Raw genomic sequence first — 72,089 nt, forward strand, 5'->3', positions numbered from 1 at the left:
CAGAGTAGAGGAGACACACAGTCGAGAAGGTTCTTTATTGAGACAGTAGGAAGGCTGAGAGGGAGACAGAGTAGAGGAGACACAGGAGAGAAGGTTCTTTATTGAGACAGTAGGAAGGCTGAGAGGGAGACAGAGTAGAGGAGACACAGGAGAGAAGGTTCTTTATTGAGCCAGTAAGAAGGCCGAGAGGGAGACAGAGTAGAGGAGACACAGGAGAGAAGGTTCTTTATTGAGACAGTAGGAAGGCTGAGAGGGAGACAGAGTAGAGGAGACACACAGGAGAGAAGGTTCTTTATTGAGACAGTAGGAAGGCTGAGAGAGAGACAGAGTAGAGGGGACAAAGGAGAGAAGGTTTTTTATTGAGCCAGTAGGAAGGCTGAGAGGGAGACAAGGTAGAGGAGACACACAGGAGAGAAGGTTCTTTATTGAGACAGTAGGAAGGCTGAGAGAGAGACAGAGTAGAGGAGACACAGGAGAGAAGGTTCTTTATTGAGACAGTTGGAAGGCTGAGAGGGAGACAGAGTAGAGGAGACACACAGGAGAGAAGGTTCTTTATTGAGACAGTAGGAAGGCTGAGAGAGAGACAGAGTAGAGGAGACACAGGAGAGAAGGTTCTTTATTGAGACAGTATGAAGGCTGAGAGGGAGACAGAGTAGAGGAGACACAGGAGAGGAGACACAGGAGAGAAGGTTCTTTATTGAGACAGTAGGAAGGCTGAGAGGGAGACGGAGTAGAGGAGACCCAGGAGATAAGGTTCTTTATTGAGACAGTACGAAGGCTGAGAGGGAGACAGAGTAGAGGAGACACAGGAGAGAAGGTTCTTTATTGAGACAGTAGGAAGGCTGAGAGGGAGACAGAGTAGACGAGACACAGGAGAGAAGGTTCTTTATTGAGCCAGTAAGAAGGCCGAGAGGGAGACAGAGTAGAGGAGACACAGGAGAGAAGGTTCTTTATTGAGCCAGTAGGAAGGCTGAGAGGGAGACAGAGTAGAGGAGACACAGGAGAGAAGGTTCTTTATTGAGACAGTATGAAGGCTGAGAGGGAGACAGAGTAGAGGAGACACAGGAGAGAAGGTTCTTTATTGAGCCAGTAGGAAGGCTGAGAGGGAGACAGAGTAGAGGAGACACACAGGAGAGAAGGTTCTTTATTGAGACAGTAGGAAGGCTGAGAGGGAGACAGAGTAGAGGAGACACAGGAGAGAAGGTTCTTTATTGAGACAGTAGGAAGGCTGAGAGGGAGACAGAGTAGAGGAGACACAGGAGAGAAGGTTCTTTATTGAGACAGTATGAAGGCTGAGAGGGAGACAGAGTAGAGGAGACACAGGAGAGAAGGTTCTTTATTGAGCCAGTAGGAAGGCTGAGAGAGACAGAGTAGAGGAGACACAGGAGAGAAGGTTCTTTATTGAGACAGTAGGAAGGCTGAGAGGGAGACAGAGTAGAGGAGACACAGGAGAGAAGGTTCTTTATTGAGACAGTAGGAAGGCTGAGAGGTAGACAGAGTAGAGGAGACACATGAGAGAAGGTTCTTTATTGAGACAGTAGGAAGGCTGAGAGGGAGACAGAGTAGAGGAGACACAGGAGAGAAGGTTCTTTATTGAGCCAGTAAGAAGGCAGAGAGGGAGACAGAGTAGAGGGGACAAAGGAGAGAAGGTTCTTTATTGAGCCAGTAGGAAGGCTGAGAGGGAGACAAGGTAGAGGAGACACACAGGAGAGAAGGTTCTTTATTGAGACAGTAGGAAGGCTGAGAGAGAGACAGAGTAGAGGAGACACAGGAGAGAAGGTTCTTTATTGAGACAGTTGGAAGGCTGAGAGGGAGACAGAGTAGAGGAGACACACAGGAGAGAAGGTTCTTTATTGAGACAGTAGGAAGGCTGAGAGAGAGACAGAGTAGAGGAGACACAGGAGAGAAGGTTCTTTATTGAGACAGTATGAAGGCTGAGAGGGAGACAGAGTAGAGGAGACACAGGAGAGAAGGTTCTTTATTGAGACAGTAGGAAGGCTGAGAGGGAGACAGAGTAGAGGAGACACAGGAGAGAAGGTTCTTTATTGAGACAGTAGGAAGGCCGAGAGGGAGACAGAGTAGAGGAGACACAGGAGAGAAGGTTCTTTATTGAGCCAGTAAGAAGGCCGAGAGGGAGACAGAGTAGAGGAGACACAGGAGAGAAGGTTCTTTATTGAGCCAGTAGGAAGGCTGAGAGGGAGACAGAGTAGAAGAGACACACTGGAGAGAAGGTTCTTTATTGAGACAGTAGGAAGGCTGAGAGAGAGACAGAGTAGAGGAGACAGAGGAGAGAATGTTCTTTATTGAGGCAGTAGGAAGGCTGAGCGGGAGACAGAGTAGAGGAGACACAGGAGAGAAGGTTCTTTATTGAGACAGTATGAAGGCTGAGAGGGAGACAGAGTAGAGGAGACACAGGAGAGGAGACACAGGAGAGAAGGTTCTTTATTGAGACAGTAGGAAGGCTGAGAGGGAGACAGAGTAGAGGAGACCCAGGAGATAAGGTTCTTTATTGAGACAGTAGGAAGGCTGAGAGGTAGACAGAGTAGAGGAGACACATGAGAGAAGGTTCTTTATTGAGACAGTAGGAAGGCTGAGAGGGAGACAGAGTAGAGGAGACACAGGAGAGAAGGTTCTTTATTGAGCCAGTAAGAAGGCAGAGAGGGAGACAGAGTAGAGGGGACAAAGGAGAGAAGGTTCTTTATTGAGCCAGTAGGAAGGCTGAGAGGGAGACAAGGTAGAGGAGACACACAGGAGAGAAGGTTCTTTATTGAGACAGTAGGAAGGCTGAGAGAGAGACAGAGTAGAGGAGACACAGGAGAGAAGGTTCTTTATTGAGACAGTTGGAAGGCTGAGAGGGAGACAGAGTAGAGGAGACACACAGGAGAGAAGGTTCTTTATTGAGACAGTAGGAAGGCTGAGAGAGAGACAGAGTAGAGGAGACACAGGAGAGAAGGTTCTTTATTGAGACAGTATGAAGGCTGAGAGGGAGACAGAGTAGAGGAGACACAGGAGAGAAGGTTCTTTATTGAGACAGTAGGAAGGCTGAGAGGGAGACAGAGTAGAGGAGACCCAGGAGATAAGGTTCTTTATTGAGACAGTAGGAAGGCTGAGAGGGAGACAGAGTAGAGGAGACACAGGAGAGAATGTTCTTTATTGAGACAGTAGGAAGGCTGAGAGGGAGACAGAGTAGAGGAGACACAGGAGAGAAGGTTCTTTATTGAGCCAGTAGGAAGGCTGAGAGGGAGACAGAGTAGAGGAGACACACAGGAGAGAAGGTTCTTTATTGAGACAGTAGGAAGGCTGAGAGAGAGACAGAGTAGAGGAGACACAGGAGAGAAGGTTCTTTATTGAGACAGTAGGAAGGCTGAGAGGGAGACAGAGTAGAGGAGACACAGGAGAGAAGGTTCTTTATTGAGCCAGTAGGAAGGCTGAGAGGGAGACAGAGTAGAGGAGACACACAGTCGAGAAGGTTCTTTATTGAGACAGTAGGAAGGCTGAGAGGGAGACAGAGTAGAGGAGACACAGGAGAGAAGGTTCTTTATTGAGACAGTAGGAAGGCTGAGAGGGAGACAGAGTAGAGGAGACACAGGAGAGAAGGTTCTTTATTGAGCCAGTAAGAAGGCAGAGAGGGAGACAGAGTAGAGGAGACACAGGAGAGAAGGTTCTTTATTGAGACAGTAGGAAGGCTGAGAGGGAGACAGAGTAGAGGAGACACACAGGAGAGAAGGTTCTTTATTGAGACAGTAGGAAGGCTGAGAGAGAGACAGAGTAGAGGGGACAAAGGAGAGAAGGTTTTTTATTGAGCCAGTAGGAAGGCTGAGAGGGAGACAAGGTAGAGGAGACACACAGGAGAGAAGGTTCTTTATTGAGACAGTAGGAAGGCTGAGAGGGAGACAGAGTAGAGGAGACACAGGAGAGAAGGTTCTTTATTGAGCCAGTAAGAAGGCAGAGAGGGAGACAGAGTAGAGGGGACAAAGGAGAGAAGGTTCTTTATTGAGCCAGTAGGAAGGCTGAGAGGGAGACAAGGTAGAGGAGACACACAGGAGAGAAGGTTCTTTATTGAGACAGTAGGAAGGCTGAGAGAGAGACAGAGTAGAGGAGACACAGGAGAGAAGGTTCTTTATTGAGACAGTTGGAAGGCTGAGAGGGAGACAGAGTAGAGGAGACACACAGGAGAGAAGGTTCTTTATTGAGACAGTAGGAAGGCTGAGAGAGAGACAGAGTAGAGGAGACACAGGAGAGAAGGTTCTTTATTGAGACAGTATGAAGGCTGAGAGGGAGACAGAGTAGAGGAGACACAGGAGAGAAGGTTCTTTATTGAGACAGTAGGAAGGCTGAGAGGGAGACAGAGTAGAGGAGACACAGGAGAGAAGGTTCTTTATTGAGACAGTAGGAAGGCCGAGAGGGAGACAGTGTAGAGGAGACACAGGAGAGAAGGTTCTTTATTGAGCCAGTAAGAAGGCCGAGAGGGAGACAGAGTAGAGGAGACACAGGAGAGAAGGTTCTTTATTGAGCCAGTAGGAAGGCTGAGAGGGAGACAGAGTAGAAGAGACACACTGGAGAGAAGGTTCTTTATTGAGACAGTAGGAAGGCTGAGAGAGAGACAGAGTAGAGGAGACAGAGGAGAGAATGTTCTTTATTGAGGCAGTAGGAAGGCTGAGCGGGAGACAGAGTAGAGGAGACACAGGAGAGAAGGTTCTTTATTGAGACAGTATGAAGGCTGAGAGGGAGACAGAGTAGAGGAGACACAGGAGAGGAGACACAGGAGAGAAGGTTCTTTATTGAGACAGTAGGAAGGCTGAGAGGGAGACAGAGTAGAGGAGACCCAGGAGATAAGGTTCTTTATTGAGACAGTACGAAGGATGAGAGGGAGACAGAGTAGATGAGACACAGGAGAGAAGGTTCTTTATTGAGACAGTAGGAAGGCTGAGAGGGAGACAGAGTAGAGGAGACACAGGAGAAAGGGTTCTTTATTGAGACAGTAGGAAGGCTGAGAGGGAGACAGAGTAGAGGAGACACAGGAGATAAGGTTCTTTATTGAGACAGTAGGAAGGCTGAGAGGGAGACAGAGTAGAGGAGACACAGGAGAGAAGGTTCTTTATTGAGACAGTAGGATGGTCGAGAGGGAGACAGAGTAGAGGAGACACAGGAGAGAAGGTTCTTTATTGAGCCAGTAAGAAGGCCGAGAGGGAGACAGAGTAGAGGAGACACAGGAGAGAAGGTTCTTTATTGAGACAGTATGAAGGCTGAGAGGGAGACAGAGTAGAGGAGACACAGGAGAGAAGGTTCTTTATTGAGCCAGTAGGAAGGCTGAGAGAGACAGAGTAGAGGAGACACAGGAGAGAAGGTTCTTTATTGAGACAGTAGGAAGGCTGAGAGGGAGACAGAGTAGAGGAGACACAGGAGAGAAGGTTCTTTATTGAGACAGTAGGAAGGCTGAGAGGTAGACAGAGTAGAGGAGACACATGAGAGAAGGTTCTTTATTGAGACAGTAGGAAGGCTGAGAGGGAGACAGAGTAGAGGAGACACAGGAGAGAAGGTTCTTTATTGAGCCAGTAAGAAGGCAGAGAGGGAGACAGAGTAGAGGGGACAAAGGAGAGAAGGTTCTTTATTGAGCCAGTAAGAAGGCTGAGAGGGAGACAAGGTAGAGGAGACACACAGGAGAGAAGGTTCTTTATTGAGACAGTAGGAAGGCTGAGAGAGAGACAGAGTAGAGGAGACACAGGAGAGAAGGTTCTTTATTGAGACAGTTGGAAGGCTGAGAGGGAGACAGAGTAGAGGAGACACACAGGAGAGAAGGTTCTTTATTGAGACAGTAGGAAGGCTGAGAGAGAGACAGAGTAGAGGAGACACAGGAGAGAAGGTTCTTTATTGAGACAGTATGAAGGCTGAGAGGGAGACAGAGTAGAGGAGACACAGGAGAGAAGGTTCTTTATTGAGACAGTAGGAAGGCTGAGAGGGAGACAGAGTAGAGGAGACCCAGGAGATAAGGTTCTTTATTGAGACAGTAGGAAGGCTGAGAGGGAGACAGAGTAGAGGAGACACAGGAGAGAATGTTCTTTATTGAGACAGTAGGAAGGCTGAGAGGGAGACAGAGTAGAGGAGACACAGGAGAGAAGGTTCTTTATTGAGCCAGTAGGAAGGCTGAGAGGGAGACAGAGTAGAGGAGACACACAGGAGAGAAGGTTCTTTATTGAGACAGTAGGAAGGCTGAGAGAGAGACAGAGTAGAGGAGACACAGGAGAGAAGGTTCTTTATTGAGACAGTAGGAAGGCTGAGAGGGAGACAGAGTAGAGGAGACACAGGAGAGAAGGTTCTTTATTGAGCCAGTAGGAAGGCTGAGAGGGAGACAGAGTAGAGGAGACACACAGTCGAGAAGGTTCTTTATTGAGACAGTAGGAAGGCTGAGAGGGAGACAGAGTAGAGGAGACACAGGAGAGAAGGTTCTTTATTGAGACAGTAGGAAGGCTGAGAGGGAGACAGAGTAGAGGAGACACAGGAGAGAAGGTTCTTTATTGAGCCAGTAAGAAGGCCGAGAGGGAGACAGAGTAGAGGAGACACAGGAGAGAAGGTTCTTTATTGAGACAGTAGGAAGGCTGAGAGGGAGACAGAGTAGAGGAGACACACAGGAGAGAAGGTTCTTTATTGAGACAGTAGGAAGGCTGAGAGAGAGACAGAGTAGAGGGGACAAAGGAGAGAAGGTTTTTTATTGAGCCAGTAGGAAGGCTGAGAGGGAGACAAGGTAGAGGAGACACACAGGAGAGAAGGTTCTTTATTGAGACAGTAGGAAGGCTGAGAGAGAGACAGAGTAGAGGAGACACAGGAGAGAAGGTTCTTTATTGAGACAGTTGGAAGGCTGAGAGGGAGACAGAGTAGAGGAGACACACAGGAGAGAAGGTTCTTTATTGAGACAGTAGGAAGGCTGAGAGAGAGACAGAGTAGAGGAGACACAGGAGAGAAGGTTCTTTATTGAGACAGTATGAAGGCTGAGAGGGAGACAGAGTAGAGGAGACACAGGAGAGGAGACACAGGAGAGAAGGTTCTTTATTGAGACAGTAGGAAGGCTGAGAGGGAGACGGAGTAGAGGAGACCCAGGAGATAAGGTTCTTTATTGAGACAGTACGAAGGCTGAGAGGGAGACAGAGTAGAGGAGACACAGGAGAGAAGGTTCTTTATTGAGACAGTAGGAAGGCTGAGAGGGAGACAGAGTAGACGAGACACAGGAGAGAAGGTTCTTTATTGAGCCAGTAAGAAGGCCGAGAGGGAGACAGAGTAGAGGAGACACAGGAGAGAAGGTTCTTTATTGAGCCAGTAGGAAGGCTGAGAGGGAGACAGAGTAGAGGAGACACAGGAGAGAAGGTTCTTTATTGAGACAGTATGAAGGCTGAGAGGGAGACAGAGTAGAGGAGACACAGGAGAGAAGGTTCTTTATTGAGCCAGTAGGAAGGCTGAGAGGGAGACAGAGTAGAGGAGACACACAGGAGAGAAGGTTCTTTATTGAGACAGTAGGAAGGCTGAGAGGGAGACAGAGTAGAGGAGACACAGGAGAGAAGGTTCTTTATTGAGACAGTAGGAAGGCTGAGAGGGAGACAGAGTAGAGGAGACACAGGAGAGAAGGTTCTTTATTGAGACAGTATGAAGGCTGAGAGGGAGACAGAGTAGAGGAGACACAGGAGAGAAGGTTCTTTATTGAGCCAGTAGGAAGGCTGAGAGAGACAGAGTAGAGGAGACACAGGAGAGAAGGTTCTTTATTGAGACAGTAGGAAGGCTGAGAGGGAGACAGAGTAGAGGAGACACAGGAGAGAAGGTTCTTTATTGAGACAGTAGGAAGGCTGAGAGGTAGACAGAGTAGAGGAGACACATGAGAGAAGGTTCTTTATTGAGACAGTAGGAAGGCTGAGAGGGAGACAGAGTAGAGGAGACACAGGAGAGAAGGTTCTTTATTGAGCCAGTAAGAAGGCAGAGAGGGAGACAGAGTAGAGGGGACAAAGGAGAGAAGGTTCTTTATTGAGCCAGTAGGAAGGCTGAGAGGGAGACAAGGTAGAGGAGACACACAGGAGAGAAGGTTCTTTATTGAGACAGTAGGAAGGCTGAGAGAGAGACAGAGTAGAGGAGACACAGGAGAGAAGGTTCTTTATTGAGACAGTTGGAAGGCTGAGAGGGAGACAGAGTAGAGGAGACACACAGGAGAGAAGGTTCTTTATTGAGACAGTAGGAAGGCTGAGAGAGAGACAGAGTAGAGGAGACACAGGAGAGAAGGTTCTTTATTGAGACAGTATGAAGGCTGAGAGGGAGACAGAGTAGAGGAGACACAGGAGAGAAGGTTCTTTATTGAGACAGTAGGAAGGCTGAGAGGGAGACAGAGTAGAGGAGACACAGGAGAGAAGGTTCTTTATTGAGACAGTAGGAAGGCCGAGAGGGAGACAGAGTAGAGGAGACACAGGAGAGAAGGTTCTTTATTGAGCCAGTAAGAAGGCCGAGAGGGAGACAGAGTAGAGGAGACACAGGAGAGAAGGTTCTTTATTGAGCCAGTAGGAAGGCTGAGAGGGAGACAGAGTAGAAGAGACACACTGGAGAGAAGGTTCTTTATTGAGACAGTAGGAAGGCTGAGAGAGAGACAGAGTAGAGGAGACAGAGGAGAGAATGTTCTTTATTGAGGCAGTAGGAAGGCTGAGCGGGAGACAGAGTAGAGGAGACACAGGAGAGAAGGTTCTTTATTGAGACAGTATGAAGGCTGAGAGGGAGACAGAGTAGAGGAGACACAGGAGAGGAGACACAGGAGAGAAGGTTCTTTATTGAGACAGTAGGAAGGCTGAGAGGGAGACAGAGTAGAGGAGACCCAGGAGATAAGGTTCTTTATTGAGACAGTAGGAAGGCTGAGAGGGAGACAGAGTAGAGGAGACCCAGGAGATAAGGTTCTTTATTGAGACAGTACGAAGGATGAGAGGGAGACAGAGTAGAGGAGACACAGGAGAGAAGGTTCTTTATTGAGACAGTATGAAGGCTGAGAGGGAGACAGAGTAGAGGAGACACAGGAGAGGAGACACAGGAGAGAAGGTTCTTTATTGAGACAGTAGGAAGGCTGAGAGGGAGACAGAGTAGAGGAGACCCAGGAGATAAGGTTCTTTATTGAGACAGTACGAAGGATGAGAGGGAGACAGAGTAGATGAGACACAGGAGAGAAGGTTCTTTATTGAGACAGTAGGAAGGCTGAGAGGGAGACAGAGTAGAGGAGACACAGGAGAAAGGGTTCTTTATTGAGACAGTAGGAAGGCTGAGAGGGAGACAGAGTAGAGGAGACACAGGAGATAAGGTTCTTTATTGAGACAGTAGGAAGGCTGAGAGGGAGACAGAGTAGAGGAGACACAGGAGAGAAGGTTCTTTATTGAGACAGTAGGATGGTCGAGAGGGAGACAGAGTACAGGAGACACAGGAGAGAAGGTTCTTTATTGAGCCAGTAAGAAGGCCGAGAGGGAGACAGAGTAGAGGAGACACAGGAGAGAAGGTTCTTTATTGAGACAGTATGAAGGCTGAGAGGGAGACAGAGTAGAGGAGACACAGGAGAGAAGGTTCTTTATTGAGCCAGTAGGAAGGCTGAGAGAGACAGAGTAGAGGAGACACAGGAGAGAAGGTTCTTTATTGAGACAGTAGGAAGGCTGAGAGGGAGACAGAGTAGAGGAGACACAGGAGAGAAGGTTCTTTATTGAGACAGTAGGAAGGCTGAGAGGTAGACAGAGTAGAGGAGACACATGAGAGAAGGTTCTTTATTGAGACAGTAGGAAGGCTGAGAGGGAGACAGAGTAGAGGAGACACAGGAGAGAAGGTTCTTTATTGAGCCAGTAAGAAGGCAGAGAGGGAGACAGAGTAGAGGGGACAAAGGAGAGAAGGTTCTTTATTGAGCCAGTAAGAAGGCTGAGAGGGAGACAAGGTAGAGGAGACACACAGGAGAGAAGGTTCTTTATTGAGACAGTAGGAAGGCTGAGAGAGAGACAGAGTAGAGGAGACACAGGAGAGAAGGTTCTTTATTGAGACAGTTGGAAGGCTGAGAGGGAGACAGAGTAGAGGAGACACACAGGAGAGAAGGTTCTTTATTGAGACAGTAGGAAGGCTGAGAGAGAGACAGAGTAGAGGAGACACAGGAGAGAAGGTTCTTTATTGAGACAGTATGAAGGCTGAGAGGGAGACAGAGTAGAGGAGACACAGGAGAGAAGGTTCTTTATTGAGACAGTAGGAAGGCTGAGAGGGAGACAGAGTAGAGGAGACCCAGGAGATAAGGTTCTTTATTGAGACAGTAGGAAGGCTGAGAGGGAGACAGAGTAGAGGAGACACAGGAGAGAATGTTCTTTATTGAGACAGTAGGAAGGCTGAGAGGGAGACAGAGTAGAGGAGACACAGGAGAGAAGGTTCTTTATTGAGCCAGTAGGAAGGCTGAGAGGGAGACAGAGTAGAGGAGACACACAGGAGAGAAGGTTCTTTATTGAGACAGTAGGAAGGCTGAGAGAGAGACAGAGTAGAGGAGACACAGGAGAGAAGGTTCTTTATTGAGACAGTAGGAAGGCTGAGAGGGAGACAGAGTAGAGGAGACACAGGAGAGAAGGTTCTTTATTGAGCCAGTAGGAAGGCTGAGAGGGAGACAGAGTAGAGGAGACACACAGTCGAGAAGGTTCTTTATTGAGACAGTAGGAAGGCTGAGAGGGAGACAGAGTAGAGGAGACACAGGAGAGAAGGTTCTTTATTGAGACATTAGGAAGGCTGAGAGGGAGACAGAGTAGAGGAGACACAGGAGAGAAGGTTCTTTATTGAGCCAGTAAGAAGGCCGAGAGGGAGACAGAGTAGAGGAGACACAGGAGAGAAGGTTCTTTATTGAGACAGTAGGAAGGCTGAGAGGGAGACAGAGTAGAGGAGACACACAGGAGAGAAGGTTCTTTATTGAGACAGTAGGAAGGCTGAGAGAGAGACAGAGTAGAGGGGACAAAGGAGAGAAGGTTTTTTATTGAGCCAGTAGGAAGGCTGAGAGGGAGACAAGGTAGAGGAGACACACAGGAGAGAAGGTTCTTTATTGAGACAGTAGGAAGGCTGAGAGAGAGACAGAGTAGAGGAGACACAGGAGAGAAGGTTCTTTATTGAGACAGTTGGAAGGCTGAGAGGGAGACAGAGTAGAGGAGACACACAGGAGAGAAGGTTCTTCATTGAGACAGTAGGAAGGCTGAGAGAGAGACAGAGTAGAGGAGACACAGGAGAGGAGACACAGGAGAGAAGGTTCTTTATTGAGACAGTAGGAAGGCTGAGAGGGAGACGGAGTAGAGGAGACCCAGGAGATAAGGTTCTTTATTGAGACAGTATGAAGGCTGAGAGGGAGACAGAGTAGAGGAGACACAGGAGAGAAGGTTCTTTATTGAGACAGTAGGAAGGCTGAGAGGGAGACAGAGTAGACGAGACACAGGAGAGAAGGTTCTTTATTGAGCCAGTAAGAATGCCGAGAGGGAGACAGAGTAGAGGAGACACAGGAGAGAAGGTTCTTTATTGAGCCAGTAGGAAGGCTGAGAGGGAGACAGAGTAGAGGAGACACACAGGAGAGAAGGTTCTTTATTGAGACAGTAGGAAGGCTGAGAGAGAGACAGAGTAGAGGAGACACAGGAGAGAAGGTTCTTTATTGAGACAGTAGGAAGGCTGAGAGGGAGACAGAGTAGAGGAGACACAGGAGAGAAGGTTCTTTATTGAGACAGTATGAAGGCTGAGAGGGAGACAGAGTAGAGGAGACACAGGAGAGGAGACACAGGAGAGAAGGTTCTTTATTGAGACAGTAGGAAGGCTGAGAGGGAGACAGAGTAGAGGTGACCCAGGAGATAAGGTTCTTTATTGAGACAGTACGAAGGCTGAGAGGGAGACAGAGTAGAGGAGACACAGGAGAGAAGGTTCTTTATTGAGACAGTAGGAAGGCTGAGAGGGAGACAGAGTAGAGGAGGCACAGGAGAGAAGGTTCTTTATTGAGCCAGTAAGAAGGCCGAGAGGGAGACAGAGTAGAGGAGACACAGGAGAGAAGGTTCTTTATTGAGCCAGTAGGAAGGCTGAGAGGGAGACAGAGTAGAGGAGACACACAGGAGAGAAGGTTCTTTATTGAGACAGTAGGAAGGCTGAGAGAGAGACAGAGTAGAGGAGACACAGGAGAGAAGGTTCTTTATTGAGACAGTAGGAAGGCTGAGAGGGAGACAGAGTAGAGGAGACACAGGAGAGAAGGTTCTTTATTGAGACAGTATGAAGGCTGAGAGGGAGACAGAGTAGAGGAGACACAGGAGAGGAGACACAGGAGAGAAGGTTCTTTATTGAGACAGTAGGAAGGCTGAGAGGGAGACATAGTAGAGGAGACCCAGGAGATAAGGTTCTGTATTGAGACAGTACGAAGGCTGAGAGGGAGACAGAGTAGAGGAGACACAGGAGAGGAGACACAGGAGAGAAGGTTCTTTATTGAGACAGTAGGAAGGCTGAGAGGGAGACAGAGTAGAGGAGACCCAGGAGATAAGGTTCTTTATTGAGACAGTACGAAGGATGAGAGGGAGACAGAGTAGATGAGACACAGGAGAGAAGGTTCTTTATTGAGACAGTAGGAAGGCTGAGAGGGAGACAGAGTAGAGGAGACACAGGAGAAAGGGTTCTTTATTGAGACAGTAGGAAGGCTGAGAGGGAGACAGAGTAGAGGAGACACAGGAGATAAGGTTCTTTATTGAGACAGTAGGAAGGCTGAGAGGGAGACAGAGTAGAGGAGACACAGGAGAGAAGGTTCTTTATTGAGACAGTAGGATGGTCGAGAGGGAGACAGAGTAGAGGAGACACAGGAGAGAAGGTTCTTTATTGAGCCAGTAAGAAGGCCGAGAGGGAGACAGAGTAGAGGAGACACAGGAGAGAAGGTTCTTTATTGAGACAGTATGAAGGCTGAGAGGGAGACAGAGTAGAGGAGACACAGGAGAGAAGGTTCTTTATTGAGCCAGTAGGAAGGCTGAGAGAGACAGAGTAGAGGAGACACAGGAGAGAAGGTTCTTTATTGAGACAGTAGGAAGGCTGAGAGGGAGACAGAGTAGAGGAGACACAGGAGAGAAGGTTCTTTATTGAGACAGTAGGAAGGCTGAGAGGTAGACAGAGTAGAGGAGACACATGAGAGAAGGTTCTTTATTGAGACAGTAGGAAGGCTGAGAGGGAGACAGAGTAGAGGAGACACAGGAGAGAAGGTTCTTTATTGAGCCAGTAAGAAGGCAGAGAGGGAGACAGAGTAGAGGGGACAAAGGAGAGAAGGTTCTTTATTGAGCCAGTAAGAAGGCTGAGAGGGAGACAAGGTAGAGGAGACACACAGGAGAGAAGGTTCTTTATTGAGACAGTAGGAAGGCTGAGAGAGAGACAGAGTAGAGGAGACACAGGAGAGAAGGTTCTTTATTGAGACAGTTGGAAGGCTGAGAGGGAGACAGAGTAGAGGAGACACACAGGAGAGAAGGTTCTTTATTGAGACAGTAGGAAGGCTGAGAGAGAGACAGAGTAGAGGAGACACAGGAGAGAAGGTTCTTTATTGAGACAGTATGAAGGCTGAGAGGGAGACAGAGTAGAGGAGACACAGGAGAGAAGGTTCTTTATTGAGACAGTAGGAAGGCTGAGAGGGAGACAGAGTAGAGGAGACCCAGGAGATAAGGTTCTTTATTGAGACAGTAGGAAGGCTGAGAGGGAGACAGAGTAGAGGAGACACAGGAGAGAATGTTCTTTATTGAGACAGTAGGAAGGCTGAGAGGGAGACAGAGTAGAGGAGACACAGGAGAGAAGGTTCTTTATTGAGCCAGTAGGAAGGCTGAGAGGGAGACAGAGTAGAGGAGACACACAGGAGAGAAGGTTCTTTATTGAGACAGTAGGAAGGCTGAGAGAGAGACAGAGTAGAGGAGACACAGGAGAGAAGGTTCTTTATTGAGACAGTAGGAAGGCTGAGAGGGAGACAGAGTAGAGGAGACACAGGAGAGAAGGTTCTTTATTGAGCCAGTAGGAAGGCTGAGAGGGAGACAGAGTAGAGGAGACACACAGTCGAGAAGGTTCTTTATTGAGACAGTAGGAAGGCTGAGAGGGAGACAGAGTAGAGGAGACACAGGAGAGAAGGTTCTTTATTGAGACAGTAGGAAGGCTGAGAGGGAGACAGAGTAGAGGAGACACAGGAGAGAAGGTTCTTTATTGAGCCAGTAAGAAGGCCGAGAGGGAGACAGAGTAGAGGAGACACAGGAGAGAAGGTTCTTTATTGAGACAGTAGGAAGGCTGAGAGGGAGACAGAGTAGAGGAGACACACAGGAGAGAAGGTTCTTTATTGAGACAGTAGGAAGGCTGAGAGAGAGACAGAGTAGAGGGGACAAAGGAGAGAAGGTTTTTTATTGAGCCAGTAGGAAGGCTGAGAGGGAGACAAGGTAGAGGAGACACACAGGAGAGAAGGTTCTTTATTGAGACAGTAGGAAGGCTGAGAGAGAGACAGAGTAGAGGAGACACAGGAGAGAAGGTTCTTTATTGAGACAGTTGGAAGGCTGAGAGGGAGACAGAGTAGAGGAGACACACAGGAGAGAAGGTTCTTCATTGAGACAGTAGGAAGGCTGAGAGAGAGACAGAGTAGAGGAGACACAGGAGAGGAGACACAGGAGAGAAGGTTCTTTATTGAGACAGTAGGAAGGCTGAGAGGGAGACAGAGTAGAGGAGACCCAGGAGATAAGGTTCTTTATTGAGACAGTACGAAGGATGAGAGGGAGACAGAGTAGATGAGACACAGGAGAGAAGGTTCTTTATTGAGACAGTAGGAAGGCTGAGAGGGAGACAGAGTAGAGGAGACACAGGAGAAAGGGTTCTTTATTGAGACAGTAGGAAGGCTGAGAGGGAGACAGAGTAGAGGAGACACAGGAGATAAGGTTCTTTATTGAGACAGTAGGAAGGCTGAGAGGGAGACAGAGTAGAGGAGACACAGGAGAGAAGGTTCTTTATTGAGACAGTAGGATGGTCGAGAGGGAGACAGAGTAGAGGAGACACAGGAGAGAAGGTTCTTTATTGAGCCAGTAAGAAGGCCGAGAGGGAGACAGAGTAGAGGAGACACAGGAGAGAAGGTTCTTTATTGAGACAGTATGAAGGCTGAGAGGGAGACAGAGTAGAGGAGACACAGGAGAGAAGGTTCTTTATTGAGCCAGTAGGAAGGCTGAGAGAGACAGAGTAGAGGAGACACAGGAGAGAAGGTTCTTTATTGAGACAGTAGGAAGGCTGAGAGGGAGACAGAGTAGAGGAGACACAGGAGAGAAGGTTCTTTATTGAGACAGTAGGAAGGCTGAGAGGTAGACAGAGTAGAGGAGACACATGAGAGAAGGTTCTTTATTGAGACAGTAGGAAGGCTGAGAGGGAGACAGAGTAGAGGAGACACAGGAGAGAAGGTTCTTTATTGAGACAGTAGGATGGTCGAGAGGGAGACAGAGTAGAGGAGACACAGGAGAGAAGGTTCTTTATTGAGCCAGTAAGAAGGCCGAGAGGGAGACAGAGTAGAGGAGACACAGGAGAGAAGGTTCTTTATTGAGACAGTATGAAGGCTGAGAGGGAGACAGAGTAGAGGAGACACAGGAGAGAAGGTTCTTTATTGAGCCAGTAGGAAGGCTGAGAGAGACAGAGTAGAGGAGACACAGGAGAGAAGGTTCTTTATTGAGACAGTAGGAAGGCTGAGAGGGAGACAGAGTAGAGGAGACACAGGAGAGAAGGTTCTTTATTGAGACAGTAGGAAGGCTGAGAGGTAGACAGAGTAGAGGAGACACATGAGAGAAGGTTCTTTATTGAGACAGTAGGAAGGCTGAGAGGGAGACAGAGTAGAGGAGACACAGGAGAGAAGGTTCTTTATTGAGCCAGTAAGAAGGCAGAGAGGGAGACAGAGTAGAGGGGACAAAGGAGAGAAGGTTCTTTATTGAGCCAGTAAGAAGGCTGAGAGGGAGACAAGGTAGAGGAGACACACAGGAGAGAAGGTTCTTTATTGAGACAGTAGGAAGGCTGAGAGAGAGACAGAGTAGAGGAGACACAGGAGAGAAGGTTCTTTATTGAGACAGTTGGAAGGCTGAGAGGGAGACAGAGTAGAGGAGACACACAGGAGAGAAGGTTCTTTATTGAGACAGTAGGAAGGCTGAGAGAGAGACAGAGTAGAGGAGACACAGGAGAGAAGGTTCTTTATTGAGACAGTATGAAGGCTGAGAGGGAGACAGAGTAGAGGAGACACAGGAGAGAAGGTTCTTTATTGAGACAGTAGGAAGGCTGAGAGGGAGACAGAGTAGAGGAGACCCAGGAGATAAGGTTCTTTATTGAGACAGTAGGAAGGCTGAGAGGGAGACAGAGTAGAGGAGACACAGGAGAGAATGTTCTTTATTGAGACAGTAGGAAGGCTGAGAGGGAGACAGAGTAGAGGAGACACAGGAGAGAAGGTTCTTTATTGAGCCAGTAGGAAGGCTGAGAGGGAGACAGAGTAGAGGAGACACACAGGAGAGAAGGTTCTTTATTGAGACAGTAGGAAGGCTGAGAGAGAGACAGAGTAGAGGAGACACAGGAGAGAAGGTTCTTTATTGAGACAGTAGGAAGGCTGAGAGGGAGACAGAGTAGAGGAGACACAGGAGAGAAGGTTCTTTATTGAGCCAGTAGGAAGGCTGAGAGGGAGACAGAGTAGAGGAGACACACAGTCGAGAAGGTTCTTTATTGAGACAGTAGGAAGGCTGAGAGGGAGACAGAGTAGAGGAGACACAGGAGAGAAGGTTCTTTATTGAGACAGTAGGAAGGCTGAGAGGGAGACAGAGTAGAGGAGACACAGGAGAGAAGGTTCTTTATTGAGCCAGTAAGAAGGCCGAGAGGGAGACAGAGTAGAGGAGACACAGGAGAGAAGGTTCTTTATTGAGACAGTAGGAAGGCTGAGAGGGAGACAGAGTAGAGGAGACACACAGGAGAGAAGGTTCTTTATTGAGACAGTAGGAAGGCTGAGAGAGAGACAGAGTAGAGGGGACAAAGGAGAGAAGGTTTTTTATTGAGCCAGTAGGAAGGCTGAGAGGGAGACAAGGTAGAGGAGACACACAGGAGAGAAGGTTCTTTATTGAGACAGTAGGAAGGCTGAGAGAGAGACAGAGTAGAGGAGACACAGGAGAGAAGGTTCTTTATTGAGACAGTTGGAAGGCTGAGAGGGAGACAGAGTAGAGGAGACACACAGGAGAGAAGGTTCTTCATTGAGACAGTAGGAAGGCTGAGAGAGAGACAGAGTAGAGGAGACACAGGAGAGGAGACACAGGAGAGAAGGTTCTTTATTGAGACAGTAGGAAGGCTGAGAGGGAGACGGAGTAGAGGAGACCCAGGAGATAAGGTTCTTTATTGAGACAGTATGAAGGCTGAGAGGGAGACAGAGTAGAGGAGACACAGGAGAGAAGGTTCTTTATTGAGACAGTAGGAAGGCTGAGAGGGAGACAGAGTAGACGAGACACAGGAGAGAAGGTTCTTTATTGAGCCAGTAAGAATGCCGAGAGGGAGACAGAGTAGAGGAGACACAGGAGAGAAGGTTCTTTATTGAGCCAGTAGGAAGGCTGAGAGGGAGACAGAGTAGAGGAGACACACAGGAGAGAAGGTTCTTTATTGAGACAGTAGGAAGGCTGAGAGAGAGACAGAGTAGAGGAGACACAGGAGAGAAGGTTCTTTATTGAGACAGTAGGAAGGCTGAGAGGGAGACAGAGTAGAGGAGACACAGGAGAGAAGGTTCTTTATTGAGACAGTATGAAGGCTGAGAGGGAGACAGAGTAGAGGAGACACAGGAGAGGAGACACAGGAGAGAAGGTTCTTTATTGAGACAGTAGGAAGGCTGAGAGGGAGACAGAGTAGAGGTGACCCAGGAGATAAGGTTCTTTATTGAGACAGTACGAAGGCTGAGAGGGAGACAGAGTAGAGGAGACACAGGAGAGAAGGTTCTTTATTGAGACAGTAGGAAGGCTGAGAGGGAGACAGAGTAGAGGAGGCACAGGAGAGAAGGTTCTTTATTGAGCCAGTAAGAAGGCCGAGAGGGAGACAGAGTAGAGGAGACACAGGAGAGAAGGTTCTTTATTGAGCCAGTAGGAAGGCTGAGAGGGAGACAGAGTAGAGGAGACACACAGGAGAGAAGGTTCTTTATTGAGACAGTAGGAAGGCTGAGAGAGAGACAGAGTAGAGGAGACACAGGAGAGAAGGTTCTTTATTGAGACAGTAGGAAGGCTGAGAGGGAGACAGAGTAGAGGAGACACAGGAGAGAAGGTTCTTTATTGAGACAGTATGAAGGCTGAGAGGGAGACAGAGTAGAGGAGACACAGGAGAGGAGACACAGGAGAGAAGGTTCTTTATTGAGACAGTAGGAAGGCTGAGAGGGAGACATAGTAGAGGAGACCCAGGAGATAAGGTTCTTTATTGAGACAGTACGAAGGCTGAGAGGGAGACAGAGTAGAGGAGACACAGGAGAGAAGGTTCTTTATTGAGACAGTAGGAAGGCTGAGAGGGAGACAGAGTAGAGGAGACACAGGAGAGAAGGTTCTTTATTGAGCCAGTAGGAAGGCTGAGAGGGAGACAGAGTAGAGGAGACACACAGTCGAGAAGGTTCTTTATTGAGACAGTAGGAAGGCTGAGAGGGAGACAGAGTAGAGGAGACACAGGAGAGAAGGTTCTTTATTGAGACAGTAGGAAGGCTGAGAGGGAGACAGAGTAGAGGAGACACAGGAGAGAAGGTTCTTTATTGAGCCAGTAAGAAGGCCGAGAGGGAGACAGAGTAGAGGAGACACAGGAGAGAAGGTTCTTTATTGAGACAGTAGGAAGGCTGAGAGGGAGACAGAGTAGAGGAGACACACAGGAGAGAAGGTTCTTTATTGAGACAGTAGGAAGGCTGAGAGAGAGACAGAGTAGAGGGGACAAAGGAGAGAAGGTTTTTTATTGAGCCAGTAGGAAGGCTGAGAGGGAGACAAGGTAGAGGAGACACACAGGAGAGAAGGTTCTTTATTGAGACAGTAGGAAGGCTGAGAGAGAGACAGAGTAGAGGAGACACAGGAGAGAAGGTTCTTTATTGAGACAGTTGGAAGGCTGAGAGGGAGACAGAGTAGAGGAGACACACAGGAGAGAAGGTTCTTTATTGAGACAGTAGGAAGGCTGAGAGAGACAGAGTAGAGAAGACACAGGAGAGAAGGTTCTTTATTGAGACAGTATGAAGGCTGAGAGGGAGACAGAGTAGAGGAGACACAGGAGAGGAGACACAGGAGAGAAGGTTCTTTATTGAGACAGTAGGAAGGCTGAGAGGGAGACAGAGTAGAGGAGACCCAGGAGATAAGGTTCTTTATTGAGACAGTACGAAGGCTGAGAGGGAGACAGAGTAGAGGAGACACAGGAGAGAAGGTTCTTTATTGAGACAGTAGGAAGGCTGAGAGGGAGACAGAGTAGACGAGACACAGGAGAGAAGGTTCTTTATTGAGCCAGTAAGAAGGCCGAGAGGGAGACAGAGTAGAGGAGACACAGGAGAGAAGGTTCTTTATTGAGCCAGTAGGAAGGCTGAGAGGGAGACAGAGTAGAGGAGACACACAGGAGAGAAGGTTCTTTATTGAGACAGTAGGAAGGCTGAGAGAGAGACAGAGTAGAGGAGACACAGGAGAGAAGGTTCTTTATTGAGACAGTAGGAAGGCTGAGAGGGAGACAGAGTAGAGGAGACACAGGAGAGAAGGTTCTTTATTGAGACAGTATGAAGGCTGAGAGGGAGACAGAGTAGAGGAGACACAGGAGAGGAGACACAGGAGAGAAGGTTCTTTATTGAGACAGTAGGAAGGCTGAGAGGGAGACAGAGTAGAGGTGACCCAGGAGATAAGGTTCTTTATTGAGACAGTACGAAGGCTGAGAGGGAGACAGAGTAGAGGAGACACAGGAGAGAAGGTTCTTTATTGAGCCAGTAAGAAGGCCGAGAGGGAGACAGAGTAGAGGAGACACAGGAGAGAAGGTTCTTTATTGAGCCAGCAGGAAGGCTGAGAGGGAGACAAGGTAGAGGAGACACACAGGATAGAAGGTTCTTTATTGAGACAGTAGGAAGGCTGAGAGGGAGACAGAGTAGAGGAGACACAGGAGAGAAGGTTCTTTATTGAGACAGTAGGAAGGCTGAGAGGGAGACAAGGTAGAGGAGACACACAGGAGAGAAGGTTCTTTATTGAGACAGTAGGAAGGCTGAGAGGGAGACAGAGTAGAGGAGACACAGGAGAGAAGGTTCTTTATTGAGACAGTAGGAAGGCTGAGAGGGAGACAGAGTAGACGAGACACAGAAGAGAAGGTTCTTTATTGAGCCAGTAAGAAGGCCGAGAGGGAGACAGAGTAGAGGAGACACAGGAGAGAAGGTTCTTTATTGAGCCAGTATGAAGGCTGAGAGGGAGACAGAGTAGAGGAGACACAGGAGAGGAGACACAGGAGAGAAGGTTCTTTATTGAGACAGTAGGAAGGCTGAGAGGGAGACAGAGTAGAGGTGACCCAGGAGAGAAGGTTCTTTATTGAGACAGTAGGAAGGCTGAGAGGGAGACAGAGTAGAGGAGACACAGGAGAGAAGGTTCTTTATTGAGACAGTAGGAAGGCTGAGAGGGAGACAGAGTAGACGAGACACAGAAGAGAAGGTTCTTTATTGAGCCAGTAAGAAGGCCGAGAGGGAGACAGAGTAGAGGAGACACAGGAGAGAAGGTTCTTTATTGAGCCAGTATGAAGGCTGAGAGGGAGACAGAGTAGAGGAGACACAGGAGAGGAGACACAGGAGAGAAGGTTCTTTATTGAGACAGTAGGAAGGCTGAGAGGGAGACAGAGTAGAGGTGACCCAGGAGATAAGGTTCTTTATTGAGACAGTACGAAGGCTGAGAGGGAGACAGAGTAGAGGAGACACAGGAGAGAAGGTTCTTTATTGAGCCAGTAAGAAGGCCGAGAGGGAGACAGAGTAGAGGAGACACAGGAGAGAAGGTTCTTTATTGAGCCAGCAGGAAGGCTGAGAGGGAGACAAGGTAGAGGAGACACACAGGATAGAAGGTTCTTTATTGAGACAGTAGGAAGGCTGAGAGAGAGACAGAGTAGAGGAGACACAGGAGAGAAGGTTCTTTATTGAGACAGTAGGAAGGCTGAGAGGGAGACAGAGTACAGGAGACACAGGAGAGGAGACACAGGAGAGAAGGTTCTTTATTGAGACAGTAGGAAGGCTGAGAGGGAGACAGAGTAGAGGAGACACAGGAGATAAGGTTCTTTATTGAGACAGTAGGAAGGCTGAGAGGGAGACAGAGTAGAGGAGACACAGGAGAGAAGGTTCTTTATTGAGACAGTAGGAAGGCTGAGAGGGAGACAAGGTAGAGGAGACACACAGGAGAGAAGGTTCTTTATTGAGACAGTACGAAGGCTGAGAGGGGGACAGAGTAGAGGAGACACAGGAGAGAAGGTTCTTTATTGAGCCAGTAAGAAGGCCGAGAGGGAGACAGAGTAGAGGAGACACAGGAGAGAAGGTTCTTTATTGAGCCAGCAGGAAGGCTGAGAGGGAGACAAGGTAGAGGAGACACACAGGATAGAAGGTTCTTTATTGAGACAGTAGGAAGGCTGAGAGGGAGACAGAGTAGAGGAGACACAGGAGAGAAGGTTCTTTATTGAGACAGTAGGAAGGCTGAGAGGGAGACAAGGTAGAGGAGACACACAGGAGAGAAGGTTCTTTATTGAGACAGTAGGAAGGCTGAGAGGGAGACAGAGTAGAGGAGACACAGGAGAGAAGGTTCTTTATTGAGACAGTAGGAAGGCTGAGAGGGAGACAGAGTAGACGAGACACAGAAGAGAAGGTTCTTTATTGAGCCAGTAAGAAGGCCGAGAGGGAGACAGAGTAGAGGAGACACAGGAGAGAAGGTTCTTTATTGAGCCAGTATGAAGGCTGAGAGGGAGACAGAGTAGAGGAGACACAGGAGAGGAGACACAGGAGAGAAGGTTCTTTATTGAGACAGTAGGAAGGCTGAGAGGGAGACAGAGTAGAGGTGACCCAGGAGAGAAGGTTCTTTATTGAGACAGTAGGAAGGCTGAGAGGGAGACAGAGTAGAGGAGACACAGGAGAGAAGGTTCTTTATTGAGACAGTAGGAAGGCTGAGAGGGAGACAGAGTAGACGAGACACAGAAGAGAAGGTTCTTTATTGAGCCAGTAAGAAGGCCGAGAGGGAGACAGAGTAGAGGAGACACAGGAGAGAAGGTTCTTTATTGAGCCAGTATGAAGGCTGAGAGGGAGACAGAGTAGAGGAGACACAGGAGAGGAGACACAGGAGAGAAGGTTCTTTATTGAGACAGTAGGAAGGCTGAGAGGGAGACAGAGTAGAGGTGACCCAGGAGATAAGGTTCTTTATTGAGACAGTACGAAGGCTGAGAGGGAGACAGAGTAGAGGAGACACAGGAGAGAAGGTTCTTTATTGAGCCAGTAAGAAGGCCGAGAGGGAGACAGAGTAGAGGAGACACAGGAGAGAAGGTTCTTTATTGAGCCAGCAGGAAGGCTGAGAGGGAGACAAGGTAGAGGAGACACACAGGATAGAAGGTTCTTTATTGAGACAGTAGGAAGGCTGAGAGAGAGACAGAGTAGAGGAGACACAGGAGAGAAGGTTCTTTATTGAGACAGTAGGAAGGCTGAGAGGGAGACAGAGTACAGGAGACACAGGAGAGGAGACACAGGAGAGAAGGTTCTTTATTGAGACAGTAGGAAGGCTGAGAGGGAGACAGAGTAGAGGAGACACAGGAGATAAGGTTCTTTATTGAGACAGTAGGAAGGCTGAGAGGGAGACAGAGTAGAGGAGACACAGGAGAGAAGGTTCTTTATTGAGACAGTAGGAAGGCTGAGAGGGAGACAAGGTAGAGGAGACACACAGGAGAGAAGGTTCTTTATTGAGACAGTACGAAGGCTGAGAGGGGGACAGAGTAGAGGAGACACAGGAGAGAAGGTTCTTTATTGAGACAGTAGGAAGGCTGAGAGGGAGACAGAGTAGACGAGACACAGAAGAGAAGGTTCTTTATTGAGCCAGTAAGAAGGCCGAGAGGGAGACAGAGTAGAGGAGACACAGGAGAGAAGGTTCTTTATTGAGCCAGTATGAAGGCTGAGAGGGAGACAGAGTAGAGGAGACACAGGAGAGGAGACACAGGAGAGAAGGTTCTTTATTGAGACAGTAGGAAGGCTGAGAGGGAGACAGAGTAGAGGTGACCCAGGAGATAAGGTTCTTTATTGAGACAGTACGAAGGCTGAGAGGGAGACAGAGTAGAGGAGACACAGGAGAGAAGGTTCTTTATTGAGCCAGTAAGAAGGCCGAGAGGGAGACAGAGTAGAGGAGACACAGGAGAGAAGGTTCTTTATTGAGCCAGCAGGAAGGCTGAGAGGGAGACAAGGTAGAGGAGACACACAGGATAGAAGGTTCTTTATTGAGACAGTAGGAAGGCTGAGAGAGAGACAGAGTAGAGGAGACACAGGAGAGAAGGTTCTTTATTGAGACAGTAGGAAGGCTGAGAGGGAGACAGAGTACAGGAGACACAGGAGAGGAGACACAGGAGAGAAGGTTCTTTATTGAGACAGTAGGAAGGCTGAGAGGGAGACAGAGTAGAGGAGACACAGGAGATAAGGTTCTTTATTGAGACAGTAGGAAGGCTGAGAGGGAGACAGAGTAGAGGAGACACAGGAGAGAAGGTTCTTTATTGAGACAGTAGGAAGGCTGAGAGGGAGACAAGGTAGAGGAGACACACAGGAGAGAAGGTTCTTTATTGAGACAGTAGGAAGGCTGAGAGAGAGACAGAGTAGAGGAGACACAGGAGAGAAGGTTCTTTATTGAGACAGTTGGAAGGCTGAGAGGGAGACAGAGTAGAGGAGACACACAGGAGAGAAGGTTCTTTATTGAGACAGTAGGAAGGCTGAGAGAGAGACAGAGTAGAGGAGACACAGGAGAGAAGGTTCTTTATTGAGACAGTATGAAGGCTGAGAGGGAGACAGAGTAGAGGTGACACAGGAGAGGAGACACAGGAGAGAAGGTTCTTTATTGAGACAGTAGGAAGGCTGAGAGGGAGACAGAGTAGAGGAGACCCAGGAGATAAGGTTCTTTATTGAGACAGTACGAAGGCTGAGAGGGAGACAGAGTAGAGGAGACACAGGAGAGAAGGTTCTTTATTGAGACAGTAGGAAGGCTGAGAGGGAGACAGAGTAGACGAGACACAGAAGAGAAGGTTCTTTATTGAGCCAGTAAGAAGGCCGAGAGGGAGACAGAGTAGAGGAGACACAGGAGAGAAGGTTCTTTATTGAGCCAGTAGGAAGGCTGAGAGGGAGACAGAGTAGAGGAGACACACAGGAGAGAAGGTTCTTTATTGAGACAGTAGGAAGGCTGAGAGAGAGACAGAGTAGAGGAGACACAGGAGAGAAGGTTCTTTATTGAGACAGTAGGAAGGCTGAGAGGGAGACAGAGTAGAGGAGACACAGGAGAGAAGGTTCTTTATTGAGACAGTATGAAGGCTGAGAGGGAGACAGAGTAGAGGAGACACAGGAGAGGAGACACAGGAGAGAAGGTTCTTTATTGAGACAGTAGGAAGGCTGAGAGGGAGACAGAGTAGAGGTGACCCAGGAGATAAGGTTCTTTATTGAGACAGTACGAAGGCTGAGAGGGAGACAGAGTAGAGGAGACACAGGAGAGAAGGTTCTTTATTGAGACAGTAGGAAGGCTGAGAGGGAGACAGAGTAGAGGAGACACAGGAGATAAGGTTCTTTATTGAGACAGTAGGAAGGCTGAGAGGGAGACAGAGTAGAGGAGACACAGGAGAGAAGGTTCTTTATTGAGACAGTAGGAAGGCTGAGAGGGAGACAAGATAGAGGAGACACACAGGAGAGAAGGTTCTTTATTGAGACAGTAGGAAGGCTGAGAGAGAGACAGAGTAGAGGAGACACAGGAGAGAAGGTTCTTTATTGAGACAGTTGGAAGGCTGAGAGGGAGACAGAGTAGAGGAGACACACAGGAGAGAAGGTTCTTTATTGAGACAGTAGGAAGGCTGAGAGAGAGACAGAGTAGAGGAGACACAGGAGAGAAGGTTCTTTATTGAGACAGTATGAAGGCTGAGAGGGAGACAGAGTAGAGGTGACACAGGAGAGGAGACACAGGAGAGAAGGTTCTTTATTGAGACAGTAGGAAGGCTGAGAGGGAGACAGAGTAGAGGAGACCCAGGAGATAAGGTTCTTTATTGAGACAGTACGAAGGCTGAGCGGGAGACAGAGTAGAGGAGACACAGGAGAGAAGGTTCTTTATTGAGACAGTAGGAAGGCTGAGAGGGAGACAGAGTAGACGAGACACAGAAGAGAAGGTTCTTTATTGAGCCAGTAAGAAGGCCGAGAGGGAGACAGAGTAGAGGAGACACAGGAGAGAAGGTTCTTTATTGAGCCAGTAGGAAGGCTGAGAGGGAGACAGAGTAGAGGAGACACACAGGAGAGAAGGTTCTTTATTGAGACAGTAGGAAGGCTGAGAGAGAGACAGAGTAGAGGAGACACAGGAGAGAAGGTTCTTTATTGAGACAGTAGGAAGGCTGAGAGGGAGACAGAGTAGAGGAGACACAGGAGAGAAGGTTCTTTATTGAGACAGTATGAAGGCTGAGAGGGAGACAGAGTAGAGGAGACACAGGAGAGGAGACACAGGAGAGAAGGTTCTTTATTGAGACAGTAGGAAGGCTGAGAGGGAGACAGAGTAGAGGTGACCCAGGAGATAAGGTTCTTTATTGAGACAGTACGAAGGCTGAGAGGGAGACAGAGTAGAGGAGACACAGGAGAGAAGGTTCTTTATTGAGACAGTAGGAAGGCTGAGAGGGAGACAGAGTAGAGGAGACACAGGAGAGAAGGTTCTTTATTGAGCCAGTAAGAAGGCCGAGAGGTAGACAGAGTAGAGGAGACACAGGAGAGAAGGTTCTTTATTGAGCCAGTAGGAAGGCTGAGAGGGAGACAGAGTAGAGGAGACACACAGGAGAGAAGGTTCTTTATTGAGACAGTAGGAAGGCTGAGAGAGAGACAGAGTAGAAGAGACACAGGAGAGAAGTTTCTTTATTGAGACAGTAGGAAGGCTGAGAGGGAGACAGAGTAGAGGAGACACAGGAGAGAAGGTTCTTTATTGAGACAGTATGAAGGCTGAGAGGGAGACAGAGTAGAGGAGACACAGGAGAGGAGACACAGGAGAGAAGGTTATTTATTGAGACAGTAGGAAGGCTGAGAGGGAGACATAGTAGAGGAGACCCAGGAGATAAGGTTCTTTATTGAGACAGTACGAAGGCTGAGAGGGAGACAGAGTAGAGGAGACACAGGAGAGAAGGTTCTTTATTGAGACAGTAGGAAGGCTGAGAGGGAGACAGAGTAGAGGAGACACAGGAGAGAAGGTTCTTTATTGAGCCAGTAAGAAGGCCGAGAGGGAGACAGAGTAGAGGAAACACAGGAGAGAAGGTTCTTTATTGAGCCAGTAGGAAGGCTGAGAGAGACAGAGTAGAGGAGACACACAGGAGAGAAGGTTCTTTATTGAGACAGTAGGAAGGCTGAGAGAGAGACAGAGTAGAGGAGACACAGGAGATAAAGTTCTTTATTGAGACAGTAGGAAGGCTGAGAGGGAGACAGAGTAGAGGAGACACATGAAAGAAGGTTCTTTATTGAGACAGTAGGAAGACTGAGAGGGAGACAGAGTAGAGGAGACACAGGAGAGTAGGTTCTTTATTGAGACAGTAGGAAGGCTGAGAGGGAGACAGAGTAGAGGAGACACAGGAGAGAAGGTTCTTTATTGAGACAGTAGGAAGGCTGAGAGGGAGACAGAGTAGAGGAGACACAGGAGAGAAGGTTCTTTATTGAGACAGTAGGAAGGCTGAGAGGGAGACAGAGTAGAGGAGACACAGGAGAGAAGGTTCTTTATTGAGCCAGTAAGAAGGCCGAGAGGGAGACAGAGTAGGGGAGACACAGGAGAGAAGGTTCTTTATTGAGCCAGCAGGAAGGCTGAGAGGGTGACAAGGTAGAGGAGACACACAGGAGAGAAGGTTCTTTATTGAGACAGTAGGAAGGCTGAGAGAGAGACAGAGTAGAGGAGACACAGGAGAGAAGGTTCTTTATTGAGACAGTAGGAAGGCTGAGAGGGAGACAGAGTACAGGAGACACAGGAGAGGAGACACAGGAGAGAAGGTTCTTTATTGAGACAGTAGGAAGGCTGAGAGGGAGACAGAGTAGAGGAGACACAGGAGATAAGGTTCTTTATTGAGACAGTAGGAAGGCTGAGAGGGAGACAGAGTAGAGGAGACACAGGAGAGAAGGTTCTTTATTGAGACAGTAGGAAGGCTGAGAGGGAGACAGAGTAGAGGAGACACAGGAGAGAAGGTTCTTTATTGAGCCAGTAAGAAGGCAGATAGGGAGACAGAGTAGAGGAGACACAGGAGAGAAGGTTCTTTATTGAGACAGTATGAAGGCTGAGAGGGAGACAGAGTAGAGGAGACACAGGAGAGAAGGTTCTTTATTGAGACAGTAGGAAGGCTGAGAGGGAGACAAGGTAGAGGAGACACACAGGAGAGAAGGTTCTTTATTGAGCCAGTAAGAAGGCAGAGAGGGAGACAGAGTAGAGGAGACACAGGAGAGAAGGTTCTTTATTGAGCCAGTAGGAAGGCTGAGAGGGAGACAAGGTAGAGGAGACACACAGGAGAGAAGGTTCTTTATTGAGACAGTATGAAGGCTGAGAGGGAGACAGAGTAGAGGAGACACAGGAGAGGAGACACAGGAGAGAAGGTTCTTTATTGAGACAGTAGGAAGGCTGAGAGGGAGACAGAGTAGAGGTGACCCAGGAGATAAGGTTCTTTATTGAGACAGTACGAAGGCTGAGAGGGAGACAGAGTAGAGGAGACACAGGAGAGAAGGTTCTTTATTGAGACAGTAGGAAGGCTGAGAGGGAGACAGAGTAGAGGAGACACAGGAGATAAGGTTCTTTATTGAGACAGTAGGAAGGCTGAGAGGGAGACAGAGTAGAGGAGACACAGGAGAGAAGGTTCTTTATTGAGACAGTAGGAAGGCTGAGAGGGAGACAAGATAGAGGAGACACACAGGAGAGAAGGTTCTTTATTGAGACAGTAGGAAGGCTGAGAGAGAGACAGAGTAGAGGAGACACAGGAGAGAAGGTTCTTTATTGAGACAGTTGGAAGGCTGAGAGGGAGACAGAGTAGAGGAGACACACAGGAGAGAAGGTTCTTTATTGAGACAGTAGGAAGGCTGAGAGAGAGACAGAGTAGAGGAGACACAGGAGAGAAGGTTCTTTATTGAGACAGTATGAAGGCTGAGAGGGAGACAGAGTAGAGGTGACACAGGAGAGGAGACACAGGAGAGAAGGTTCTTTATTGAGACAGTAGGAAGGCTGAGAGGGAGACAGAGTAGAGGAGACCCAGGAGATAAGGTTCTTTATTGAGACAGTACGAAGGCTGAGCGGGAGACAGAGTAGAGGAGACACAGGAGAGAAGGTTCTTTATTGAGACAGTAGGAAGGCTGAGAGGGAGACAGAGTAGACGAGACACAGAAGAGAAGGTTCTTTATTGAGCCAGTAAGAAGGCCGAGAGGGAGACAGAGTAGAGGAGACACAGGAGAGAAGGTTCTTTATTGAGCCAGTAGGAAGGCTGAGAGGGAGACAGAGTAGAGGAGACACACAGGAGAGAAGGTTCTTTATTGAGACAGTAGGAAGGCTGAGAGAGAGACAGAGTAGAGGAGACACAGGAGAGAAGGTTCTTTATTGAGACAGTAGGAAGGCTGAGAGGGAGACAGAGTAGAGGAGACACAGGAGAGAAGGTTCTTTATTGAGACAGTATGAAGGCTGAGAGGGAGACAGAGTAGAGGAGACACAGGAGAGGAGACACAGGAGAGAAGGTTCTTTATTGAGACAGTAGGAAGGCTGAGAGGGAGACAGAGTAGAGGTGACCCAGGAGATAAGGTTCTTTATTGAGACAGTACGAAGGCTGAGAGGGAGACAGAGTAGAGGAGACACAGGAGAGAAGGTTCTTTATTGAGACAGTAGGAAGGCTGAGAGGGAGACAGAGTAGAGGAGACACAGGAGAGAAGGTTCTTTATTGAGCCAGTAAGAAGGCCGAGAGGTAGACAGAGTAGAGGAGACACAGGAGAGAAGGTTCTTTATTGAGCCAGTAGGAAGGCTGAGAGGGAGACAGAGTAGAGGAGACACACAGGAGAGAAGGTTCTTTATTGAGACAGTAGGAAGGCTGAGAGAGAGACAGAGTAGAAGAGACACAGGAGAGAAGTTTCTTTATTGAGACAGTAGGAAGGCTGAGAGGGAGACCGAGTAGAGGAGACACAGGAGAGAAGGTTCTTTATTGAGACAGTATGAAGGCTGAGAGGGAGACAGAGTAGAGGAGACACAGGAGAGGAGACACAGGAGAGAAGGTTCTTTATTGAGACAGTAGGAAGGCTGAGAGGGAGACATAGTAGAGGAGACCCAGGAGATAAGGTTCTTTATTGAGACAGTACGAAGGCTGAGAGGGAGACAGAGTAGAGGAGACACAGGAGAGAAGGTTCTTTATTGAGACAGTAGGAAGGCTGAGAGGGAGACAGAGTAGAGGAGACACAGGAGAGAAGGTTCTTTATTGAGCCAGTAAGAAGGCCGAGAGGGAGACAGAGTAGAGGAAACACAGGAGAGAAGGTTCTTTATTGAGCCAGTAGGAAGGCTGAGAGAGACAGAGTAGAGGAGACACACAGGAGAGAAGGTTCTTTATTGAGACAGTAGGAAGGCTGAGAGAGAGACAGAGTAGAGGAGACACAGGAGATAAAGTTCTTTATTGAGACAGTAGGAAGGCTGAGAGGGAGACAGAGTAGAGGAGACACATGAAAGAAGGTTCTTTATTGAGACAGTAGGAAGACTGAGAGGGAGACAGAGTAGAGGAGACACAGGAGAGTAGGTTCTTTATTGAGACAGTAGGAAGGCTGAGAGGGAGACAGAGTAGAGGAGACACAGGAGAGAAGGTTCTTTATTGAGACAGTAGGAAGGCTGAGAGGGAGACAGAGTAGAGGAGACACAGGAGAGAAGGTTCTTTATTGAGACAGTAGGAAGGCTGAGAGGGAGACAGAGTAGAGGAGACACAGGAGAGAAGGTTCTTTATTGAGCCAGTAAGAAGGCCGAGAGGGAGACAGAGTAGGGGAGACACAGGAGAGAAGGTTCTTTATTGAGCCAGCAGGAAGGCTGAGAGGGAGACAAGGTAGAGGAGACACACAGGAGAGAAGGTTCTTTATTGAGACAGTAGGAAGGCTGAGAGAGAGACAGAGTAGAGGAGACACAGGAGAGAAGGTTCTTTATTGAGACAGTAGGAAGGCTGAGAGGGAGACAGAGTACAGGAGACACAGGAGAGGAGACACAGGAGAGAAGGTTCTTTATTGAGACAGTAGGAAGGCTGAGAGGGAGACAGAGTAGAGGAGACACAGGAGATAAGGTTCTTTATTGAGACAGTAGGAAGGCTGAGAGGGAGACAGAGTAGAGGAGACACAGGAGAGAAGGTTCTTTATTGAGACAGTAGGAAGGCTGAGAGGGAGACAGAGTAGAGGAGACACAGGAGAGAAGGTTCTTTATTGAGCCAGTAAGAAGGCAGATAGGGAGACAGAGTAGAGGAGACACAGGAGAGAAGGTTCTTTATTGAGACAGTATGAAGGCTGAGAGGGAGACAGAGTAGAGGAGACACAGGAGAGAAGGTTCTTTATTGAGACAGTAGGAAGGCTGAGAGGGAGACAAGGTAGAGGAGACACACAGGAGAGAAGGTTCTTTATTGAGCCAGTAAGAAGGCAGAGAGGGAGACAGAGTAGAGGAGACACAGGAGAGAAGGTTCTTTATTGAGCCAGTAGGAAGGCAGAGAGGGAGACAAGGTAGAGGAGACACACAGGAGAGAAGGTTCTTTATTGAGACAGTAGGAAGGCTGAGAGAGAGACAGAGTAGAGGAGACACAGGAGAGAAGGCTCTTTATTGAGACAGTAGGAAGGCTGAGAGGGAGACAGAGTAGAGGAGACACAGGAGATACGGTTCTTTATTGAGACAGTAGGAAGGCTGAGAGGGAGACAGAGTAGAGGAGACACAGGAGAGAAGGTTCTTTATTGAGACAGTACGAAGGCTGAGAGGGAGACAGAGTAGAGGAGACACAGGAGAGAAGGTTCTTTATTGAGACAGTAGGAAGGCTGAGAGGGAGACAGAGTAGAGGAGACACAGGAGAGAAGGTTCTTTATTGAGCCAGTAAGAAGGCCGAGAGGGAGACAGAGTAGAGGAGACACAGGAGAGAAGGTTCTTTATTGAGACAGTGTGAAGGCTGAGAGGGAGACAGAGTAGAGGAGACACAGGAGATAAGGTTCTTTATTGAGACAGTACGAAGGCTGAGAGGGAGACAGAGTAGAGGAGACACAGGAGATACGGTTCTTTATTGAGACAGTAGGAAGGCTGAGAGGGAGACAGAGTAGAGGAGACACAGGAGAGAAGGTTCTTTATTGAGCCAGTAAGAAGGCCAAGAGGGAGACAGAGTAGAGGAGACACAGGAGAGAAGGTTATTTATTGAGCCAGTAGGAAGGCTGAGAGGGAGACAAGGTAGAGGAGACACACAGGAGAGAAGGTTCTTTATTGAGACAGTAGGAAGGCTGATAGAGAGACAGAGTAGAGGAGACACAGGAGAGAAGGTTCTTTATTGAGACAGTAGGAAGGCTGAGAGGGAGACAGAGTAGGGGAGACACACAGGAGAGAAGGTTCTTTATTGAGACAGTAGGAAGGCTGAGAGAGAGACAGAGTAGAGGAGACACAGGAGAGAAGGTTCTTTATTGAGACAGTAGGAAGGCTGAGAGGGAGACAGAGTAGAGGAGACACAGGAGATAAAGTTCTTTATTGAGACAGTAGGAAGGCTGAGAGGGAGACAGAGTAGAGGAGACACAGGAGACACTGTTCTTTATTGAGCCAGTAAGAAGGCCGAGAGGGAGACAGAGTAGAGGATACACAGGAGAGAAGGTTCTTTATTGAGACAGTAGGAAGGCTGAGAGGGAGACAGAGTAGAGGAGACACAGGAGAGAAGGTTCTTTATTGAGACAGTAGGAAGACTTAGAGGGAGACAGAGTAGGGGAGACACAGGAGATAAGGTTCTTTATTGAGACAGTAGGAAGGCTGAGAGGGAGACAGAGTAGAGGAGACACAGGAGAGAAGGTTCTTTATTGAGCCAGTAAGAAGGCCGAGAGGGAGACAGAGTAGAGGAGACACAGGAGAGAAGGTTCTTTATTGAGCCAGCAGGAAGGCTGAGAGGGAGACAAGGTAGAGGAGACACACAGGAGAGAAGGTTCTTTATTGAGACAGAAGGAAGGCTGAGAGAGATACAGAGTAGAGGAGACACAGGAGAGAAGGTTCTTTATTGAGACAGTAGGAAGGCTGAGAGGGAGACAGAGTAGAGGAGACACAGGAGAGGAGACACAGGAGAGAAGGTTCTTTATTGAGACAGTAGGAAGGCTGAGAGGGAGACAGAGTAGAGGAGACACAGGAGATAAGTTTCTTTATTGAGACAGTAGGAAGGCCGAGAGGGAGACAGAGTAGAAGAGACACAGGAGAGAAGGTTCTTTATTGAGACAGTAGGAAGGCTGAGAGGGAGACAGAGTAGAGGAGACACAGGAGAGAAGGTTCTTTATTGAGCCAGTAAGAAGGCAGAGAGGGAGACAGAGTAGATGAGACACAGGAGAGAAGGTTCTTTATTGAGACAGTATGAAGGCTGAGAGGGAGACAGAGTAGAGGAGACACAGGAGAGAAGGTTCTTTATTGAGACAGTAGGAAGGCTGAGAGGGAGACAGAGTAGAGGAGACACACAGGAGAGAAGGTTCTTTATTGAGACAGTGGGAAGGCTGAGAGGGAGACAGAGTAGAGGAGACACAGGAGAGAAGGTTCTTTATTGAGACAGTAGGAAGGCTGAGAGGGAGACAGAGTAGAGGAGACACAGGAGAGAAGGTTCTTTATTGAGCCAGTAAGAAGGCTGAGAGGGAGACAGAGTAGAGGAGACACAGGAGAGAAGGTTCTTTATTGAGCCAGTAGGAAGGCTGAGAGGGAGACAAGGTAGAGGAGACACACAGGAGAGAAGGTTCTTTATTGAGACAGTAGGAAGGCTGAGAGAGAGACAGAGTAGAGGAGACACAGGAGAGAAGGTTCTTTATTGAGACAGTAGGAAGGCTGAGAGGGAGACAGAGTAGAGGAGACACAGGAGAGAAGGTTCTTTATTGAGACAGTATGAAGGCTGAGAGGGAGACAGAGTAGAGGAGACACAGGAGAGAAGGTTCTTTATTGAGACAGTAGGAAGGCTGAGAGGGAGACAAGGTAGAGGAGACACACAGGAGAGAAGGTTCTTTATTGAGCCAGTAAGAAGGCCGAGAGGGAGACAGAGTAGAGGAGACACAGGAGAGAAGGTTCTTTATTGAGCCAGTAGGAAGGCTGAGAGGGAGACAAGGTAGAGGAGACACACAGGAGAGAAGGTTCTTTATTGAGACAGTAGGAAGGCTGAGAAAGAGACAGAGTAGAGGAGACACAGGAGAGAAGGCTCTTTATTGAGACAGTAGGAAGGCTGAGAGGGAGACAGAGTAGAGGAGACACGGAGATACGGTTCTTTATTGAGACAGTAGGAAGGCTGAGAGGGAGACAGAGTAGAGGAGACACAGGAGAGAAGGTTCTTTATTGAGACAGTACGAAGGCTGAGAGGGAGACAGAGTAGAGGAGACACAGGAGAGAAGGTTCTTTATTGAGACAGTAGGAAGGCTGAGAGGGAGACAGAGTAGAGGAGACACAGGAGAGAAGGTTCTTTATTGAGCCAGTAAGAAGGCCGAGAGGGAGACAGAGTAGAGGAGACACAGGAGAGAAGGTTCTTTATTGAGACAGTAGGAAGGCTGAGAGGGAGACAGAGTAGAGGAGACACAGGAGATAAGGTTCTTTATTGAGACAGTACGAAGGCTGAGAGGGAGACAGAGTAGAGGAGACACAGGAGATAAGGTTCTTTATTGAGACAGTAGGAAGGCTGAGAGGGAGACAGAGTAGAGGAGACACAGGAGAGAAGGTTATTTATTGAGCCAGTAGGAAGGCTGAGAGGGAGACAAGGTAGAGGAGACACACAGGAGAGAAGGTTCTTTATTGAGACAGTAGGAAGGCTGATAGAGAGACAGAGTAGAGGAGACACAGGAGAGAAGGTTCTTTATTGAGACAGTAGGAAGGCTGAGAGGGAGACAGAGTATGAGAGACACAGGAGAGAAGGTTCTTTATTGAGACAGTAGGAAGGCAGAGAGGGAGACAGAGTAGAGGAGACACAGGAGAGAAGGTTCTTTATTGAGACAGTAGGAAGGTTGAGAGGGAGACAGAGTAGAGGAGACACAGGAGACAAGGTTCTTTATTGAGCCAGTAAGAAGGCCGAGAGGGAGACAGAGTAGAGGATACACAGGAGAGAAGGTTCTTTATTGAGACAGTATGAAGGCTGAGAGGGAGACAGAGTAGAGGAGACACAGGAGAGAAGGTTCTTTATTGAGACAGTAGGAAGGCTGAGAGGGAGACAGAGTAGAGGAGACACAGGAGATAAGGTTCTTTATTGAGACACTACGAAGGCTGAGAGGGAGACAGAGTAGAGGAGACACAGGAGAGAAGGTTCTTTATTGAGACAGTAGAAGGCTGAGAGGGAGACAGAGTAGAGGAGACACAGGAGAGAAGGTTCTTTATTGAGCCAGTAAGAAGGCCGAGAGGGAGACAGAGTAGAGGAGACACACAGGAGAGAAGGTTCTTTATTGAGACAGTAGGAAGGCTGAGAGAGAGACAGAGTAGAGGAGACACAGGAGAGAAGGTTCTTTATTGAGACAGTAGGAAGGCTGAGAGGGAGACAGAGTAGAGGAGACACAGGAGAGAAGGTTCTTTATTGAGACAGTAGGAAGGCTGAGAGGGAGACAGAGTAGAGGAGACACAGGAGAGAAGGTTCTTTATTGAGACAGTATGAAGGCTGAGAGGGAGACAGAGTAGAGGAGACACAGGAGAGGAGACACAGGAGAGAAGGTTCTTTATTGAGACAGTAGGAAGGCTGAGAGGGAGACATAGTAGAGGAGACCCAGGAGATAAGGTTCTTTATTGAGACAGTACGAAGGCTGAGAGGGAGACAGAGTAGAGGAGACACAGGAGATAAGGTTCTTTATTGAGACAGTAGGAAGGCTGAGAGGGAGACAGAATAGAGGAGACACAGGAGAGAAGGTTCTTTATTGAGCCAGTAAGAAGGCCGAGAGGGAGACAGAGTAGAGGAGACACAGGAGAGAAGGTTCTTTATTGAGCCAGTAGGAAGGCTGAGAGAGACAGAGTAGAGGAGACACACAGGAGAGAAGGTTCTTTATTGAGACAGTAGGAAGGCTGAGAGAGAGACAGAGTAGAGGAGACACAGGAGAGAAGGTTCTTTATTGAGACAGTAGGAAGGCTGAGAGGGAGACAGAGTAGAGGAGACACAGGAGATAAAGTTCTTTATTGAGACAGTAGGAAGGCTGAGAGGGAGACAGAGTAGAGGAGACACAGGAGAGAAGGTTCTTTATTGAGACAGTAGGAAGACTGAGAGGGAGACAGAGTAGAGGAGACACAGGAGAGTAGGTTCTTTATTGAGACAGTAGGAAGGCTGAGAGGGAGACAGAGTAGAGGAGACACAGGAGAGAAGGTTCTTTATTGAGACAGTAGGAAGGCTGAGAGGGAGACAGAGTAGAGGAGACACAGGAGAGAAGGTTCTTTATTGAGACAGTAGGAAGACTTAGAGGGAGACAGAGTAGGGGAGACACAGGAGATAAGGTTCTTTATTGAGACAGTAGGAAGGCTGAGAGGGAGACAGAGTAGAGGAGACACAGGAGAGAAGGTTCTTTATTGAGCCAGTAAGAAGGCCGAGAGGGAGACAGAGTAGAGGAGACACAGGAGAGAAGGTTCTTTATTGAGCCAGCAGGAAGGCTGAGAGGGAGACAAGGTAGAGGAGACACACAGGAGAGAAGGTTCTTTATTGAGACAGTAGGAAGGCTGAGAGAGAGACAGAGTAGAGGAGACACAGGAGAGAAGGTTCTTTATTGAGACAGTAGGAAGGCTGAGAGGGAGACAGAGTAGAGGAGACACAGGAGAGGAGACACAGGAGAGAAGGTTCTTTATTGAGACAGTAGGAAGGCTGAGAGGGAGACAGAGTAGAGGAGACACAGGAGATAAGGTTCTTTATTGAGACAGTAGGAAGGCTGAGAGGGAGACAGAGTAGAGGAGACACAGGAGAGAAGGCTCTTTATTGAGACAGTAGGAAGGCTGAGAGGGAGACAGAGTAGAGGAGACACAGGAGAGAAGGTTCTTTATTGAGCCAGTAAGAAGGCCGAGAGGGAGACAGAGTAGATGAGACACAGGAGAGAAGGTTCTTTATTGAGACAGTATGAAGGCTGAGAGGGAGACAGAGTAGAGGAGACACAGGAGAGAAGGTTCTTTATTGAGACAGTAGGAAGGCTGAGAGGGAGACAGAGTAGAGGAGACACACAGGAGAGAAGGTTCTTTATTGAGACAGTAGGAAGGCTGAGAGGGAGACAGAGTAGAGGAGACACAGGAGAGAAGGTTCTTTATTGAGACAGTAGGAAGGCTGAGAGGGAGACAGAGTAGATGAGACACAGGAGAGAAGGTTCTTTATTGAGCCAGTAAGAAGGCCGAGAGGGAGACAGAGTAGAGGAGACACAGGAGAGAAGGTTCTTTATTGAGCCAGTAGGAAGGCTGAGAGGGAGACAAGGTAGAGGAGACACACAGGAGAGAAGGTTCTTTATTGAGACAGTAGGAAGGCTGAGAGAGAGACAGAATAGAGGAGACACAGGAGAGAAGGTTCTTTATTGAGACAGTAGGAAGGCTGAGAGGGAGACAGAGTAGAGGAGACACAGGAGATACGGTTCTTTATTGAGACAGTACGAAGGCTGAGAGGGAGACAGAGTAGAGGAGACACAGGAGAGAAGGTTCTTTATTGAGACAGTAGGAAGGCTGAGAGGGAGACAGAGTAGAGGAGACACAGGAGAGAAGGTTCTTTATTGAGCCAGTAAGAAGGCCGAGAGGGAGACAGAGTAGAGGAGACACAGGAGAGAAGGTTCTTTATTGAGACAGTAGGAAGGCTGAGAGGGAGACAGAGTAGAGGAGATACAGGAGAGAAGGTTCTTTATTGAGCCAGTATGAAGGCTGAGAGGGAGACAGAGTAGAGGAGACACAGGAGAGAAGGTTCTTTATTGAGACAGTAGGAAGGCTGAGAGGGAGACAGAGTAGGGAAAAAACACAGGAGTTAAGGTTCTTTATTGAGACAGTACGAAGGCTGAGAGGGAGACAGAGTAGAGGAGACACAGGAGAGAAGGTTCTTTATTGAGACAGTAGGAAGGCTGAGAGGGAGACAGAGTAGAGGAGACACAGGAGAGAAGGTTCTTTATTGAGCCAGTAAGAAGGCCGAGAGGGAGACAGAGTAGAGGAGACACAGGAGAGAAGGTTCTTTATTGAGACAGTAGGAAGGCTGAGAGGGAGACAAGGTAGAGGAGACACAGGAGAGAAGGTTCTTTATTGAGCCAGTAAGAAGGCCGAGAGGGAGACAGAGTAGAGGAGACACAGGAGAGAAGGTTCTTTATTGAGCCAGTAGGAAGGCTGAGAGAGACAGAGTAGAGGAGACACACAGGAGAGAAGGTTCTTTATTGAGACAGTAGGAAGGCTGAGAGAGAGACAGAGTAGAGGAGACACAGGAGAGAAGGTTCTTTATTGAGACAGTAGGAAGGCTGAGAGGGAGACAGAGTAGAGGAGACACAGGAGATAAAGTTCTTTATTGAGACAGTAGGAAGGCTGAGAGGGAGACAGAGTAGAGGAGACACAGGAGAGAAGGTTCTTTATTGAGACAGTAGGAAGACTGAGAGGGAGACAGAGTAGAGGAGACACAGGAGAGTAGGTTCTTTATTGAGACAGTAGGAAGGCTGAGAGGGAGACAGAGTAGAGGAGACACAGGAGAGAAGGTTCTTTATTGAGACAGTAGGAAGGCTGAGAGGGAGACAGAGTAGAGGAGACACAGGAGAGAAGGTTCTTTATTGAGACAGTAGGAAGACTTAGAGGGAGACAGAGTAGGGGAGACACAGGAGATAAGGTTCTTTATTGAGACAGTAGGAAGGCTGAGAGGGAGACAGAGTAGAGGAGACACAGGAGAGAAGGTTCTTTATTGAGCCAGTAAGAAGGCCGAGAGGGAGACAGAGTAGAGGAGACACAGGAGAGAAGGTTCTTTATTGAGCCAGCAGGAAGGCTGAGAGGGAGACAAGGTAGAGGAGACACACAGGAGAGAAGGTTCTTTATTGAGACAGTAGGAAGGCTGAGAGAGAGACAGAGTAGAGGAGACACAGGAGAGAAGGTTCTTTATTGAGACAGTAGGAAGGCTGAGAGGGAGACAGAGTAGAGGAGACACAGGAGAGGAGACACAGGAGAGAAGGTTCTTTATTGAGACAGTAGGAAGGCTGAGAGGGAGACAGAGTAGAGGAGACACAGGAGATAAGGTTCTTTATTGAGACAGTAGGAAGGCTGAGAGGGAGACAGAGTAGAGGAGACACAGGAGAGAAGGCTCTTTATTGAGACAGTAGGAAGGCTGAGAGGGAGACAGAGTAGAGGAGACACAGGAGAGAAGGTTCTTTATTGAGCCAGTAAGAAGGCCGAGAGGGAGACAGAGTAGATGAGACACAGGAGAGAAGGTTCTTTATTGAGACAGTATGAAGGCTGAGAGGGAGACAGAGTAGAGGAGACACAGGAGAGAAGGTTCTTTATTGAGACAGTAGGAAGGCTGAGAGGGAGACAGAGTAGAGGAGACACACAGGAGAGAAGGTTCTTTATTGAGACAGTAGGAAGGCTGAGAGGGAGACAGAGTAGAGGAGACACAGGAGAGAAGGTTCTTTATTGAGACAGTAGGAAGGCTGAGAGGGAGACAGAGTAGATGAGACACAGGAGAGAAGGTTCTTTATTGAGCCAGTAAGAAGGCCGAGAGGGAGACAGAGTAGAGGAGACACAGGAGAGAAGGTTCTTTATTGAGCCAGTAGGAAGGCTGAGAGGGAGACAAGGTAGAGGAGACACACAGGAGAGAAGGTTCTTTATTGAGACAGTAGGAAGGCTGAGAGAGAGACAGAATAGAGGAGACACAGGAGAGAAGGTTCTTTATTGAGACAGTAGGAAGGCTGAGAGGGAGACAGAGTAGAGGAGACACAGGAGATACGGTTCTTTATTGAGACAGTACGAAGGCTGAGAGGGAGACAGAGTAGAGGAGACACAGGAGAGAAGGTTCTTTATTGAGACAGTAGGAAGGCTGAGAGGGAGACAGAGTAGAGGAGACACAGGAGAGAAGGTTCTTTATTGAGCCAGTAAGAAGGCCGAGAGGGAGACAGAGTAGAGGAGACACAGGAGAGAAGGTTCTTTATTGAGACAGTAGGAAGGCTGAGAGGGAGACAGAGTAGAGGAGATACAGGAGAGAAGGTTCTTTATTGAGCCAGTATGAAGGCTGAGAGGGAGACAGAGTAGAGGAGACACAGGAGAGAAGGTTCTTTATTGAGACAGTAGGAAGGCTGAGAGGGAGACAGAGTAGGGAAAAAACACAGGAGTTAAGGTTCTTTATTGAGACAGTACGAAGGCTGAGAGGGAGACAGAGTAGAGGAGACACAGGAGAGAAGGTTCTTTATTGAGACAGTAGGAAGGCTGAGAGGGAGACAGAGTAGAGGAGACACAGGAGAGAAGGTTCTTTATTGAGCCAGTAAGAAGGCCGAGAGGGAGACAGAGTAGAGGAGACACAGGAGAGAAGGTTCTTTATTGAGACAGTAGGAAGGCTGAGAGGGAGACAAGGTAGAGGAGACACACAGGAGAGAAGGTTCTTTATTGAGACAGTAGGAAGGCTGAGAGAGAGACAGAGTAGAGGAGACACAGGAGAGAAGGTTCTTTATTGAGACAGTAGGAAGGCTGAGAGGGAGACAGAGTAGAGGAGACACAGGAGAGAAGGTTCTTTATTGAGACAGTAGGAAGGCTGAGAGGGAGACAAGGTAGAGGAGACACACAGGAGAGAAGGTTCTTTATTGAGACAGTAGGAAGGCTGAGAGAGAGACAGAGTAGAGGAGACACAGGAGATACGGTTCTTTATTGAGACAGTACGAAGGCTGAGAGGGAGACAGAGTAGAGGAGACACAGGAGAGAAGGTTCTTTATTGAGACAGTAGGAAGGCTGAGAGGGAGACAGAGTAGAGGAGACACAGGAGAGAAGGTTCTTTATTGAGCCAGTAAGAAGGCCGAGAGGGAGACAGAGTAGAGGAGACACAGGAGAGAAGGTTCTTTATTGAGACAGTAGGAAGGCTGAGAGGGAGACAGAGTAGAGGAGATACAGGAGAGAAGGTTCTTTATTGAGCCAGTATGAAGGCTGAGAGGGAGACAGAGTAGAGGAGACACAGGAGAGAAGGTTCTTTATTGAGACAGTAGGAAGGCTGAGAGGGAGACAGAGTAGGGAAAAAAACACAGGAGTTAAGGTTCTTTATTGAGACAGTACGAAGGCTGAGAGGGAGACAGAGTAGAGGAGACACAGGAGAGAAGGTTCTTTATTGAGACAGTAGGAAGGCTGAGAGGGAGACAGAGTAGAGGAGACACAGGAGAGAAGGTTCTTTATTGAGCCAGTAAGAAGGCCGAGAGGGAGACAGAGTAGAGGAGACACAGGAGAGAAGGTTCTTTATTGAGACAGTAGGAAGGCTGAGAGGGAGACAGAGTAGGGGAGACACAGGAGAGAAGGTTCTTTATTGAGACAGTAGGACGGCTGCGATGGAGACAGTGTAGAGGAGACACAGGATATAGGGTTCTTTATTGAGACAGTAGGAAGGCAGAGAGGGAGACAGAGTAGAGGAGACACAGGAGAGAAGGTTCTTTATTGAGACTGTAGGGAGGCTGAGAGGGAGACAGAGTAGAGGAGACACAGGAGAGACGGTTCTTTATTGAGCCAGTAAGAAGGCCGAGAGGGAGACAGAGTAGAGGATACACAGGAGAGAAGGTTCTTTATTGAGACAGTATGAAGGCTGAGAGGGAGACAGAGTAGAGGAGACACAGGAGAGAAGGTTCTTTATTGAGACAGTAGGAAGGCTGAGAGGGAGACAGAGTAGAGGAGACACAGGAGATAAGGTTCTTTATTGAGACAGTAGGAAGGCTGAGAGGGAGACAGAGTAGAGGAGACACAGGAGAGAAGGTTCTTTATTGAGACAGTAGGAAGGCTGAGAGGGAGACACAGGAGAGAAGGTTCTTTATTGAGACAGTAGGAAGGCTGAGAGGGAGACAGAGTAGAGGAGACACAGGAGAGAAGGTTCTTTATTGAGACAGTAGGAAGGCTGAGAGGGAGACAGAGTAGAGGAGACACAGGAGAGAAGGTTCTTTATTGAGACAGTAGGAAGGCTGAGAGGGAGACAGAGTAGAGGAGACACAGGAGAGAAGGTTCTTTATTGAGACAGTAAGAAGGCCGAGAGGGAGACAGAGTAGAGGAGACACAGGAGAGAAGGTTCTTTATTGAGCCAGTAGGAAGGCTGAGAGGGAGACAAGGTAGAGGAGACACACAGGAGAGAAGGTTCTTTATTGAGACAGTAGGAAGGCTGAGAGAGAGACAGAGTAGAGGAGACACAGGAGAGAAGGTTCTTTATTGAGACAGTAGGAAGGCTGAGAGGGAGACAGAGTAGAGGAGACACAGGAGATACGGTTCTTTATTGAGACAGTACGAAGGCTGAGAGGGAGACAGAGTAGAGGAGACACAGGAGAGAAGGTTCTTTATTGAGACAGTAGGAAGGCTGAGAGGGAGACAGAGTAGAGGAGACACAGGAGAGAAGGTTCTTTATTGAGACAGTATGAAGGCTGAGAGGGAGACAGAGTAGAGGAGACACAGGAGAGAAGGTTCTTTATTGAGACAGTAGGAAGGCTGAGAGGGAGACAGAGTAGAGGAGACACAGGAGATAAGGTTCTTTATTGAGACAGTACGAAGGCTGAGAGGGAGACAGAGTAGAGGAGACACAGGAGATACGGTTCTTTATTGAGACAGTACGAAGGCTGAGAGGGAGACAGAGTAGAGGAGACACAGGAGAGAAGGTTCTTTATTGAGACAGTAGGAAGGCTGAGAGGGAGACAGAGTAGAGGAGACACAGGAGAGAAGGTTCTTTATTGAGACAGTATGAAGGCTGAGAGGGAGACAGAGTAGAGGAGACACAGGAGAGAAGGTTCTTTATTGAGACAGTAGGAAGGCTGAGAGGGAGACAGAGTAGAGGAGACACAGGAGATAAGGTTCTTTATTGAGACAGTACGAAGGCTGAGAGGGAGACAGAGTAGAGGAGACACAGGAGAGAAGGTTCTTTATTGAGACAGTAGGAAGGCTGAGAGGGAGACAGAGTAGAGGAGACACAGGAGAGAAGGTTCTTTATTGAGCCAGTAAGAAGGCCGAGAGGGAGACAGAGTAGAGGAGACACAGGAGAGAAGGTTATTTATTGAGCCAGTAGGAAGGCTGAGAGGGAGACAAGGTAGAGGAGACACACAGGAGAGAAGGTTCTTTATTGAGACAGTAGGAAGGCTGAGAGAGAGACAGAGTAGAGGAGACACAGGAGAGAAGGTTCTTTATTGAGACAGTAGGAAGGCTGAGAGGGAGACAGAGTAGGGGAGACACAGGAGAGAAGGTTCTTTATTGAGACAGTAGGACGGCTGCGATGGAGACAGTGTAGAGGAGACACAGGAGATAAGGTTCTTTATTGAGACAGTAGGAAGGCAGAGAGGGAGACAGAGTAGAGGAGACACAGGAGAGAAGGTTCTTTATTGAGACAGTAGGAAGGCTGAGAGGGAGACAGAGTAGAGGAGACACAGGAGATACAGTTCTTTATTGAGACAGTACGGAGGCTGAGAGGGAGACAGAGTAGAGGAGACACAGGAGAGAAGGTTCTTTATTGAGACATTAGGAAGGCTGAGAGGGAGACAGAGTAGAGGAGACACAGGAGAGAAGGTTCTTTATTGAGACAGTATGAAGGCTGAGAGGGAGACAGAGTAGAGGAGACACAGGAGAGAAGGTTCTTTATTGAGACAGTAGGAAGGCTGAGAGGGAGACAGAGTAGAGGAGACACAGGAGATAAGGTTCTTTATTGAGACAGTACGAAGGCTGAGAGGGAGACAGAGTAGAGGAGACACAGGAGAGAAGGTTCTTTATTGAGACAGTAGGAAGGCTGAGAGGGAGACAGAGTAGAGGAGACACAGGAGAGAAGGTTCTTTATTGAGCCAGTAAGAAGGCCGAGAGGGAGACAGAGTAGAGGAGACACAGGAGAGAAGGTTATTTATTGAGCCAGTAGGAAGGCTGAGAGGGAGACAAGGTAGAGGAGACACACAGGAGAGAAGGTTATTTATTGAGACAGTAGGAAGGCTGAGAGAGAGACAGAGTAGAGGAGACACAGGAGAGAAGGTTCTTTATTGAGACAGTAGGAAGGCTGAGAGGGAGACAGAGTAGGGGAGACACAGGAGAGAAGGTTCTTTATTGAGACAGTAGGACGGCTGCGATGGAGACAGTGTAGAGGAGACACAGGAGATAAGGTTCTTTATTGAGACAGTAGGAAGGCAGAGAGGGAGACAGAGTAGAGGAGACACAGGAGAGAAGGTTCTTTATTGAGACAGTAGGAAGGCTGAGAGGGAGACAGAGTAGAGGAGACACAGGAGACACAGTTCTTTATTGAGCCAGTAAGAAGGCCGAGAGGGAGACAGAGTAGAGGATACACAGGAGAGAAGGTTCTTTATTGAGACAGTATGAAGGCTGAGAGGGAGACAGAGTAGAGGAGACACAGGAGATAAGGTTCTTTATTGAGACACTACGAAGGCTGAGAGGGAGACAGAGTAGAGGAGACACAGGAGAGAAGGTTCTTTATTGAGACAGTAGGAAGGCTGAGAGGGAGACAGAGTAGAGGAGACACAGGAGAGAAGGTTCTTTATTGAGCCAGTAAGAAGGCCAAGAGGGAGACAGAGTAGAGGAGACACAGGAGAGAAGGTTATTTATTGAGCCAGTAGGAAGGCTGAGAGGGAGACAAGGTAGAGGAGACACACAGGAGAGAAGGTTCTTTATTGAGACAGTAGGAAGGCTGAGAGAGAGACAGAGTAGAGGAGACACAGGAGAGAAGGTTCTTTATTGAGACAGTACGAAGGCTGAGAGGGAGACAGAGTAGGGGAGACACAGGAGAGAAGGTTCTTTATTGAGACAGTAGGACGGCTGAGATGGAGACAGTGTAGGGGAGACACAGGAGAGAAGGTTCTTTATTGAGACAGTAGGACGGCTGAGATGGAGACAGAGTAGAGGAGACACAGGAGAGAAGGTTCTTTATTGAGCCAGTAAGAAGGCCGAGAGGGAGACAGAGTAGAGGAGACACAGGAGAGAAGGTTATTTATTGAGCCAGTAGGAAGGCTGAGAGGGAGACAAGGTAGAGGAGACACACAGGAGAGAAGGTTCTTTATTGAGACAGTAGGAAGGCTGAGAGAGAGACAGAGTAGAGGAGACACAGGAGAGAAGGTTCTTTATTGAGACAGTAGGAAGGCTGAGAGGGAGACAGAGTAGGGGAGACACAGGAGAGAAGGTTCTTTATTGAGACAGTAGGACGGCTGCGATGGAGACAGTGTAGAGGAGACACAGGAGATAAGGTTCTTTATTGAGACAGTAGGAAGGCAGAGAGGGAGACAGAGTAGAGGAGACACAGGAGAGAAGGTTCTTTATTGAGACAGTAGGAAGGCTGAGAGGGAGACAGAGTAGAGGAGACACAGGAGATACAGTTCTTTATTGAGACAGTACGGAGGCTGAGAGGGAGACAGAGTAGAGGAGACACAGGAGAGAAGGTTCTTTATTGAGACATTAGGAAGGCTGAGAGGGAGACAGAGTAGAGGAGACACAGGAGAGAAGGTTCTTTATTGAGACAGTATGAAGGCTGAGAGGGAGACAGAGTAGAGGAGACACAGGAGAGAAGGTTCTTTATTGAGACAGTAGGAAGGCTGAGAGGGAGACAGAGTAGAGGAGACACAGGAGATAAGGTTCTTTATTGAGACAGTACGAAGGCTGAGAGGGAGACAGAGTAGAGGAGACACAGGAGAGAAGGTTCTTTATTGAGACAGTAGGAAGGCTGAGAGGGAGACAGAGTAGAGGAGACACAGGAGAGAAGGTTCTTTATTGAGCCAGTAAGAAGGCCGAGAGGGAGACAGAGTAGAGGAGACACAGGAGAGAAGGTTATTTATTGAGCCAGTAGGAAGGCTGAGAGGGAGACAAGGTAGAGGAGACACACAGGAGAGAAGGTTATTTATTGAGACAGTAGGAAGGCTGAGAGAGAGACAGAGTAGAGGAGACACAGGAGAGAAGGTTCTTTATTGAGACAGTAGGAAGGCTGAGAGGGAGACAGAGTAGGGGAGACACAGGAGAGAAGGTTCTTTATTGAGACAGTAGGACGGCTGCGATGGAGACAGTGTAGAGGAGACACAGGAGATAAGGTTCTTTATTGAGACAGTAGGAAGGCAGAGAGGGAGACAGAGTAGAGGAGACACAGGAGAGAAGGTTCTTTATTGAGACAGTAGGAAGGCTGAGAGGGAGACAGAGTAGAGGAGACACAGGAGACACAGTTCTTTATTGAGCCAGTAAGAAGGCCGAGAGGGAGACAGAGTAGAGGATACACAGGAGAGAAGGTTCTTTATTGAGACAGTATGAAGGCTGAGAGGGAGACAGAGTAGAGGAGACACAGGAGATAAGGTTCTTTATTGAGACACTACGAAGGCTGAGAGGGAGACAGAGTAGAGGAGACACAGGAGAGAAGGTTCTTTATTGAGACAGTAGGAAGGCTGAGAGGGAGACAGAGTAGAGGAGACACAGGAGAGAAGGTTCTTTATTGAGCCAGTAAGAAGGCCAAGAGGGAGACAGAGTAGAGGAGACACAGGAGAGAAGGTTATTTATTGAGCCAGTAGGAAGGCTGAGAGGGAGACAAGGTAGAGGAGACACACAGGAGAGAAGGTTCTTTATTGAGACAGTAGGAAGGCTGAGAGAGAGACAGAGTAGAGGAGACACAGGAGAGAAGGTTCTTTATTGAGACAGTACGAAGGCTGAGAGGGAGACAGAGTAGGGGAGACACAGGAGAGAAGGTTCTTTATTGAGACAGTAGGACGGCTGAGATGGAGACAGTGTAGGGGAGACACAGGAGAGAAGGTTCTTTATTGAGACAGTAGGACGGCTGAGATGGAGACAGAGTAGAGGAGACACAGGAGATAAGGTTCTTTATTGAGACAGTAGGAAGGCAGAGAGGGAGACAGAGTAGAGGAGACACAGGAGAGAAGGTTCTTTATTGAGACAGTAGGAAGGCTGAGAGGGAGACAGCGTAGAGGAGACACAGGAGAGAACATGGTCCTCTGGTCATCTGAAGGTTCTTGGTTCGATTCTGGCTCCTCCCGACTTCATGTCGAAGTGTCCTTTAGCAAGACAGTTAACCTCTAACTGCTCACGATGAGCTGGTTGGCACCTTGCATGGTTCTGCCTTTGCCATCAGTGTGTGAGTGAATGCGTGAATATGAGGCACAAGTTGTAAAGCGCTTTGAGTGCTTGAAGACTCCAATGCATATAATAATTTAAAACTTCAAACTACACACACATACATACAGGAGTTATTTGATAGTGTGCAGGTCAATAAATTACACCCTCCACATTAATTTATCATCTACGTTTGGGATGTTTGTATTCCTGTAGGACGGACATGATGGAGAGCATTCATTCTACACGCCTGCAACTGAATGCAAAGAGGACAACTGACAGACTGACTGATGGGCCAATCAGGAGAACCCGAGTAGATTATGCAATGTTTTCAGGCAAACAGATTGGATATCTGACGTGGATTCTGTTTGATTCTGTTGATCCAGGGGGACAGTGATCAAAGAGATCCAGTCAGCATGTCCACAACAACACTGCTGACATTCTGGCTCATTTTTCATCAAAACACCTTCTATAAAAAGGTCATCTTTAATTAATAACTTCCAAAACATTCGCCAAACCAGGCCTTAGGTCATTCAAAGTGTCCCGTTTTGGAGTTACTTTGCTAAGGCCTTCCCCCACAGCACTGCTGTGCGGTTACTATGTGGAAACTAGAGGTAGAGAGGCTGTCTAGTAACAAGTGTTGGTTCGCTGCATATCCTGCATTAAAACATTCATCACTTCATCTCTTTAATATAATATAATTTTTTTTTTATAATGCAGGACCTCTTTAAAGGTCTTTATTCGGCATGCAACAAACTGGGACATGCAATGGGAGCGGCACACACACTGGAATACACACACACATGCATTGTCTTTTTTCTCAGTCGCCGATGCGCTTAAGCTCTGCGCTTAACCCATCCCGTCGTCCTTCCCCCCAAGGGCAGCCGGGAGCAGACAGGGCGTCGGCGAGGGGCCACGCCCGGGGACCAATCCAAGTGCTCCTGCCCGTCTTCGTCAAGGACTCGACAGCGTCAGCGATCTGTTGTGTGCATGTTTTTCCATTGGGCTTATCTTATCTCATACTAGCGTCATGTCCAAGGGGTGTACTTGTACATCAAGCTGCCTCACGCTACGGAAACAGGAGATAGGCTCCTGCCCCATGTGCCGTTACGGCTCGAGAACCATCGGTTCTCAAAGGCAACTTCTTATCTTATCGGGGGGGAAACCCTTGCGAGCACGAGGAGAATGAAAACTCCACACATAAATGCCCGGGAGATACCCCACCTGGGTACCTGGCAACGCGGAAAACCTGGTCCCCAATATATATATATATAAGAAGAAAGGTTTATATATATATTAGGGATGCTCGATATTGGCTTTTTTACCGATACCGATATACCGATATTGTCCAACTCTTAATTTTCCGATACCGATATCAACCGATATCACATTTTAATGCCGATATCGGCCGATAATATCGGTAGGCCAATAATATCGGACATAATTTCTATAGAAATGTAAAAAAAATAATAATAATAAAAAAAAAAAATTGAAAACCGATACCGATATTTTCCGATATCACATTTTAATGCCGATATCGGCTGATAATATCGGTAGGCCGATAATATCGGACATCCCTAATATATATTAGGGGTGTAACGGTACACAAAATCCACGGTTCGGTACGTACCTCGGTTTTGAAGTCACGGTTCGGTATTTTTTCGGTACAGTGGATACCAGTGCATGCATTAAAACCATTTAAATTTAAAAAAAAATTATATAAATTATATATATATATATATTTTTTTTTATATATACAGCTACTGTTTTATATATACTGTTTTTTAGTAATAACTAGAAAGTAATGGTATTTATTCAACAACAGGTGATTGATTAATGATACTGTATTATGGGGCGGCAGCACTGCAGATATACCCTACTTCAATGATCCACTCACTTTGCACTCGCTACCCAGTGGCTCTGCAGATATACCCTACTCAGTCAAGGCTCCGTTCAAGTAGCACAGAGGATCTGTTGTGATTTTTGCACAATAAATATTCAACATTCTCTTTTGAGACTCCGCCTAAGACTCTTATCATTTGGCACTAAAAGCTAAACATTGTCACCGATATGGATGTCATTAATTGTGTGCGAGAGGTCGATCAGTGACCACGTTAGCGTGAGCTAAGTTAGCATGAGCTAACGTTAAATGGAAACAAGACAATATAACGTTACTGGTGAAAAAGTGATTTACCTTGGAATACTCCTGTGCCAACTTGCTGTACTTTGCTTGCAGGTCTGCAGCCATTATTGCTGGATTATGAATAGCCCCAACTTTAGCCAAGGTAACGTTAAGCTAAAACTAGCTCTTCAGCTAATGCTAATAACACCAGCAAGCGAACCCATCAGAGCTCCCCGTCAACACCCCTCTCTCGGGACGATGGCATTTAAGAAAGTATCTGCTGTTAAAATGACAAACAGCATTGACACTTTAATTCACGGTCGGTTAAACACACGTTTGTTTTATAATGCTCACAGCAGACCGCAGTGTTGTTGATAAATTACGTGGGGCCGGGGGGATTTAAGTTCCGCAAAAAAAGGTTGACCATACCGTTGCAATCGTACGGTGCACATCCCGTACTGTGCCGGAGGACCACATTGACGCGTTACAGTACGTATCCGCGTACCGTTACACCCCTAATATATATATATAACTCTAACTGTTACAAAGGGTCAGATTAAACCGAATATATATATTTATTGTTTGATATCCCTTGTATAATATTTGTATATCGTTTGATATCCCTTGTATATTATTTGTATATATACACGGAATATCCCTTTACCTGTGTACAAACCAGAGTAATATTCGCTCTCCTATTGGACAGCGACCCCCAGGCGCAACGACCAAGCCCCCAACGGCAAGTTCAAAGGCAACTCCGGGCATGTCGCTACATGCCCAGAGTCTGCGCAGTAATACGAGACAGAACTGAGGTTGGCACTAGATAATCACCTTACGTATAAATACGGCGCAGGTGTAAAACAGCAGTAGTTCAAGTTCAGTGTCCAAGCCTTCACCACGCATACAACGTGCAGTGAAGTGAGCAACATTGCAGCTAAATAGAGCATTGAGAACCGCGTGCGAATAGAATGCTAAAGTGTCAGAGTTTAACGCAGTAACGTTGAGTTTGACTTAATCTAATGTGAAGTAATAGTCGATCATTTATAGTGTATCGTGCGGCTACAGTTCTTCAGTGACCAGCATTACCACCGGTTCGTCGTGTATTTAGCTAGTGCACTTATCCAGGCTGTGCGGCCTAAATCCGTGCCCACACCCGAGGAGTCCTAGGCGAGAACCGTTGGATATGTACACAGGAGAACCTACACCGGCGATTGCAGAACCATTTCTGGTTGGATTATATTGCTTTGGGACTGTGACCACTGGAGAAGAGAACCGTCGATTCCACTGTCGTTTGGGATTTACCCCCGTGAGGATCATCACTCGGGCCCGCCTCTTGGAAGGGGCTGGCTGGCTGTCGTCCATGCTGTCGAGCATACTGGATTACAACTGTTGCTTTGTCTGCTGATCAAGGGAGTACATGCACTGGCTCCTGTATCTGGAGCCTCGTTATTCCTCGTTGACCCAGACTTTGTACCCGAACATTCCTCTACCCCTACCGGCCTTACACCCCGGAGGGAACCCCCCAGTGTCTCCAGCTGGTACCGGTGTGGCCTATATAATTGCTATACCACAGGTGGCGTCAGCTTAGACCCATCATAGTATTCATACTATTCTCATTGACTTATGCTCTTGACTGACTTTACGTGTGTTCTTCGCCATACAAGCGCAAGCCTAATTCTCAATCTGTAACCTAACGTTGCTTAATAATAATAAATAACCCTCCAATAGAACTTTATGTGTCAATGCCGTATTCTTGTGTGGGTGTTCACCATATATATTCATGTACTGTATGGCCAGTAATTAAAGTACATAACTAGTAGTGGTTTAATATATCACAATCTTTAATACAGTCAGGGTATTGTAACCCCTCAGTTACAATTGGTCCTTCGAGCCGGAGGGTATCAGTGTAATATTTAATATAATATTAATATTAACCATGGCCAGCGGTGAACACTCCCCAAGCGGCTCTCCCAAGTTAGAACGCCCGCAGCGCAAACGTCAGCCACCTCCCTATCTGGAGGAATTCGCTGTCGTTCTACCACCTAGCTTATCCAAACAGACGTTAAATACGGATAAAGCGGATAGTCAAAGCATGTCAAATCCTATCGACCAGGCGAACCTGCCAGTAGAGACCCCAGTGGGTTCAGACCAAACTGACCAAGCTCACGGGGGGGACCAGGTGGGACATGACATGACTATACCTCCAGACAACGTCACCGGGATAGTCCCCGGAGAGCTCCAGGATAAAGAAAGCGCTCCAGGGACAGAACCCGACACACGACCAGAAGAGAAGCGCGCCCAGGAGATGGACCTCGGGGCGCGCCAGGAGAACAGATCTCCAACAAGCCCTGTCAGAACCCGATCACCTGCGTCAGTGCCATCCCCCAGCGAGGCGGACAAGATACTGGCGCAAGCCTTGATCGCCACACTGACAGCCTCCACCGAAAGAGACCGACTTCAGGGTGAACGCGACCGGCTTCAAGCAAAGACGCTTAGTGAGCGCGAACACTCCGCCACGGAAAGAGAGCGCCTCCACGCGCAACTCCAAGCGCAAGCCCTTAGTGAGCGCGAACACTCTGCCATGGAACGAGAGCACCTTCAGGCTCAACAGACGAGCGAGCGCGAACAACGAGAGCGCCTCCAGGCGCAACAAGCAAGCGAGCGAGAGCGCCCCCCAGGCGCAACAAGCAAGCGAGCGCAAACAATCTGCAGCGGAACGAGAGCGCCTTCACGCGCAACTCCAAGCGCAAGCCCTTAGTGAACGCGAACACTCTGCAACCGAACGAGATCGCTTCCAGGCGCAACAAAGGAGTGAAGACGACCGCATAAGACTGGAGGAGAGACGCCTTCAGATGGAAGAGAACATTGAAAGAGACCGCGCCAATGCACAGCGCGACGCCGCCAATGCACAGCGCGACGCTGCCAATGCCCAGCGCGAAGCAGAGCGCGACGCCGCCCATGCCCAGCGCGAAGCAGAGCGCGACCGGCTGCAGGCGCAGATGATAGAACAATTGATTGCCAGGGCGACACCCCCTCTCTCCGCACGGAGCTCCCGGAGATCATCACGACAAGGGTCTAGGGCACCTTCCCCTACCCGACGAAGCGACCCGGGACCCGGCCAACAGGAGGATCCTGTCTACGTCTCCGACCCCCCTCCCCGACCGGTCCATACGAGACCCAGCCACCGGGAAGAACCGGCCTACGTAGCCGAGAGACTGACTAGAAGACTCCAGGACCTAGAAGAGGAAGAGGAAGAGGAGAATAGTCAAGCCCACCAGCAGCAAAGTACTCTGGACCAGGAGGCCCAGTACAGCCCAGACGTCAGCCCCGAGTCACTGCACTACAAACCCCCGACCCAACTCACGGGTGAGTTTGACGTACAGTCAGCACCGAGGAACAGCACCTGGGTACCCGGCCTCTGGTACCCACCGAGTACCAACCCACGACAACACGTACGGGGAGACTCGCCCAGGAGGCCTCTTCCCCTACGCTCACCAATGTGCCAGCCATCCATGGCATCGTACCTTGGCACACCGACATTCCCAGACTTTACGCGCGAGGACAGAGCACAGTACACGGAATTACGGATGTGCTTGGAGACTATGATGTCCGACGTCCCTGATGAGTCGTACAAATATGCCATCCTCCTCAAGCATCTCAAGGTGCCCAGAGCGCATAATATAGCGCTGGCATATTCCAACTCAAGCACCCCATACTCCGCGGCCCTAGTGGCCCTCGACCAGCGTTATGGACGCATATGGGACTACGTGATACAAGAAATAAGAGATATCGACCGCCTCCCCCCAGCCAAAGACAATAGAGCACTGGATGACCTCTCTATCAAGGTAAAATCCCTCGTGGGGATGCTGGGGTCCCAAAAGGAGAAGGGGAGACATGAACTATATGCAAACTCTAATGTGGAGCGAATACTGGAGAAGCTCCCTCCAGCCCGCCAAGAGCGTTTTCGGCGGCAGAGAGACCACCGCGACCCCAACGGCCCAGAAGCATCCCTCCTAGACCTAGCCGATTTCCTCGCCAGGGAGGTCAGCAGTCTAAGACTGGACACATTCGTGTGGAGTGACTCTAGCCCTAGAGATGGACCGCGGAGGTTCAATGACAACCGCCGGTCCGTGACCGTTATGCACCAGGCCGAGTCAGTGCCGCAGCACAAGAACCACAGCACCCCCCCGACCAAGGGGGAGTGGAAGATTGTATGCCAGTACTGTGAAGAGGAACATCGGCTGTATCAATGTGACACTTTCAAGAAGCTGACCGCTGACGAGGTGAGTCAGTGGATCAAAGCCAACCGCCGCTGCTTCCGCTGCGCGCGCAGCCATATGGCAGCTGAGTGCCGTTTAAAGAAGAGATGCAGCAAGTGCGACGGCGCCCACCTGGAGGTCCTGCACGACATCAACAAGCGTTCGCCAGGAAACCAAAGTGGGCCCGTCACGGTGATGTATCAGGCCGAGGCGGTGGCACCACTACCGAAGATCCATAGGACCGCCCCCTGGTGTCCTGACTGCTACAGCAGACACTGGGAGTCACGGTGCTACTCGGACTACCGCGAGTCGGCACCACTACAGAAGATCCAAGGCAACCCACCAACAGGAGTGCTCCACATAGACCAGCATAGCGGGACCCCCCGAGTGCTCATCAAAGTGGTCAGAGTGCTCCTGAGTTACGAGGACAAGGTCCTGGACACCCAGATAGCAAAAGGTGTTAATTCAATGTTGATTTATGGTCAACATGCTTGATTTTTGGTTAAGGTCGACGATTGATGGTGAATCACCCATTAACCGCTGAAGCAATTGACTAATGTTGAAAACATATCATTGAATCAATATTGTTTTGTGGTTGCATTTTAATGATTGAAATGCCAATATCTAATAAATGTTGAATCAACGTATGCTGTTCAACGTATGCTGTTTGTCGTCATTACGTTGGACCGATCCGAATCCCCCCCCCCAATTTAAACAGATATGGTACGTCCCAGCATGCAGCTGAGCACTCTCTCAATGTGAACTGCATGGCAACAGAACAGCACGTCTGGATCCCCCGGATTTGATTCTACTGAGTGCTTTACAGTAAGTTTTGGCTATATTACTTTTATCTTAACTGTGTTCTGTGAAAAATAACGTTATTGTGAGTGTGACCAGTGGATCTTGACGGCGTTGTGCATGTGCTTATGCTGCAGTTTGGTAGGTAAATATATATATACGTCAACTAAGATAAATATTCATGAATATTCGTTAGCGTGTGCTTAATATAACTCTGGAGAGTGTGCAAGTGGAATCGTACGGTTGTTTAAGTTATTTCGATGTAAATATTCTAGCGCCAAACGAATAGAAATTGCGTGGTCCAATTGCGTGCGTTGGTACTGAATGACGTTGTGCGACTCAGCCAATCAAAAGCATGCTTATTGGGTGAACAGGAAGTAGTCAAGGAAGCACGCGCTAGCTGGCCTAGTAAACACGTGGATCCGTAAATGCAACGTTGCCTACCAGACAACGGGACCGCGTGTTTCTTTTTGTATTGCTCCTGGCTGTTCAAACTAATTTTACAGTTCTGCTAGCTACATGCAGTATTTAGCGAGCTGGGTTAGCCGGTTAGTTGGCTTTGAATCCCGGCTGCGGCTAGGTAGCCAGCTAGCTAAATGCACCGCAACGGTGATGTCACCAAACAAAATGGCGGCGCCCATGTTGATAAAGCGCTTCACATAACAAATCGTTTTGTGGCTTATCTAAATAGCTAGAGCTGGGCATAGATTAATTTTTTTAATCTAGATTAATCTATATGCAATCCTGGAATTAATCTAGATTAATCTAGATTAAAATGGCTCAAAAAAAATAAAAAAGTCTGCCTAAGGCATTCAAAATATGTGTGTTCTACCCAAATAATGACCAGAAGTAAGTCCTTACTTTTACTTTCCTCCTTACGTTTCTCAGGCCAGGTGGCCCATTACACCATGAGCCCATCTCCCGTTTCCAAAATGCATTACAGACTGTTTGAAAAAGCTGTTTTGCTATGATAATTGGTAATGAAATATCAAAATAATGTTCAATAAGATGTACTTGTGTTTAATAAATCGTTTTATTCACACAAATAAATAATATTATCAGTACAGAACAGTACCGCATTTCAAACTTTCAAAGAGAGAGAGAGAGAGAGAGGAGAGAGAGAGAGGGAGAGGGAGCCTCTGAGTTTCTGCAGTTCTCCCTTCATCTCTCAGACAGCAGCAACAGAGACACCAAGTGGTGACAGAAGGGAACAGCAGCAGACTGAACGGTTCAACTGAGGTTAACTGAATGAAAAAAAAATATGCCGCTGAAGTGCTCTTGAGCAAGGCACTTAACCCCCAACTGCTCCAGTGGAGTTACTCAGTGTTGTTTTATTCACACAAATAAATAATATTATCAGTACAGAACAGTACCGCATTTCAAACTTTCAAAGAGAGAGAGAGTTTCAGCACTCTTTGATGAACATTGTTACTCAGTTGTGACTACAGTGGAGTAGAGAGCACATTATAGACAGGTCTGCAGGCTAAATCAGTCTGTAGACTACAGTGGAGTAGAGAGCACATATCAGTCTGTAGACTACAGTGGAGTAGAGCATGTAGGGGCCTATACAGACAGGTCCAGTGATGTGACAAACTACCAAACTGGAAATCAGTTAATATAATCTGACAGAATGTGTGTTAAAGGAACATGCCAACCAGGGGTGGCCTTAAGCATCTGGAGGCCCGTTTCAAGAGCTAACTGAATAGCACTGTGTTGTTTATCAACTAATAGTCTGCATTGAATAGCAGTGTGTTGTTTATCAACTAATAGTCTGCATTGAATAGCAGTGTGTTGTTTATAAACTACTAGTCAGCACTGAAGAGCACTTTGTTATGCATCAGCAGACATAAAGACAGCTTAAACAAATCCCTCAATTAAATGAACAACAAAAGCAATGCCATATATTTATCTTGGGAATTAAAAGTGCATGAAAGTACTGCTGCTGGTCCTTCCTGCTGACCTGTCGTACAGAACTTGTAAGTCGCTTTGGACAAAAGCGTCAGCTAAATGACAAAATGTTGAGCAAGGCACTTAACCCCCAACTGCTCCAGTGGAGTTACTCGGTGTCAGACTGTGGTTGTACTGGGCAGCTCCCAGGTGTGATTGGAACTGTGTGACTGAAGCAGGGCGTAGCTGAAAAAGAGCATCTGTGCTCAGCGAACCTACCCTGGGTAAATAAAGGTTAAACAAAAACAAAACAAATGGCTTGACTCAATCAGTCTCTATTTCTCCTTCTTCCACCAGTCACTAAGGCAGACCAGCTTGTTGACATTGTCTGGTGACAAACTAGCTCTCCTCTTCTGCACAATATGGCCCGATAAAGAGAACAGTCTCTCGCATGGGACAGTTGAGGCAGGGCTCCCCAAGTACTTCAGGGCAATGTGGGCCAGCTTACCGTAGGCGGCAGTGTGGTCTGACCACCACTTCAGTGGACACTGATCCAAGCTGGCACTTGGCTCTACCTTGTACCTCTCCACAAGATTGGGCACTGGTGAGTCGTCATCAGACTCCGAGTCTGATCCCATCACTAGTGTTTTCTTTTTAGGTGGCTCAGGGTTCTCCTCCCTCGGGGGCTGCAGAGCAGGTTCTTCTGCCTTCACCAACCCACTCAGTGTTGCCCACACTGGCCCCCTCTCTGCTCTGGGCAGGCATTTGAGGTCCTTAAAGCGTGGATCCACAGCAGTAGCTACCTTTGATGAACAAAAATAAATAATAATTAATTGATGATGAAAAAAATAAAAATTAAAGTAACTTTGCAAATCCAACCACCATATTTCTTCATGACTCATTCATCTATCCATTGATCAATCTACTGGCTTAACAGTCTATAATGGTCAGACAATACAGTTATTTTCTAGTCAGTCTCACATACCTTCAGCCATTCCAGGTTACTTTTCTCCCTCCGCTGGTTGAGGTCCTGGGTGAAGGCATTCTTGAATCGCACAATGTAGGCAGGATCCTCATCCGAGATCTTCATTGCGTGCTGGAGGTGGCGCAGGGCAGGTAGAACCACAGAGCAGGATACATACTTGTCCCCACCAAGGAGCTCAGTGATGTACCTACACACACAAAATATGGCCAATTAATTTAACTCAGATTACACTCTTTTTTAAAGTTCTGAAACACACACACACACACACACACACACACACACACACACACACACACACACACACACACACACACACACACACACACACACACACACACACACACACACACACACACACACTTTAACTAAGATTACACTTTTATAAGTTCTGATTCTGAATCATTTATAGTATTTAAGGGCATGCATTTCTTAATGAAATACAAAGTGACTTTTAAAAGAAGTTGTATGCCAATTTAAGAACACGCTATCTTTGTAGACCATACAGTACCTGCATGGCTCCAGCAGTTTCTCCAGCTTTGCCAGCTTCTCGTATTCAGCATCTGTTGGGAGGACCAGCTTGTGCTTATGCTGGGCCAGCGTTGCGTGCACTGGGACTCTGCTGCGCCTCAAACGATTGATCATTGCAAGGGTGGAATTCCAACGTGTTGGAACATCTTGCACGAGTGACTCTGGCTCTTGTTCACAGGATGCTTGCTGGACATTCAGCTCATCTGTGTTGGCCGGACTGTGTTTGAAATGTCCGACCACTTTTCGACACTTGGCCAGGACACCATCAAAACCACTATCCCGAAGGGACATTACAATGGCCCTCTGTATGAGGTGCGCAATGCAGGGCATGTGCTCGAATGGCAGTATCCTCCCTGCTGCTATCATGTTGGGAGCGCTGTCTGTCCCAATGGTGGTGATTTTGTCGGCTATCTCCCACTGATTAGCGACGTCCAGAAACTGCCTGGCACACGCCTCTGCAAAGTGGCGCTCCTCTGTTTTAATCACACCTAGTACAGACAAAGTAGATCAGAATAAGTTTGCTAGTAAAAAATGTATACCATATACAAGAAAAACAATCCACAGTTTAAACAAGAACAAATTAAATGATAATAATAATAAAGAATAAAAATAAAATAAAATATCTCACTATTCAGATCACATTTGACTTTCATACTGACAATTTTTAAAATGTATATTACATCCCTTAAGCTCGCTATGGAGAGAATTCCAAACCTTTACACCAATAACTGAAGGACACATCTGTTTAAGTTTATTAATTTTATTTAATACTACATGCCACGGTGGGTTGGTTTCAGGTTGGAATGAATATTCAGCCAGTTGGATGGTTATATGGTTGGATGGCTGGGTATCTAGCCTGAATGAATGAATGAATGAATGAATTAATGAAAATGTTATTAACAGATTGCAGAATGGGTACAATACAGTACAGCTCAATACACACAATTGTTAAGGGGATGCAGACCAGAGAAAGACGTTTGTCTTGTTTACATCAGGGTCCCCCCTGAAACCAACTTAACCGTGGTCAATTCAATAAATTAAATAACAAACGTACCCAAGGCGAACGAGTGAAGTTCCCAGCTGGCATCGATGAAGTGTGCAGTAAGGCCTAGGTAATTATCGTTGCTGACCGATGTCCAATGGTTCCCAGTCAGTGCTACACACGACGCCGCGGCCAACTTCTTTTCCTTCACAACTTTCTCTGTGGCGTGTTGGTCATGAATTCTCCTCATGATAGTTCGCCTCGCAGGTAGCTTGTAACACGGGTCGCCTGTCGCCGCCCGGAGAAGAAGCTCGAGTCCATCATCTTCAACCACGCTGATAGGCCGGCAATTGATGGCAATCCACTGGGCTAGGAGGTTAGTCAGCTTGGCTGATAAAGCTGTGCTGACGGGCTTGCCTTGGTTGCACTCAAACAGTGTAGTTTGACGAGCACTTTTCCCCGGTGCAGCTGTGCTTGGTCCGGCGGCACCTTCCTTCATAACATCAATTTGATGCTTCTTGCTCAGGTGGTATTTAAGACTCGAGGAACTCCTACAGTAGGTCATTTGCGCTTTGCACAAAGTGCAAATCACCTTCGTCTTGTCGAGGTTTCCATCTGGAAGCTTTTTGAAAATAAAATACCCCTGAAGCAAACTGTGCTTAACGTTACCATAGATATCTCTTCTGCTCACAGCATCCGCCATTGTCATGCAGCTCAGCTGATGGTAATGAGCTTCACGCATGCCCCGCTCACGTGTTCACGAACTTCACGCCCCTCCCCCTCCCCCCCCCCACACACACACACACACACACAGAGTAGTTCGACCAGGTTGGTATGGTATACATCCGCGAATGTCCCAGACGAGACCCAACGCTGAAAAAAATGTTAACGGCGTTAATTATATTATCGCGCAACACTAGTCACGCGATAACGCAGCACGTTAACGCCGTTAACGGCCCAGCTCTACTAAATACTAATTTGATGCTATGACTATGTTTATATCGCTATATGCTTCATCTCCCCTTTAAGCTTAGGCACTCTTTCTAAGTTGGTTAAGGTTAGAGTTTGTCTTAGAGCATGGCGATAGAACGCCAGGTAGTTTGCAGGCTGTTTGGCGTGCCACTGGTCCTGCTAATGTTGAATGAATGAATGAAAACTTTATTTAACAGATTGCAGAAGGGGTACAATACAATATGGCTCAATACACACAATTGTTAAGGGGATGCAGACCAGAGAAAGAGGTTTTTGTCTCGTTTACATCAGGGTCCCCCATTTTCAATTCATAGTGACATTTATGACATACACATGATGACATTTATGGCATAGGGAGGGACATGCATGACATACAGATAGTATATAGTTAGACGTTTGGTTATATGCACGGTATTTTCTAATGAACAATATAACAATAATATAATAATGAACTCTCTTGATATTGATCAAAATGTAGAATTATGCAAGCGTTTCACCCTGCACATTGCAATGCAGAACATTAATCAGGACCCTCCCCCCTTTTTTCTTTCTTTTTCCAGAATCACGTACCAGTTTCAAGAAGCCGCATGTTGCAGCAATTGAAGCAAAGACTTAATTGTTCTAGCCAAGTAAATACCACAATTTATGTACCATTACATTGACTATATAGTTAGATGTTTGGTTATATACATGGTATTTTCTAATGAACAATATAACAATAATATAATAATGGACTCTCTTGATATTGATCAAAATGTAGAATTATGCAAGCGTTTCACCCTGCACATTGCAATGCAGCACATTAATGTCGACCCTCCCCCCTTTTTTCTTTCTTTTTCCAGAATCACGTACCAGTTTCAAGAAGCCGCACGTTGCAGCAATTGAAGCAAAGACCTGTTCTAGCCAAGTAAATAGCACAATGTATGTACCATTACATTGACTACAGCACCTCATCACTATGTCATCTTATTCTCGGGCTAAAAGACGTAGAGTCAACAAATTAGTGAGAGAGACAGAGCAGGCTATCCTCACTGATTATAAGTTAATTGTTGCTGCTAATTCAAGGACAAACCATCACTCTTTAGAGAACACAGATCCTGTCACAGCCTATACTGAGTGCCTGCTCGATTTACCAAAGACAGACTTGCCACTAGATTTAACAACTAGATCAGACTTGCCACTAGATTTATCAACTTCAGACTTGCCACTAAACAGACCACTAACTATCAGTGATCAAAGTGAAAATATTGACTCACCAGGTGAGTCAAATGCACATTTTGAAAGTATAGCTGGGGATGACGAAATTGAACCTGAACATGTCTTTGACAGTGATGAGCATAATGAAGATTTCCTCATGACAAGTTTAAAATATTGGGCAACATCCTATTCAGTCTCTCTGGTTGCACTATCATCTTTGCTGTCCTTTTTGAAGATGTTTCACCCCACCCTTCCTAAAGATGGAAGAACATTGCTAGGAACACAAAAACATGTGCCTACCACTAAGATTGAAGGGGGAGAATACTATCATTTTGGTTTAGTCAAAGGGGTGCTTTCACGGTTGGCATGTTTGATTTTACCGGCAACTCTGACAACTCTTAATTTACAGTTTAATATAGATGGTTTACCTTTATTCAAAAGTTCTAAACTTCAGTTTTGGCCCATACTTGGAAGTCTCAAATGTGACTACACAAATTCCCCATTTGTTGTTGGCATTTTTTGTGGTCTAAGCAAGCCAAAGAGTGTTTTTGAGTACCTAGAGCAGTTTGTCAAAGATCTTCAGAATGTACTGTCTAATGGCATTATTTATAATGACAAGCAATTTGATGTACAGATTTCTTCTTTCATTTGTGATGCCCCGGCTAGAGCTTATATTAAGCAGACCAAGGCATTTAATGGCTATTCTGGTTGTGACAAGTGTTTTCAGGAGGGTGTATGGAGAAATAAAATGACATATCCTGAAACAAAAGTCAGACTTAGGACAGACTCCAGTTTCTCAGACATGGCTGATGAGGCCCATCACAATGGGACGAGCCCTTTAACAGGTTTAGTTAAGATGGTTTCTATGTTTCCAACTGATTACATGCATCTCTGTTGTCTCGGAGTTACAAGGAAACTGCTTAATATATGGTTAAAGGGGAAGAATTTGGCAACAAGGGTCCCTTCCAAAACTGTACAAGCCATTTCAGGCAAACTGCTAAAGCTACGTCCCTACATGCCTTGTGAATTTAACCGTAAACCAAGGGAACTGTCAGTTAGATCGCTGGAAAGCTACTGAGTTGCGATCCTTCATGTTGTATTGGGGTCCTGTTGTTTTGAAGGATTCCCTCCCCAGTGAGCTGTATGACAACTTCATGTTGTTTTCTGTTGGAATGTACTTGTTGCTGTCCCCTAGTATTTCTGAGGAAATGTTGGCCTTTGCGCACAAGTTGATGGTTTCTTTTGTTGAACACTTTGGGACAGTGTATGGAAGAGGTGAAATTGTGTACAATGTACACCAGCTTATTCATTTGGCTGAGGAATACAGGAAGTTTGGCACTCTAGATAATATCTCAGGATTCCCTTTTGAGAACTATCTTGGACAAATTAAGCATCTTCTACGCAAGCCACATCAGCCTCTACAACAGGTAGTGAAAAGGTTGTCTGAAATTCCACATGTTGGATCCCCATGTCCCACAGATGATCCAATTTTGCGTAATATTCACACTGATGGGCCTGTCCCCCCACAGTTTACTTCTTCACAACAGTACAGGAAGGTCTCCACACATTGGTTTACTTTGTCCACAAAGAAAGGAGACAATTGTATTGAGGTTGGAGATGGATTTGCATTAGTAGAGAATATTCTTAAATCAGAGGAAGAGGTATATATAATTTACAGAAAGTACAGACACAAACAGCCATACTACATGTATCCCTGTGAATCATCATACATTGGTACATACAAGGTCAGTGGCTTGCAAGAAGATATAGGGATAGGTAAACTTCGCTATATCAATCGCAAATGTCTTCTCTCTCCAGACGGAGATGGTGCCATTGCAATACCACTACTTCATTTAACAGCATAACCATACTGCCCTACAAAGCTAAAGTGCAGTAACTATATTGACACACTGACTCTAACGTCGGATTTCGGGGCATAACTTACCTCATTAATAAATACACAATTAGTACAATATTACATGTACACAGATAACATGTTTGGCTGGCCAATTGAAACGCTTAAAGGAAAACTCCAACATTTTGTGAAATTAGCTTATTTAACATCTTCCCTGGAGTTGGACAAGAAGATGCATACCTTTTTCGTCTCTCTGCATGCTTTGGGCTTAGGGAACGCCTGGACCGTTAGCCTAGCTTAACTTCATCACTGGAAGTGGGGCAGACATCTAGCCTAGTTCACTACAGTCAGGAAATATACTCCAAATACAACTCCCAAACGTTCCTGTAAACATGTTGTGACCTGTGTGTTTACCCCGTCTCCCAGTCACACAAGTCACACGAGTCTCCCAGTCACATGAGTCTCGTGTGACTTGGAGACTTGTGTGACTTGGAGACTTGTGTGACTTGTGTGACTTGGACTTGTGTGACTTGGAGACTTGTGTGACTTGTGTGACTTGGAGACTTGTGTGACTTGTGTGACTTGTGTGACTTGGACTTGTGTGACTTGTGTGACTTGTGTGACTTGGAGACTTGTGTGACTTGGAGACTTGTGTGACTTGTGTGACTTGTGTGACTTGGAGACTTGTGTGACTTGGAGACTTGTGTGACTTGTGTGACTTGGAGACTTGTGTGACTTGTGTGACTTGTGTGACTTGGACTTGTGTGACTTGTGTGACTTGTGTGACTTGTGTGACTTGGAGACTTGTGTGACTCGTGTGACTTGGAGACTTGGACTTGTGTGACTTGTGTGACTTGGAGACTTGTGTGACTTGGAGACTTGTGTGACTCATGTGACTTGGAGACTTGTGTGACTGGGAGACTTGTGTGACTTGGAGACTTGTGTGACTCGTGTGACTCGTGTGACTTGGACTTGTGTGACTTGTGTGACTTGGAGACTTGTGTGACTCGTGTGACTTGGAGACTTGGACTTGTGTGACTTGTGTGACTTGGAGACTTGTGTGACTTGGAGACTTGTGTGACTCATGTGACTTGGAGACTTGTGTGACTGGGATACTTGTGTGACTTGGAGACTTGTGTGACTCGTGTGACTTGGAGACTTGGGCTTGTGTGACTTGGAGACTTGTGTGACTCGTGTGACTTGGAGACTTGGGCTTGTGTGACTTGTGTGACTTGTGTGACTTGGAGACTTGTGTGACTTGTGTGACTGGGAGACTTGTGTGACTTGTGTGACTGGGAGACTTGTGTGACTTGTGTGACTGGGAGACGTGGTAAATACACAGGTCACAACATGTTTACGGGAACGTTTGGGAGTTGTATTTTGATTGTATTTGGAGTATATTTCCTGACTGTAGTGAACTAGGTTAGATGTCTGCCCCACTTCCAGTGATGAAGTTAAGCTAGGCTAACTGTCCAGGCGTTCCCTAAGCCCAATGCATGCAGAGAGACGAAAAAGGTATGTATCTTCTTATAACTCCAGGGAAGATGTCAAATAAGCTAATTTCACAAAATGTTGGAGTTTTCCTTTAAATGCTTCAAAAATGCAATGTGTGCGGACTAATTAGGAGGCGGCTGTTACAAAGGGTCAGATTAAACCGAATATATATATTTATTACTTGAGATATATTGTATAGTATTTGTATATCGTCTGATATCCCTTGTATATTCTTTGTACATATACACGGAATATCCCTTTACCTAGTACAGGCCAGACCATAATATTCGTTCTCCTATTGGACAGCGACCCCCCTAGGTGCCACGGCCATACCCCCAATGTCTAGTTCAAAGTCACCGCTAAGACGTATAAATACGTTGCAGGTGGATACAGCAGTTAGTTACCCCAATAAGTTGAAGCCTTCACCACGATACAACGTGCTGTGAAGTGGGCCCGTTTTGCCCCAAAATAGAGCCTTGAGACCGCGTGCAAATTGATAGCTGAAGTGTCAGAGTTTAACGCTGTATCGTCGAGTTCGACCTATTCTATTATTAAGTATTAGTCTATTATGTATAGTGTATCGTGCGGCTACCGTTCTACAGTGACCAGCATTACCAATGTTTCATCGTACCGAGCTAGTGTGCTTATCCAGGCTGGGCGGCCTAACCTTGTGCCGCCATCCGAGGAGCCCTAGACGAGAACCGTGTGGATATGTACAATGGATAACCTACACCGACGATTATATTGCTTTGGTCCTGTGGCTGGTTTAGGACGGTATGGGAATGGCTTGTAAGGAGAGATCATTATTAGTACCGTAAATTCTCATTTCAGCCCTTTGAAGATGAATGGTGAGGTGGTGCTGTGGTCAGTTGTACAGTTCCCAAATGGTGGGACAGCAGTAGTTCTAGAGAGCTGGTTTAATGCTAAAGACCAGACTGTGTTATGGCCCCCTAAACACATAAAGCTCACAAAAGCCCTTCGAGATGGACTGCAACCAGATGATAAATGGATCACCTATAAGGATGTACGTGAGCTTACTACGTGTGGTGAGTATTTCGTGCAACACATACACAAAAAGTGAGGACGCAAATTGTGACGATGCACATATGATAAGAGGTACATATATTTTTTCGTTAAACACTGGACTGCAGATATGTTAATTGTCATTTTCTCTGTGCTCTTTCCAGAGACCCATGATGAGGCCAAAAAACGAGAGACCAAGTACACCTCAACTATGTGTCCAACCTCTGAAATTGAATCTGAGGACGAAGGAGATCTCCGCCAGAAAAGAAGATCCAGGTACAGTGTTCACTTTGTTAAAGGGACACTCTCCCTAGGGTGTTGTAAATAATGGCACTGCTGTTGTAGTTGCAAGTAGTGCTAAAAGGATAACATACAGTGGCCTGAGGGCCTATGTATTCAGACTTTAGCCTTGACTAATAAACGTAGTATCATAACTACATTTATTACATGTGTGTATATATATACTTTTTTTTAGGCCAAATCAGCAGTATGTGCACTCGGACTCTGATGACTCGAGTGGCGACGCCAAAAGAAAATGTTTTGCCAAAGCACCTGATGTGGGTTTCCCAGGTATTGATGCAATGCATTTATTTTATATAGGCACTTTGGAAATGATCACTGCTACAGTTAATAATAATAATAATAATAATAATAATAATAATAATAATAATAATAATAATAATAATAATAATAATAATAATAATAATAATAATAATAATAATAATAATAATAATAATAATAATAATAATAATAATAATAATAATAATAATAATAATAATAATAAACAGTTAAACAAATTAGTCTGACCATGTACCGACAAATTGAGCATTTTAATTTGATTGGACTTCTGCATTTCTTGCAGTTATTCTATAGTTGGCCCAAAATATATACATTGTGAATAACATGCCAACTAAAATATGTTGTAGGACAGACTCCAAAATCGAGCCGGTCTCGTAAGGCGCTAAGATCCGGCAACCCTCCAGTTGTTGGCCAAGAGCCTACAATGAATGGTATGTTGCTATGAATGTTAAAATGCCAACTAGATGACTGTTTAAACATGATTTGTAGCATCTTCAATTCTCACCCTGGCTTACCTTTTTTAGATTCTTTGGATGGTGGCATGATCTACAGCTATTTAGATTTGTTGCAGACTCCTGATCCAAATAACAGTAAGTGAACCCATATCTGTGTTCTTGTGAGGAGCTTGCTGGCAGGTCGCTGGCATCATGCATGCAACAGAATACATGTTTACAATGTGCATGCCAGCCCACTACAAAAATTCAAAGCCTTCACAACTTGCAAGCAATGTCACAATAAAAATGTGTAGTTGTACATAATGCTTTTATATTGAGCACAATTTCCACCATGTTTGAGTCGCAACTTATTTTACATTTCCCCTTTGTAGATCTGGTTACTAGCAACTACCGGCAATCGCTAACTCAACATAATGGTGAGTTATCAAGCAATCTCATAACATAATATTCTGGCATGTTTAAAATATCTGTATTGTCTCGCATTGTCTTTGATATTTTTATTAAAGTAGTATTTGGCAGTGCACGTGAAATCAGCTGAATGGAAATCAAACATTTTCTCACATGGGGGATTACAATAGCGTCATTTGCTAATAACTTTGTGTATTTCCTACTGTGTTTCAGCCGAGATGCCAGGATTTGATATTGTACAGTATCACCAGCAGCAGCAGGCCTCACATGTCCAGCAGCTGCAAGATCGACAAAGTGCAAGTAGTGGTATGATACTGTACTCTTTCAGTAACAGTGTTTTGAGAGACGGGGATACAACTCCTTACACCCCTTCCTGACATAGAGCGACGCGAGCGAGCGAGAAAAAGTGATTAAAATGTATTCGTTTCAATCAGACTATCCTGACCTGCCGCGAGCGACAGTGAACTGAGCAGCGATGTCGTTCACCCCTCAAATATTCGCTCGCTGTGTCTCTAGTTGAGCGATTACGCGGCCGAGTCCCGCCCCTAAACACTTTTTATTGGTCGAGAATCCAGGTAACACACACTCGGACACACGCTGCGTCATATCAGGACAGTGTCGTGTGCGATTTCGTCTCCAGTTCGCTCGCTTGCTGCCTGTCAGGAACCGGTGTTAGTGATTATGACATGTATGTTAATTTGACTGACAAGTCAGATTTTGTATTTTTACAAAAGTTCCATTCACACCTGGGAGCTGCCCAGGCCTAACAAAATTAATAGTTGGCTTCAGGTTGCCGACCGACCCTGCCGATTTAGGTGCGACCCAATATATTTTATGAGTTTTTAGAAAAAATTATAATTTTTTTTTTTTTTTTTTTTTTTTTAATAAAGTTTCATAGAAATCTTAGTCAAACATTTAGTATTATGGATATTAAACATGCTGGCAGAGTACATGCATCCATGTTGTTGTGAACATTTTAATTAAATAAAGAAATTCCCTATCCATAGTCGCCGTGGGAAAGAATAAAATAAAAAAATAAAATAAAATAAATTCCCTACCTACCCATGGCCAAACTGACAACCAACCTGAAACCAACTATTAATTTTGTTAGGCCCCAGTACAACCACAGTCTGACACTGTTGGCCACTGAGCAACTCCACTGGAGCAGTTGGGGGTTTAGTGCCTTGCTCAAGGGCACTTCAGCGGTTGGTGTTAAGGGTATGGGAGAGAGTTATATGGGAGAGAGTTATAGAAACATTAGGGGTGTAACGGTACACAAAATCCACGGTTCGGTACGTACCTCGGTTTTGAAGACACAGTTCGGTATTATTTTCGGTACAGTGGGGGGGGGGGGGGGGGGGGGGGGGGAATCCAAAAAAAATTGCTTCTCATTTATCTATTTATTTAACTGTATTAAACAATATAAAACGAATTGGCCATAATTGACTGAGCAAACTAATGCTTACTGCTGTAACCTACTAATAACACTTAAGTAAATCTGAAGATTATTATATAGCAGATGCCTTGGAGGATAAGTCGTGGACAACTGTAGATCATCTAAGCTCCACTGTGTTTAAATTCAAATCCTCTGCCATTGTTATTTAACCCTTGTGTCTGAAAACTAAAGTATTATACTCTTATTAGGGGACTAAATTGAAAAACTCCATAAAAAGATTATGTTGAAATAATTTCCCACTTTCTTTTCCATAAATATTTTATTCAACTTCAGCCCTGATCATAACCATTTTTTATATTATTTTTGTAATGAAATACTCCCACTTTTCTGAAAAGAGTTGTTAAATATGACAAAAAAAATAATATGTGGTGGTTATGATCGGGCTGAAGTGGAATAAACAATTTATGAAGAGTAAAAAATACAAGATAATTAAAAGATTATGCCACATATTATGTTGGCTACAAACATAATCACTGCAAAGTTATCAAACAAATACGAATCTGATCAGACACAAGGGTTAAGTTGTTGTTCCCTTTCTAATTTCCTCAAAAACATCTAGTCTACTTAATGTGATCAATATTATTTGACAATTGATGCTTTTTGTTGGACATTTCAGTCAGTGAGCTCATACTTTGAGCTCATAAATTTATAGTTAAAATGATTGAGACAACGCAATCTTGTCTTCGTTGTGCATGAATGCGTGTGCTCACCACACACAATAGTGTGTCACTATTCTGGCAGTGGCTATATATGTATTGTTAATGAAAGCCTGTTATAAGGTCTGTTATTTTTTTTTGTGTAAAAGGTATGGTCACTGGAAGTATGATACCCTAGAAAAAAATAAATGTTCATATTAAAGCCATGTTGTCATTTTTGTTCACACATTTTTGGAAATATGGTCATATAAGAATTTTATTATTATTTATTTAACAATAGTGTGTTTAACAGCAGGAAAAAAACATTTAATGTTATGATGTATACATATCAGCAGCAATATTTTTATGTAAAATGTACATTAATCAGTATTGATTCCTTAACTTTACAAGTTACAAGTAGATGTACAAGTTACAAATGTACAAGTAGAGTACCATTTAGATTATGGTTGAATAAACATTGATGTCTAACATTGATTCAATATAAAATCAACTAAAATGTGCATGTGGATTACCATTTAGATTATGGTTGAATAAACATTGATGTCTAACATTGATTCACTATAAAATCAACTAAAATGTGCATGTAGATTACCATTTAGATGATGGTTGAATCAACATTGATATAGTATCAGTTATGGTTGACACCTAACGTTGATTCAACGTGTAAGTCATAGACAACGATCTGTATAATTTCAATGTCAGGCTTCAACATAGATTCAATATTTCTGCCGAACCCTATTTCAACGTTGATTCACTCATTTTTTGCTATCTGGGCACTTACGCCATCCTAGACGATGGGTCTGAAAAGACTCTCCTCCTCGCTTCCGCCGCAGCCCAGTTGGGCCTGCGGGGTGCCAAAGGAACAATGACAATCCGTCCCATTAGAAGAGACCGGAAGACCATAAAGGGTGAAAATGTCTCCTTCACGATAGCAGCGGTCGAGCAGCCCGAGAAGCAGTATAGCATCACCAACGTCTTCACCAGCCACGACATAGTCCTGTCACAGTACACCTACCCCATCCCACAGCTGATGGCGAAGTACGTGCACCTACGTCAACTACCTATACCGCTCATCGACGGCGCCACACCGACCCTGCTCATAGGCTCCGACCACGCGGACCTCATTCTCCCAATTGAGGCGGCCCACATCGGACCCAAAGGATGCCCAGTCGTGGTTCAGACCCGACTGGGGTGGACGCTCCAGGGCCCCCTCTACGGACTTGACAGTCAACCCACGTCTACACGCTGCCTGCACACAAAGGTGAGCGACACCGGCCACTCTCTCGTACAGCCCGTTGAGAGGCTATTGACATTAGACGAGAGGCCGGTGAGAGAACCGTGGGCCCAAGAAGAGGGAGTTCCGAACTCCACCCCCCTCAGCTGCGCTCCAAGCGACGTAGCTGACCTCGAACCCAGCACCCCAAGCGACTTCTTGATTGTGCGGCCGGAACCGGCCCCTCCTCAGACGGGGTACAGACCGAACAAGAGGAACAGACGGAGGATGTGGAGACACAGCCAAGCACAGATCAACCAGTCTCAGGCCCGCTTCCTCCTAAGCTCCCCACCATCCCTTCCAGCCCGTCAGAAGCGGGTCAAGGACAGGGACAACTTAAAAGTGGACACAGTCGTTCTGATCATAGACCAGTCACTACCCCGAGCGGCGTGGCCGGCCGGCCGCGTAAGCAAAGTGATCACTGGTGCTGACGGAAAGGTCAGAGCGGCAGAAGTTATTGTCCAGGGACGGACCTACACCCGACCCGTGGCGAGGCTGATAGAGTTGCCGAGGCTCCCTGACTCCCCTGATGACGACCATGACCCACTGACTTTGTAGATTACCCTACTCCCCACAACAGACATTGAGTAGTTGACAGGACTATTAATCTGTCTTCGCTTTAACTAATTAGGTGCGGACTAATTAGGAGGCGGCTGTTACAAAGGGTCAGATTAAACCGAATATATATATTTATTGTTTGATATCCCTTGTATAATATTTGTATATCGTTTGATATCCCTTGTATATTATTTGTATATATACACGGAATATCCCTTTACCTGTGTACAAACCAGAGTAATATTCGCTCTCCTATTGGACAGCGACCCCCAGGCGCCAGCGACCAAGCCCCCAACGGCAAGTTCAAAGGCAACTCCGGGCATGTCGCTACATGCCCAGAGTCTGCGCAGTAATACGAGACAGAACTGAGGTTGGCACTAGATAATCACCTTACGTATAAATACGGCGCAGGTGTAAAACAGCAGTAGTTCAAGTTCAGTGTCCAAGCCTTCACCACGCATACAACGTGCAGTGAAGTGAGCAACCTTACAGCTAAATAGAGCATTGAGAACCGCATGCGAATAGAATGCTAAAGTGTCAGAGTTTAACGCGGTAACGTTGAGTTCGACTTAATCTAATGTGAAGTAATAGTCGATCATTTATAGTGTATCGTGCGGCTACAGTTCTTCAGTGACCAGCATTACCACCGGTTCGTCGTGTATTTAGCTAGTGCACTTATCCAGGCTGTGCGGCCTAAATCCGTGCCCACACCCGAGGAGTCCTAGGCGAGAACCGTTGGATATGTACACAGGAGAACCTACACCGGCGATTGCAGAACCATTTCTGGTTGGATTATATTGCTTTGGGACCGTGACCACTGGAGAAGAGAACCGTCGATTCCACTGTCGTTTGGGATTTACCCCCGTGAGGATCATCACTCGGGCCCGCCTCTTGGAAGGGGCTGGCTGGCTGTCGTCCATGCTATCGAGCATACTGGATTACAACTGTTGCTTTGTCTGCTGATCAAGGGAGTACATGCACTGGCTCCTGTATCTGGAGCCTCGTTATTCCTCGTTGACCCAGACTTTGTACCCGAACATTCCTCTACCCCTACCAGCCTTACACCCCGGAGGGAACCCCCCAGTGTCTCCAGCTGGTACCGGTGTGGCCTATATAATTGCTATACCACAGGTGGCGTCAGCTTAGACCCATCATAGTATTCATACTATTCTCATTGACTTATGCTCTTGACTGACTTTACGTGTGTTCTTCGCCATACAAGCGCGAGCCTAATTCTCAATCTGTAACCTAACGTTGCTAAATAATAATAAATAACCCTCCAATAGAACTTTATGTGTCAATGCCGTATTCTTGTGTGGGTGTTCACCATATATATTCATGTACTGTATGGCCAGTAATTAAAGTACATAACTAGTAGTGGTTTAATATATCACAATCTTTAATACAGTCAGGGTATTGTAACCCCTCAGTTACACTAACCCTAACTAACACTTGTCCTAATATACTAACCTACTTCCTCACTTCCTTCCTCCTCTCTCCCAGAAGCAGTCGCATTTTATCTCCTCTCCCACCCTCCAGAGAACACCTCAAGGCCTCTCTCTTATCCGCTTGGAGACGTCCGTACCAGCCCTTACAGCTCCTTTCCCTAGAGCCTGGATCTGCCCTCGCTGGAGACGCTCTGCCATTTTTCACCTTTTTCTTCTTTTTCTTTTTACAGCAGAATCCTCAACTCGACTCGACTTTTGACCGTAATATGGATCTAATAAGCTGGGCTTTTACAGCGATTGATCGCATATTCTCGACAATCTTGGGAGCTATCAGGCGGGATACACCATAAATTCATACGGGACCTGGCTCGCGATATGCTTTTTCCCGTTGGAGATAAACGACGTTGAGGACGTATATCTTCTAATTGTCATGCTGCTCGGCTTGGGCTCCGTCAGCTGTTGGATCTGGTACTGTCTGAATCTAATTCGGAAGAAGTTGATTCCCCTGGCCAGGGATATGGCTGGGATCAAAGACAACCAAATGGAACTGTTTAAAAGGATCGCTGAC

The sequence above is a fragment of the Notolepis coatsorum genome (assembly GCF_963971535.1).
Source record: "Notolepis coatsorum genome assembly, chromosome: 1".
NCBI classification, from domain to species: domain Eukaryota; kingdom Metazoa; phylum Chordata; class Actinopteri; order Aulopiformes; family Paralepididae; genus Notolepis; species Notolepis coatsorum.